Here is a 72089-nt window from a genome sequence, read left to right as displayed (position 1 = left end):
CAACAAAGAGGATGTCAGCACCTCGGTTGTGTGTTGGAGTTTTAATGAGGAGCTCAGTCTCCTCTGGCCACTTTCCTGTACTTCCCTTTGTCTTTGAAATGCCTTTCATGCCACTCTTTCCTATCTTACGGCTGCAGGAAGTGGACAGAAAACTGTGGAATAAACCACCTGTAGGCTTGTGGTGGAAGAGATATTTTGGATTTTTTTTTTCACTTTAATTATACTGGATGCATTTAGGAGGATTGAAGGGAAAAAAAAACAAAATGTCAAAATAAATAAAGCCCCATATCATAATTACTCTGCCATATAATCATTGTGCTCCACAAGCTAATTGCTGGACTTCTTTGTTGTGCTGCTAAGCCATTCTTTTGCTCCACTGCACAGATAAGAGCGTTGCATTTACAGACACAATGCCTGAGCACTGAAAGGAGAGCAGAGGAAATCACACGCCTCCAAGACTGTTTTTCAGGAGCAATTAAAAAAAATGGTCATTTTTAAGCTAATGGATGTTTTGGTATTTTTAGATGTGTGATACTGAATATGAATTCAAACAATTAAATATTTTTGTTTAAGGAATGATCACATTGGTATAGCTCCTGTATTTGTGTGCAAAAACATAAAGATACAGCATAAAGACTCCTTAACATGCTTAACGGGTTGCTGTGGCTTTATTTTCAAATAATGGTTATTTACTTTGCAATTATTTCATTTTATTCATTTAGTTTTTTCCATTGAGATAGTTATTTCTTTGGAAATTGAGGAGCTCTTGTGACATTAAAATAAATCTTGTTAATATTGATTGAATTTGAAGTAATGTAGTTGTGACTGCTGTAGCCTCGACTATGTGAGGAAATTAAATGACGGCCCACTGAAATTTATTTTTATCAATCTAACACATTAACTGACATTTTTGTCAAAATATAAAAATACACTGTACTGACTATATTTAGTGGTCAGACACGTTTTGGTGGTTATTTTGGTGGTAAAGGGCCCAAACAGGCTCTTTTAATGCTGAAGGTTGATGAACCCTGATCCAGCCAATCAGATGTGCTGTCCCTCCCCTTGACCTTGCACTGTATGGTCACGCTACCGGAAGTAAACAACAGAGAGCGTCAGTGTGGTTTGAGCCGGTCTGAGGACGTTAACGTCAGCGATGTGTTAAGAAAACTAGTGAAAAATGTGCCTACAAAGTTAATATAGTGTTTCCTTTTATTAGTTTATGCACTGTGTGACTTTATAAAATGGAAGTGTTGACTGACGCGGCTAAATTAGCATCTGAAGGTCCGTTAGCATGCATTTAATTAGTTTCATTGCCGTTGCTAGTTTAGCTTTTAAAGTCCGCTAGCTTATATGCTAAATATTGCTATGTAAATCCCCATTTGATTCTGCTAGTGTTGCAAAACGTTTTTAAGCAGACGTGGTTTGTGTTGTATTAAAAAGAGCTTTGTTTTGTTCGTAAGCACTTTTAGCCTTTTGTTTGTGTTGTGAGTTCTGCAGGTTACTTGTAAGGATTCAGTGTGTTTATTTTGTTGATAGATTTTCCTGTCATCGGTGATAATTATTGCAGACTGCAGACATTTAAAAGAGTATAAGTGATTAGGGCTCTTTACAGACTGGTTCTACATTGTTTTATTATTCAGTTCCTCCAGGATTTCACAGGCCTGTTCTGAGATTTTTGCAGCCTAAACTTACTGATCAGCAGTTTTTTTTGTAAAGTTGGGATAAACATTGATCAAATTGCGGATGATGAAGAGGATGTTGCAAAGTGTAGTTGTTCTTATTTATGATTCATAATACAACACATCTATGCCTCAGTGTTCTCAATTGTGCACCACCACACATGCACAGAGGCAGAGTGGCATGCAAGCAAGAAAACACAACTATCACTATCTATGGGGATTTTTAAAGGGATACTTTAAAAAAGTAATCTGTTACAAATACAGATTACATGTCCTAAATTGTAATCTAATACTTGGATTGCCTACACATTGATTTGCATTTTAAGAGATTGAATGCAGCAATCACCCTCTGCTTACTACAAAGGACAGTAGGAAACATTGAATAAAAAAAATGTCCAGATTGTTACAGCTAACAGCATTCATTATATTGGCTCCTTAAAGGGTGTGTTAACAGGTATAAGTGGGCTGGTTGGATTATAATCTGTCACATATAATAGACAAGAATGAATTGAAGTAATTTTGAGGCAGAAATGACCACTCAGGCACTCTGTAATCACCCTTTGGCAGGTGGAAAATGCAGTTTTTAAGGTGTATTGACCTTTTAAAGGAGTGCTAACACGTACAGCTGGGCTGGTTGGATTATAATCTTTTAAAAATATCACAGACAAGAATGAAATCAAGTCATTTCGAGGTAGAAATAACCACTCAGGCACTCTGTAGAGCCTGTAATCATTTTTTTTTGCAGGTGGAAAAGGCATATTGTGCAGAATTCACAGGGAATGGTCAGATTTGTGTTCATAGTTGTAATCGCAACATTGCGAAATCCTGGAGGGTCTGATTATAATGCAGATTAAATGCAATTCTGTCAAAGATTTGATACTAAGGAGGACTACATATGTTGTTCAACAGAGACTGTGAGAGGAATTATTACATTTATTAGCTTTATTCTGTGATCATTAATCTTCAGAGTTAACATTCTAGTTCTTTCCACGCTGCATCATCACACAGCTTGACTCCACAGCGGGTGTGTAAATCATACTTTAGTCCGACCTTATTGTTAAACAAAAAACATGATGTACAGAAGTTTTAATGTGGTGTTAGGCCTTTGGACCCCTCTATATAAATAAAAGGGTGTCTTTATAAACAGCATAGGCCTGGTTATGTGGGAGTCGGACGTGGGAGGTTGGTCAGGATGTGACATTTGCTGTAGCTTTAATTGACAGTGTGTCAGAACAGAAATGTGGCCCTGAGAATGTCAAGCTTCTTTTAATTGAAGCACCGCTGTCCATTGGCTTCTCAGAATAACATGGCATCCTGGTCAGAGGAAGCCTGATGTGTCACTGCTGCCATGCTCTCAAACATGGGCGTGACAGGCAATCACAGAATCTTGCCAAAGGGGGTCCCCCGAGGCTCTCTGACCGGTCCTCATTCCCTTTGCCATCAAAACCACCCTCACAAAAAGGAGGCTACACTCCAGTTTTCCTCTTGGCTACACTCTACCAAACCTCTTGAATATGTCCTCCAAACACATCCTCACATGTGAAGGACACATTTGACCTAGTCAAGAAATGACAGATCTGGATATATTGTTGATGTCAAATAGAGGCGTTCACTTTAGTTGTGTTAGTTTAGGTTGGTTAGATTGTGGTTTGTGGTTCAGGTGATGTAACCACAGATGAGCCACATGCTTTTGTTATTTCACTGGCTCATAAATATGTGAGGAAAGGCTCAGGATGTGGTCTCGAACACCATGGCGGGTTGGCAAAAGTCACCAAAAGCCTCTCCTTCTTTCAGCTGTTGAAAGATTTGCACGCTGCCTGCAGGAACCAAGCCATCTTAACATCAGCATGGCTTCATTATATTAACACCCTTGCATCTTCGCTGCTGTGCCAGAATGGGCTCTCACACAGCTGCTTGGGTGGGCAGTCACTGTCAATGATAAGCTGTAGGGATTTCAAAGGACAGGACAATCAGCTGTGGGGATTCTCTCCGGCAATGTCTCCCCATCTGTCTTCGCTGTATACTGTAAGGTCATCCATCTAGAGCCGGGGTTCCTGAAGTGGGGGGGGGGTCACAAAATGATTTCCAGAAAAAAAACCAGGCCTCAGCAGAACAGCAGATGAATGAACACACATGTTCTGAAGGTTTCATTTAAAAAACACTTCACAGGGCGTCTGGTCAGCTTACATTTCAGCCTGAAATGTGAGGACGGAGTCTGTTATAGTAACCACCTAATCCAAGAAAGACCTTGCTTTAGTCTTGCTATAGACCCTGAGGCTGTTCAAAATGTTTTCAACCTTTAAACCTTAATTGGTATTCCAGTGAGTTTATATCTCGCCCACACACTTTTCTGTCGATGCAATGGGACTCTCGCAGCACCTAGCGAAGTGCTATTATTCCTGTTTGGCTGCAAATTACCACATTGACTAGGAGGTCTCTGGCATACTGACAAAAAAACAAAACAAAAAGAAAATCGATGAATCGAAAAACCCTCAAACTGAAGAAGAATCACTTCCTTACTGCAGTCTGACTCAGCATGGTGGGATCCTCTTTAGCAGCTTTTTGTTTTTATTTTCCATTTCATTAAATCACGACAGACTCCCAAATCCTGTTGTAAACATGCGGTCTCAGAGGAGCGCTGAAAGCACATTAGCAGACACTCTCCCAGCGGCTTACGTTGCTTGAAACGATACGCAGGTTTAGTGTATATCCCTTTGCATTCCTTCTGCTCTTGTTGTGTAAGTAGCTTTTTCTCCATATCGATGTGTGCATGGTATTAGCCTTAAAAGTGTGTTTACTCAGTTTCCCCCTCATTGCTCTCAAGGGAGCTGGAATGGAGTGGGGAGTTAAAAATTAGTCCTGGACCTCTGAGTCAGAACCAGCTGTAGATACAGCACCACCCATACAGTATTACATAGAGGAGATTAGAAGAATACTGTATATGACGAAGAAACCTTTGGTGCATCACTTCCTCTTTGGAAATATTAATCATAACGACCTGTCTATACAGGTGACACGTCTCACAGTTGCAGCATTGTTCTTAATTTTTTTCCCAGTTGTATGAATATTGTTCATCTGTTTAGAACATTGTAACAGTAAACGTGCTGTTTACTGCATTTAAATTGTTAAGACATATAATGATTCTGATATTTCCACATTAAAGACCAACTTCTCTACAAAATTCTGAAAACAAATCCTTACTGCCAGCTTGTCCAGAGATCAAGACGATTGAATATTGAAATGTTTTATACATAATGAAGTTGTGAGACCACAACAACTGCTTTTAAAATCATGTGGTGCACTACTGGTAGCCTACAGCAAGATGAGCACGTGATGTAAGTGAAGTGGTCACATCATACGTAATGCACATTAAATTCCAGTCGCTGTATACATGTTGGTGAAGAAAAATACTGGATTTTGTTGATAAATATCTTCTAGTTATAATGCATGTTTCCCAAAATTAGACCATACAATATTGTGATTATCTAAAAGGTGGTTAGACAGAACAGAACCTGATGTTCTGATGTGTTTTATGGGGAGGAATATACATACTGAGGAATGTATTTGGAACACTAAATATCAAAATGCTCAATATACTGCATCACTAAAAGAGTCGATAGTTGGTAGCAGATGAATGATGGTGACTTTGTCCTCAACTTATTTTTCAGTTGTGCCCATCCCTCCATCCATTTTCAGCCGCTCATCTGAGGCCAGGTCGCGGGGGGACAGCAGTCTAAGCAGGGACAACCAGACTTCCCTCTCACCGGACACTTCCTCCAGCTCTTCCGGGGGGAATCCCGAGGCGTTTCCAGGCCAGCTGAGAGACATAGTCTCTTCACTGTGACCTGGGTCTCCCCCCGGGGTCTCCTCCCAGTGGGACATCCCGGAACACCTTCCCATGGAGGCGCGGCTCTACTCACAGCGCCTTTCGGGTGACCGAGCTCCTCCCCCTATCTCTAAGGGAGCGCCCAGCCACCCTTGGAAGAAAACTCATTTCGGATGCTTGTATTTGCGATCTCATTCAGTCACTACCCAAAGCTCATGACCATAGGTGAGGGTAGGAAGGTAGATTGACATGAGATTGAAATGTGCACTGAATGACCCAAATTGTGTTGTAGCTTCAGATGACCTTTCCAGCTTTGTGTGAGTCAGCAGTGTTTGTTTCATGGCTTTAATGCTTGAGAGAAGTTCAAGAGGTCAAACGTGTGTTTGTCAGACAGTCAGTTATCCGCCGGCTTTATCTGACCTCAGTCACCCCTGTCTCCTGTGTCATCCTACAGTTTGGAAAGGACACACTTTCAAAAGAAAACTCAGCAGGTGATTGGATGAAGTATCTGTCAGTCAAAATGATCACTGATGAAGAAACCGTTTAAAGTCAGGAAGTGACAGATAACCATCTCTGTCATCACCACTACACACTGTCTATAACTATGGATATAGCATCTGTGATGTGACCCATAGCTTCCTGATGAGTCCCCGGTTGCCATGTGGACACAGACATAGCTCCCGGTAAATCCAAATGCAGGCAAAGAGGTTGGAGGGCAGCAGTGGAAGCAGGAAGCTCATGACGTAAAAGTCTTAATACAGATAAAATGAGTGAGTTAATTATGAATTTGTACACTTTTCATAAAAAAGGAACTTATCAACAGAGACATGGCTGTAAATATGTTCATTTCTGTTGTAAACAGGGACTCACTCAACCACAGAGGGCGCTGTTGGGTCAACACCAGCCAACACTTCCTGGAAAGATCCTGATTCGACTAACCCACCTTGTGAAGTAATGTGAAAATTGCTATAAAAACCTGTATCCTGATTCTGTGTCTCACCTTGATGACTGGTGTCCTTGTGTAGCCAGACTACTTGTTGGTAGATCTTTTGGTTTGTAGGACATTGTAGCTGCGTTGATCAGATTCTTGGACTGAATTGTGGCTTGGATCTTTGCCTGGTTATCTGCTGGACAATATCTGCACTGCACTTAATACCATGTAACTACATGTTTAGCAGACGTCAACATTAAGCAGTCATCACATGAAGTAAATCAATGAGGAAGTTGCTGTGTGACACAAAGAGAGTCCATATGTGGATTTGCTTTGTTTGTAGGTAGCTTGGTGCAAAGCGACTGAAGGAAGGGCTGGGACCTGATCCTGTGACGCAAGCATGTTATTCACTGCTTGTCATTGTTTTAAAATGTTTCCTTTACACATAATCATGTAATGCAGAACCAGTCTTATGATGATGAAGTCATTTTCATGTTTCCGGTTGTTCACAATCTTTTGATTGTTTATGTAAGAGCATCACATGTGAATCATCTGGAAATTTACAAAGCTTCAACAAAACACTGCTTTTCTTTGTGTCGGAGCAGAGCTGGTTTAGATCATCTGCCATCTTGATTTGACTGTGCAAATATGTTTTATCTTCTTTTCTGCTGAAATTAGGTTAAACAACAACATTGAGGGAGGGCCTGTTTGGTTCTTATAGCTCCATAACTAATAATGTTTGACGTCTAACAGGGGCGTCCATTTTGCAGCACAGTGATTGTCAGTCAAAGTTGATTTGCCACATCGTTTTATCCTGACAGCAACATTTACCAGAGGCATTTATTTGAGCACTGTATCGATCTGTTCCGCTTAACGCAAGCTTAAGCCCCACACACAGCTAGCAAGTTTGTCCCTAATTTCATTAACTCTGCTGAGATCCTCCAGAAATATCACATCATGTGGAGAATTGGTCACTTTAAATGGATATTCTATTGATAATAAGATGGACTTCATAAATTCTTACTGTCTACAGACCAAATAAAGTGATGCTGAACAGGCACTAAAAAACTTTAACACCCAGAGTGCTTCAGTTTTGTTGCCTATTAGCTGATCAGAGACATTTAAATCAGCTTAAAGTCTACGAACATCGTTTACACTGTGCTTTGTCTGCTGTGCCCTGTTTGTTTTTGCCTCTTACTGTTTCATTTGAGGATCATGAAGCTTGCCAATGTCTGTAGTCTAAAGCTAATGTTACACGTATTTGTGCAACTTCATGCATTGACTCCATCACCCTCTTCAGCTGCTGATGGTGTCTGGGCTCTTTAACTGGACCGTAGACTGTATATAAAGATAGACAACGCAGTTCTGCCTCCACCTATTGTACAAGAATGAGGCCCAAATATCCCCCTTATAGGTGATACCTCATTGCTGTTCCGCTGTTCCACCCACCCACATCTGTGTCCAGCCTGTAGCTTAGCTGCAGTGTTACTTCCTCCTTTTTTAGCACTAACTGTTTAAAAATGAATATTTTTTTTTAAATTGATCCCAGGTCAGTGTAGTAAGAGCTAGATAACAAGCCACAAAGCATCTCTGGGAAACATTTATTTGAAGAGCACTCTTAGTTTGTAGTTGGGTCCATGTCTTACCCACTCACACGGAGGAGGATGGGTTTATGACTCCTCTGTCAGCCAACCAGGCAAACAATGTTTATGGGGCTGTCATGTCATCTATCATACAAACAACTGCCCTGTGACTGGGAGTTTTGCTGATAAATGAACAAGGATCTCTGGGCAACATAGGGAGAAGGGAGACATTTACACACACATTTCTGGCACTAATGATATAGAGCAGTCCCAAATTGACAGTGATAGGGCTTTACTGTGAACAACACTATCACAACCATCATACCACAGTGATACTGGGTCCAACCACACCATTAAATATGAATATTAAGTGAACAGGCTCATTATTGGTTCTTGTAGCTGATTTGAGAAATGGACACACACATCATAGAGATGTGTACAAATCTGACCGGGCAGGACGTTTAACAACAATCCACACTGATGCCAAATGAATGTTGACATTCTGAAACAACACAAGAGTGGACGAATCAGAGAAAACTAAATGGCTATCATGCATAATGTGTGGATGTAAGAGCTGAAACAAGGAGTCAGTGTGCCTCAAAACCACAGCTCCACGGTGAAACGTCTCATTTGTGATGAGCGGCTAACAAACATGAAGTCAAAACTCTGCTCCCATGATGCTTATCTGATTTTCATGCGTGGAAAAACAGCAAACAGCCCACACATCACGAGGCTTTTGACTTTGCGCATGCTTCCGTTAAACTTGATTGGTTATTCTAGGGAGGCTTTGTTATGAATGATCTAACCTGCCATGGGAAGTATAAATAGCTGGATTATTTCAGATACACTGTTTTTGGCCACTGAGGTATTACATCACAGAAATGTCAAATACCAGAGGAGGCTGGGAGAAGATAAGGTTTCTCAGATATCCTGCTCTTTATGTAAATGAATATAATATGTTATAGCACACATAGCATACAGCCATGCTAACAGTGGTACTCGAAAAGCTTCGATTCATCCCAGCACTAAACAGGAAACATCGACAGTCCTGCTTTCTTTCCTGTTCAGTGCTGGTGCTTTTTCTGTCCGTCTGTGCTGGGCCTCCTCAGGGGAGTGTTAGGAGTCTTATAGGAGTGCAGGAGGCTCCTCCAACTACATGATCACATGTGGACATCTTAAAGTACATCAGCTCACACCTGGCTTTGGAAAAGTCTCCCTGGTTTCTCATGAAAACACCATCATTTTTAATAATATAGGCATATTTGCAGGATTTTCAATCAGACTTCTAAGAGTGAAAAATCTCAACACATCCTCGCGAAAAAACACCACATTTGGTTGATAATATACCCGCCAGGTACGACACCGGAAGGTTGGTGGTTCGATCCCAACTCCTCCCTAAGTCATTGTTGTGTGTCCTTGGGCAAGACACTTCACCCCAGCCTGTGGGGTCTTGCTAGTCATTGTATAACAATTTCCCTCTGGGATTACTAATGTATCTAAAAAAAATAAAGCTGCAAACGTCTCAGGACCCTCACTCAGGAGTCTTTAACTTCCGTTTCTGGCTCATTTGAAGTTTCACAGCTTTAGTATAAAAAAAACAACTGGTTAAGGTTAGGCATTTAAAAAAGGGTAACAAGAGACAGACTGATCCATCCAAGCAAGAGTCACCATTTTTGGCTTCCATTGTAATGGGTCCCGCCCCCCCCCCCCCCCCCATGAGCAGGTAGAGATCCAAGAGGGGCCACACATGTAACACATGATTTTACCCTCTTTGTGTCCATGTCATGCTCCATTATGTCCTTGCTTTGGTGACTTATGTGTTGCAGCATCCACCCGTCTCACTTATGAGACGCTGATAGGGACCTTGCTACTGTGTGAACTGATTCCTGTAAAAAACAAAGCTTGTAAAAGGTAAAACTTCTTAATCTAACCTGCGACAGATAGTTGATTTTTTTTATGGACATGTCTGCTGTATTCTGTCAGCTGTTACCAACCAATCCATGTCTAAGTTAGGTGGCCACAAAGTGTGATTTCTACATTTTAAAGTAAAAAAAAATAAAACCTCTCTATTTGTATTGAATTATTATGAAAGCAGCTGCTGCCGAAACAACCGTAACAACAACTAATTAAAAATAAATAACTGAAATTAATGAATTCATGCAGATTTAAAAGCTCTTATATCTGTTAATTCCCTAATGGATCCACAAACAATGAGTCAGCCACTATAAGAGTTTTGCAATTAGCATAGCAGACACTGTGACGCAGACGTTACCTCTGACTGTGATTAGCCTGGAAGCAGAGGCCTGGAGCTGAGGGAGATCAAGCAAACTGAACAAAGGAAGAAAGTTTCACATTTTCTTCACGTCGTGCTGCTTGGTGCCTCTTGAATTTATAAAAGCTTTTATTTGCTACCAATCCCTTCTTCATGTCTAACAGCTGACCTGACAGTCGCATAGTGACGCTGTGTTTCAGAGAATGTTCCGCTGACTGAGCTACCATGAAATCAATATCGCACGACTTCAGTGACGATGTCTGAGCTTGATTATTTTTCGTTCCCTCACTTTTCTCAGACCGAACATGGCTCGGTGTGCTCTTCATGCCAGTAGGCTTCTCTTTTTTATAACTGTTAGAAGCTGCTGCTGCAGCTATGCAAGCTAAATTGGAACATGATCAAACTGAAAAAAAAGAATGAAAATGTGGACCAAAATAAAAAAAAATAAGATGGGAAGAGAGCTCTTTCTAGTGTTTATACACTAACAACATGGACCCTCTGTGTGTTCCCTCTGTTTTCTGGCAATTAATTTCCTGAAAGAATGTTGCGGCGGTAACGGCGTGCTGCTTACAAAGCGCAAAGCAAAGCAAAGCAGGATCACTGTGAGAAATGAGCCCCACAAAAAATGTGCAGAAATAATGTTTTCAGGGAGTCTTATTAAGGCTCACTCCGACTACTCCCCTTTCACACAGTGTATATTTACCAAAGAGACCAGGCGGGCGCACTGTGTGCTGCTGAGAAAGGCTACATTTAGGTGTAATTCTCATAACTGCACTGGTAATAAAAAGTAATCCTGACACACACACATATATGGCTTCATGTTCACCCCCATTTTCTTAACATGACACTCAAATTTGAGACAAAGATAATTAGTTTGATTGTTGCTAGGCAACGATCAAACTCTTGTTCTTCCCCCTCTTCTTTCTTCTTCTTCTTCTTTCTTATTCTTCCGCAGCGTATCTTCAGCATACATTGACCGATTTCAGCCATTCAACTATCAAAATGTTCATCTCATAGAGGACATTCCTGATCAACTTCTTCAAGTTCTTTTCAAATAAATTATAATTTTTCAAATATTAAGCAATTACTGTGTCATTTTTAACATGGGAGTCTATGGAGGAGCCTTCAAAACCACCTTCAACTTTGACATGTAACTACTGTAGTTCCACATGCTTTCAGCTACACAAGCCGTTCAGACATCATTCTGTTCAGCTCTTCGAGAGCTATTAAACTTGTATTCAGATTTGTTCAAATATGTTTCGTTTTCAAAATATTAATAAAAATTCAAATTCAATTCAGCTGCAGCAATCAAACTTTTCTAGTATCTAATGTCATTTGATTTTAAATCCAGTTACTTCTCAAATGTATTTATTTGGTCTAATTATGTATTTTTATTTTCTCTATAATCCTATTTCGATTTGAAGTATGCATATATTGATGATTTTGTCATTTCTATGTTTATTGGACCTTGGAAAGATTATGTAATATAGTAGATTTATGAATTCTCTCCCTTTTTGTTACATGTAGTTATTATTATTTCCGTGTCACATCCACTCACAGGCACAGAGCCTCTATTTGTTTTAGTATTGACTGATTGGAATATACCTCGAGCTGCCCCACAGCCCCCTGAAAATCAATTAACAAATTAACAATTAACAACCATATGTAATCTTTACACGTCTGGCTTACTGCTCCTTGATTTCCCGTTGCCGCTGCCTGACCTTCAGACACCACAGGAGGGACGATGGAACGCTATTCTTTGAAAAGATGTTTTACTGGTCGAATATCGTTTCACAGTTTCTCCCAGGAGAGGAGGAGGAGGCTGCTGTGAAGGCTGCGGTGTGTGATTCACATCAGTTTCAAACTAATCAAACCCTCCATCGCTGCAGATCAGGGATCATTTTATGATAAAAGAGCACGTGTTCTCCAACACAACAAAGCAGTACATGTACCAAGGTCTTCCTTTAATTATGAAGTGTATACATGAGTTCTTTGGGGGGGAAAATGAAGTCTATTCTGTACAGACATATAAATGACATCACTAATGTACAAGGTTTGGCACAGTTTGTGCATGTATTGATGCAACATGTCTGTTTACAGCCTGATACAGGCAAGGACAGTGCTAATACTACTGACCTGCTGTATCTGCCCCTTATATATGTAGCTCTCAGCATAAGTTCAGTCATGAAGACTCTATTCCACATCATCCACCTCTTATCGCTATCCCCTTCCCTCTTCACCATCCTCGCATCCTCTTTCACTGCACTGCACTCCCTCTAGTGACCTCCCACATAGTCAGGTGTTTAATAGATGGCACCTCCCTCACCAATCAGCTGTCGATGCGTCCCTCTCCTGCCCAATCATAGCGTAGTAAGAAATTTAAAAGTCTCTGTCTCTTCTCCAGCTGTCTCCTGATCGAATCCGGCAACCCTCCTCCACCCCAAGCACCTCCCCATCCATGCAGTTCAAGGCCTCCTCTCTCCTGCTCTCCTGCTTCTACACCACCACCAGGTCTAGACCCGGGGGGTCTTCTGATCAGCGGCCTCTCCGCTCGAGCTTTCCCCCCTTTCGGACGTGGTCCTCACGACGGGGTCTAGAACGCCAATGCACATTCACAATTATTGTATTAATAAACTCTTTCTCATTCAGTTCGCTGAGTCTCTCATGATTGAAGTATAAACATACAACTTGGAACATCTATGTGCAATTTAGACCTGTCACTCTCCGGACCCATCAGAGAGACACGGAGGTTCTCCAGCACTATATTTATAGCAGCCCTGGGCATCTGTAGACCATTACTGCAATCAGATCTCAATCATCCCCTAGTAAATGTCAGAAAGGTGGTCAGCAGTTGGAACGACACACATTAGGCTGCTTCACGGACAGGATACAATGAAATGACAGACTCCTTAATGACCCTTTGATTGACCTTTTTACAGTTTTCTAAAGAATAACAAAAAAACAACCAGGAGACGCTTCAGAAACATCTCCACCCCGTTCTATCCCTCACAGCATCTTGGGTCTGCATCCATTCTCAACGCACATATTTATTTCATAACACCATCATATGTGTGAAAATAAGAATTGCATGCATCTGGCCTGATGAACAAAACTTGATGAATAAAGGGCGAGGAGGGAGAAAGACAACATGCTGCATAATCACAGTGATGAAGAGCTCTGCCTGAACTGTCCCTCTTTCTGTTTATGCAGATTACCTTTAGTGCTCAGGTATTCAGTAACACAGACATTTATAGCCAGATTAAATGTTAAGAAGAGTCCGTTTTTACAGACATCCTAACCTAGCTGTGCCCTCTGCACAGGGCAGCAGGTTATTATCAATATTGTCACATTGCAAGACACCCAATTGAACCAGATTAAGAATCACTTCCAGACTGATAACAAACCTGCTGAATCACATGACGAGACGTGCTGAGGAAACCTGAGCCTGTTTATTTTTCAGGTGAGAGTTTCACAGGTTGTTGATATTAAATAGGAACGTTCCCATGTGTTATAGCACTGGTATCACCTGAGAGTTACTGACACTGAAGTTTTATTTTGAAGGGGAAGTAGATGATTGTCTTTTGCAACAGTTTCTGGAAAGCAGGTGTTAGACGAGGCTCTAATGATCAACACTTGCAGCCACTCACAGAGGTGCAGGATAGAGGGATTTACAGAGATAATCCACACACTGGACCCTAATTATACTCTCCCTTCTTCATGTGTGCGCATGTATGACTAATACAAACAGCTCTGCAGTGTGTCACGCCGTCAAAGGTTCATTCAAGGTATCAATCCATCTGAAATCTATAAATATGCTTGCCACTCTACGGATAAAGACTGTTTCATTAGGCCTAGAGAGGTCACCAAAGAGCCTCAGGTCATCGTTAACCTGTCCTGAAACAGATGCTTCACAAAACCAAATTAAACATGCAACATCCTCGGCCATAAAAACCTGGCGTGCTATGAAAAGTGAGACGTTTTAGGGCCAGCACCTCTGCATGAGAGGCTAAAACCAGGTGCAACAACAAACGTAAGGAGCATCTCTGCGTAAGGTGGTGATAAGTGGTGGTGGTGGTGATAAGTGAAGGACAGCGCCTGGAATAGCACCTTCATGTTGGAATGCTTATATAATCCAAGGATATGGTGGGAGCACCCCGGCCTTTTCTAAAAACAGATGTTTTCACAGAGTCTGAGACTCTGCAGGGGCGTCTTAGTGCGCTGGTTCCGGTTAACAGGGCGCTCTCTGAGGAGACAAGAGCGCTGCGATGAAAACCAACAAGAGCAAATCTACTGATCATAATTGCTCTCCATGGACTCACTGGATTCTGGTCACTGTGTGCCAGTCGGAGACATATCTGATCTGCACACAAAAAAAAAACAAACAAAACAAACATCTTTTTCTTTCGCAGTTCAGACTTTCCAGACACCACAAACAATGTACAAACCCTCCTTAGCTTTGGATGGTTTTACAGATTCTTATCCATGTTGGCACGATTGCATCACATTCATGTGAATCTCCCGCTCTTCCACATATCACTGAGAAGGCCACTGAAGTTCATTGTGAACTCATTAATGTATCATGCTGGATGAAGCAATGAAAAAAGCCAAAGAACTTCAGGCACAGTGTGCAACAAGAGCTGCTGCTGCTGGCTGACTGGCAGCAGCTCTCAGGTGGACAGGTGCATCTCATTTATCCAAGCTTTTGGGGGGTGACCCAGAAGTGAAAAAGAAAAAGGCCACAGGGACAGCAAGCCATCTCATGCTCACCTGGATGCTTGCGGATTATTTAGCAAGGATCCATGCAATGGATGCTAGTAACAGCTAGCTGGCTAAACTCAGTCTGCTGAATCTAAGTGTCAAAATAGTGTTCTAGCATATCCTCTAATCACTAAGCGCCATGCAGTTTTATTGTCATTGTACTAATAATAAACCATAAAAACAAATATTTGCAGCCATGGTACATATCTATAATATACAAGAATGCAACACAACCGTGCAGAACAGAAGTAAACATCTGTGGAACACACCAGTAACCCGGACTGTTGACACAGCAGCTTGGGTCCATAGATGCATGCTGTTGATGCCAAGCTGCCATCTGCAGCTTCAGCAGAAGGGCAGATTTATTAGACCAGGCTCCCTTTTTTTTTAGGGTCTTGATGTTTTGTGTGTGAACCTAAAGTGGTTTTCTGCTGCTGCAGCCAATAAACATTAGGCGGAATGAAAATAAAAGGGTTGCAGAATACAGATGTTGCTTTTCATTCTGTAGCGTTGCAAAATGATGCAGCCATTAATCCATCATTTGTAAGCACGAGTAGTGTGCTTTTATTGCATGCATTTCTGCAAACAACTTAAAATCTCCTTTTATTTAACAAAAAGAAAAATCTTCTGTTTGTTACTAACAGAGGGGAATAAAGTATTCTGTGTATAAAAAGCTTTTTTTTGGTTTGGAGCAGCTTTTTAATGAGTCAGGTAACAGTAAGCGCACTGTCCCTGCTGGCATCTATGGAATAAACATCTCAGTTGAAATTCACATCTGTGGCATAGGCTAGATCTGCCTTAATGAGACTGACAGTGCGTTTGCATTAGAGCCAGTGACTCACTGTAGAGTAGCACTAATGCTAACTCCCAGGTGTGCTTAGCGTTTGAACAAGATGTGTACTAATGTATGCACACAAACACAGTGTCAGAGAGGCTTCCACTGGAGAAGCTTCTGCCAGAGGAGTCGGTGTTAATCCCTTTGTCAACAAGCATCCTTTCTTCTTCTGGGCATCTTACATTCACAGGCAAACAGGCAAAATGTCAGTCAGGTTCCTCAAGGAAAATACTGGATATTAATCAGCAAAAATATAAGAAAATATTTAGACTGAATAATTTCTTTAATTGTAATAGAAGTTAATTTAATATATGTAAGATCTGCTGCTGTTTTATCAGTTAAAATTATTATTTTATTTTATTTTTACTATGAAAAACATATATGGTCCAATTATGTGAGCAGACCGACCTCTGCTGGCCAATCTCATGTATTACAGTTACAGTTATTACAGGGATGCTCGGGTGGTGATGTGCCTTACGTCACGTCTCTTGGGTATTGATCTGTAATAAATAGTGTTGTGTCACAGAAAGACATTTTGGGTTTTTTTAAAGTTAAAACTATTAATGTTCGTTATATGTCTACGACACGTGACTTTTAAAAGTGTATACGATAGATTGTGTGCAACGTATACTTTTATTTAGCATATAAAGACACACAAAAGTGTCTTTATGTGTCTGTTTGACGCATTAATATCGTCCAAACCGGTTATACGTAAAGTCTGAAGGTCGTAATGACACACATGGTGGAAAACAAGCAACCAAACCCCACATCTCTGTCCAAGAAGTTGACTTTGCGCTAGACATGCTGGGAAATGTATTTCCTTCACGCGTTGACGCGCCTAAACGTCAATACTTGAGTAAACTCCATCTCCCATAGTTCTCCGCGCGGCAGAGGGTTACACGCTGGTCTCCTCGCGCAGTCCGTGCTGCTGCAGCGATAAATGTGGTCATTGTAACGGCACTTAGCGCTGCTACACCCGCATGGCCCTCAGGACTGAGCAGTGCTGCTTTATCCTGACCTCAACACCTAACTTTCAGCGTAAGTGCCGTGTGCTTTCTATTCTCTGCTTTCTACTTAGAGACAACTTATTTACCAGCTTATGGAGGCAAGTCAGTGCAGCTAAGCTAGCAGCTAGCAAGCTAACGTCAGACTCAGTAGCAGAAGTTGGCTGCTGGTCAGAGTCTGGTCTTAGTAAAGCTGTCTCCGCCGTTAAGTGTCTAAAAGAGACGCTTTAATAAGTTAAAAGCCTCTTTGCTTCGTCACAGCGCCACAACAACAACACAGGAACCGAAAGCTGCCTCCTTCTGCCCTCCAGACAAAACTGCCCAATGTCAACTAGCCCAAAATAGACGCCTGTGTCAAATTCGCAGTTGGTAGCTCCACATTTCCGGTTGCAACTTCTGAAACAATCCACGACAGGTCTCAGCTATCTGTTTCGTATTTTTATTTTTGAAAAGGGCTGTTGAGACTTCCGGTTTCATTTGGTTGATTTTTATTATTTAGCTGTTTTTGTACTTTTGCTAACTGCTAAGCTAAGTCTAACGCAAGTTCCGGGGCCGCAGCTGCACGCCTCGTGTTTTTTTTTAAACAAACTCCTCGTACAACACTACAGGAGCAACATCAGTGAACAGCATCCTGCCTGAATCTCACCAACGCGTGTTTTGTTACAAGTGGTAATTTTATTATAGTGGATTTAAAGGGCGAGGTGTGTTCAGGACATTTAACCTGTCGTATAACGTATAATAAGAAGATAACATTGGAGTAAATGCGTGAAGGAATTTAGGTTTTTGGAACAGGAGACTGGTTTAAGTACTGTTTACCATAGATAAGGCTTTACTTACGTGTGTACACTTTACAGCTAGCAGGGAAGAAATTATGCCATTTATTTTTAAGACATATTGAGATTAAAATTCAGAAAAAACTACTGTTAATAATAGAAAAATAACTCTGGGACTCCAGGCCAATGTTTAAAATATGTAGTGAGTGTGAAGTTCCAGTTTCCCTGCATGTGGGGTCCAGAATTAGGGATGTCTACAGGACCACTGCTGAGAGGTCTAAGGTAACAACAGGCTCCGGAATGATGACTGTCTGGATTAAGAGTCTGGACTCTTCCTGAAGTTGAATTTAAGTGCTTTATTGCTTTTTACATTGAGGTCATGCAGAGTTCAGTGTGTCATCAGCGTACTGTGATTAAGACTAACGGGTCTGAGGCTGTGATTTCATAGCACCAGAGCTTTTCACATGTATTTTTCACTAATGAGAAAGATGTGCTGCATTTAATCCAAGTCTAAAAAAGTCAAATATGAGTCTGAGAATTAAAGAAAAGGCAGAAATTAGTCTGTACCTTTTCATCTTGATGTGTAATTGATGCTTAACTTCTTAACAATCTGTACAACATTATTTTATGTGATGTTTTAGGCAAATATTTCAAACCAATCAGTACTTCTAGATTCTCAAATGTCAATATTTCATGTTTTTGTTTGTATTTTCTGGGGTTTTGGATAAAATAAGCTCCTTAGAGGTTTGAACTTTTTATAAACAAGCTAATTAATCAACTAATCAGATTGGCAGATTAGTGATAGTAATGACATCGTCTCTTCTGTCTAGACAGTCTGTGTTTAAACGTCACAGCAGCAGAAAGGACAAGAGGGCGATGATAATGCAGCGCATCCTAACTGGCGGGGCGCTGCGGCGGGTAGCATCGGCTCGCCCGTTGCTAATGGGCGCCGGCATCCCCGAGCCTCCAGCAGCAGCACTTTGTTGCTGCGTTCTCCGTCTGGCGTCCCTCCCGTCGCCTGTAGGACAGCGCGGCCTCCTCACCTCAGCCTCCAGCAGAGCGGCCCATCAACCAAAACACCAGCCACCGCAGAAGGACCCACAGTCCAGCTCCACATTTCAAACACAGGATGAACAGAAGGGGGAAGCATGGCCCGAGGCTGCAGAGCTGGACCCCCTGCAGGACAAGTCCATCGGGCTGTTCCAGAGGTTTAAGAGGACGTTCAAACAGTATGGGAAGGTGATGATCCCCCTGCATCTGGTGACGTCCTCGGTCTGGTTCGGATCCTTCTATTATGCTGCTATGAAGTGAGTTGGGACTAATTCTAAACTTACATGCTTGTTGTTTTTTTGTATCTCATCAATGGTACAATCTTAACTGAACACCATGTAGTTTCACAACATGTGGGCCTTTATGGAAACAGCACACTTATTCTACAGGTAGAGGAAAGTCAGTATTGGAAAAATTAAACTCCACATGTATGATGCATTTATTTGATTATTTGCATTTTTACAACATGTAGAAGACATTTTTTCATTATTCTGCACAGAAAGGGCTACAAACACTTGTTGATTTTCATCATATGGCTGCTGCTCAGTGTGAGTCAGTCATGGCCTCCTGATGATCTGAAGAGTGCAGAATGTATTTCTTTTCATAATATCCACCTTGCAGGCAGTTTATTTTAACAGAGTCATTTACAATAAATGGTTTTTGATCAATAATCACAGCTTTAAGCTTTGGTTTGGTTAAATTTTCCGATAGAACTGTACTTCACATGTGATGCATTCAGGAACAGTAGGAAAGTTCATAGCCAGTTTTATAGTTTTGGCTATATCCATTAATTTCAAGCCTGATGTTGGTTTTATGATTTGGTTGGTTAAAAATGTTAATAACAGTTGACATGTTGCACATTTATTTGATTTTTTTTCTCCACAGAGGTGTGAATGTAGTGCCGTTCCTGGAGATGATAGGTCTGCCAGAGTCACTAGTCGGCCTTTTGAAAGACTCTTCAAGTGGGTACGCGCTGACTGCATACGCCATGTACAAGGTGATTAGATTTTGATTCCTCTAAAATAATCTGATTTCGATACTGCTATGTATTTCCATGTTCCTAGAATTTAACAATGTGTTTCTGTGCTTTGATCAAATACATCCTGAGCTATGATGTTTTTCTAATCTTGGTAAAAGTGCTCTTGACAATTCGTAAAATTTCAGAATCGTGTTTATTGCCATGTAAGTGAAGGGGATTCACATTACTAGGAATTTGCCTTAGTGATTGGTGCGTACATAAAAACATAGTTAACATGACATAAGATAAAATGAAGGTAAATAAGGTCAAGTAAACTAAAAGTAAGGCTATAAATTGGCATAACAGACATACAATGAACAGAACATAAAATGAGTGGTGGTTGTAATGGCAAACAGACCCTTATATGAACGAGTGTAACAGGTACCACATGGATCTGTGAGGTGGTACTGGTGTGCAAGTAGTGCAAGATGGAAGTAAACAGTGCAAATAGTCATCAATATGCAGTGATTATACTAAAGTGACCTTGTGAGGTGTGCAGAGCAGTGTATTAATTACAGTTCAACAGTCCAACAGCAGAGGGGGAGAAGCTGTTCTTGTGGCGTGAGGTTCTGGTCCGAATGGACCGTAACCTCCTGCACAAAGAGTCCATGTCCAGGGTGAGAAGGGTCGGCTGTGATCCGACCTGCACGCCTCAGAGTCCTGGAGACGTACAGGTCTTGGAGAGATGACTTAATGATGGCCGTGTAGAACTGAACCATCATCCTGGCTGGCACCTTGAGTTTCCTCAGCTGCCGCAGGAAGAACATCCTCTGCTGGGCCTTTTTGACGAGGGAGCTGATGGTGAGCTCCCACTTGAGGTCCTGGGTGATGGTGGTACCCAGGAAGCGGAAAGAGTCCACTGTGGAGATGGGGGTGTCTGTCAGGGTGAGGGGGGGGTGATGGAGCTGGCACTTTCCGAAAGTCTACTGTCATCTCCACTGTCTTCTGGGCATTCAGCTCCAGGTTGTTGTCAGCACACCAGGACACCAGACGGTCCACCTCCCTCCTGTAGGCAGACTCATCCCCGTCTGAGATCCAATGAGGGTGGTGTCGTCAGCAAACTTTGATCTTACCTGGAGAAAGAGCAAAAATAAGAAAACATTGGTGAATCCCACAGGTCTATGGGTACGAACAAAATAAGAGAAAATTAGTTTCTATATGGTTTCTTACATGAGACCCATTGTTGTTTATCAAGCACGACTATCAACTCTTCTTCAACTCACTCATGATGCATTCAGGCGTTCCTCTTGCTAACCAGCTGCTGTGTTTTGTGTTTTTTCTCTCTACAGATTGCAACCCCTGCAAGATACACGGTGACGTTGGGCGGCACATCGCTGTCTGTTCAATATCTCCGCAAGCACGGGTACTTATCAACCCCGCCGCCCGTTAAAGAATACATCCAGGACAAAATGGAGGAGACAAAAGAGAAACTGACAGAAAAGATGGAGGAGACAAAGGAGAGATTTTCTGAGAGAATGGAGGAAACTAAAGAACTCATTTCTGAGAAAATGGAGGAGACGAAGGACAAGCTGTCGGAGAAGCTGCAGGAAACCAAAGACAGAGTATCTGAGGGAAAAGCATTCTTTAGAAAGAAAGGCAATTAACGAATCACATTTACAGATGGCGCCTCAAGAATTAATGGGTCCTATTTTGGTCCCTGTTTTCTGAGACTGTTTGGAAAGAGGAGACATTGCACTATCCCATGTCCTCAGATTTTTGCCTCGCACATCTGTCATGACCTGTCCGTTTATTAAGTGTCAAATTCAGTCCCTAACTGTCTGAACCCTGCCACGATGCACTGTAAGTGTAGACTTAGATGGTAGCTTAGCTACACGCTAACCTTCTGGCTGTGTTGATTTAGTGATCTGGACTGAAAGTGAAGTGTTTATAGTTTCTCACGTGTGGTCGTCTGTATAAAATCAGCATCTGAGACAGCAGTGCAACTGTGGTTGTTAGGAGAATAAAACTTGAATCTTCCTTTGGTGTACCAGTCTTTCGGAGCCTTTTTGAAGGCTGGAGGTGTCACCACGTGTCCTTCTAACGTACGGAGAAAGAAATTTTTTTTTCTAAAAAATGTTAATGTATTTTTATCTGATAGCCAAAGCTAATATATTACATTATTTTGGTGTCTGTACCATTTAATGTATTGACTGAACATTATGTATGAAATGACAGAAAGTTGGGTGATTGTTAAAAAAAGCTGCATGTTTACATGTGGTGATCACAAGTAAACATGCAGCAGGTGCACCATGTATGGGCACGTGTGACGTGATGTTAAGTGTTGGCTGTGCGGCAGAATCAATGTCTTGGTTTCTTTGGTAAATTGTCAGGAATTCACACAGATGTCTGGTTAAAAACTGTCACTGAATAAAAGTGAAATGTTCAACATGAAAGTTTATGAGTGGCTTCTGGAGACCACAAAGACTGTCACTTTAACACAATGCAAGTTTTCCTGTTACTGCCTTACCTTCCGGAGTTCTGGAGTCTTGGGCTGGAGCAGATGAATGCTGTAAACCCCAGAGAGGACAGGCAAGCAGGTGGAGTGAAGAGGAGGAAGGTCTGATTGTGCAGGAGATAAGAGATGAAGGTGGTAGGTGATAGAGCGCTCTGAGGGACAGTAATTAGTGGAGGATGTGACCAGGGCATGAACAAGACAACAACAACAGCAAACAGAGCAGTCAGGGAGTGTTGAAGCCTCAGGCCGGTTTGGGTCTGTCACTCCTTTGGACCCGTCCCCTGCGTTGGCGCCTTGGCAGTGGTGCATCTGCGGCGCCTGCTGGTTGGCTCGTCTACATCCGCTTCAAGATTGTTGGACCAATCGGCGGGAGGCCCTGGAGGTGAAGCATAACAATAACATTACAGAAATATCTTTGTTTTGACTGTTCCAAGAAGATTTTGTATGTCATGTTTGGGCTGTGTGATGTAAGAGTAAAATTAACATAAATCAATACACCATAAATTATTCATTAAATGTGTCATTAATGAATTAAAATACCGATTTATTTTATAATATAATATAATTATTTTATAATAAATTTAATATTATATATAAAAATATATGATTTTAACCCTGACTCTAATGCAGAGCTAGGGTGTATGAAATATCTGCTGCAGCTCTGAAGGATTATTTATAGTGATTTAAAAGTGATTTAATTCCAAATTTCTCCACAGTCCTGCAGTAGATGTTCATAAAACCCACTGTGGAGATAGAGGAGACCTTCTTTAACAATAATCCAGTGAAATATCTGCTGCAGCTCTGAAGGATTATGTATAGTGACTTTTTACACAAAGCTATTTTTCAATGAGTGTATGGGAGTTTAGTGGAAATTTAACTTCAAATTTCTCCACAGCCCTGCAGTAGATGCTCATGAAACCCACTGTGGAGATAGAGAAGAACTTCTTTAACAATAATCCAGTGAAATATCTGCTGCAGGTATGAAGGATTATTTATAGTGATTTTTTTACACAAAGCTATTTTTCAATGAGAGTCTATGGGAGTTTAGTGGAAATTTAACTTCAAATTTCTCCACAGCCCTGCAGTAGATGTTCATAAAACCCACTGTGGGAACAGAGAAGACCTTTTTTAACAATAATCCAGTGAAATATCTGCTGCAGCTCTGAAGGATTATTTATAGTGATTTTTTACAAAAAGCTATTTTTCAATGAGAGTCTATGGGAGTTTAGTGCCAATTTGATCTCAAATTTCTCCACAGTCCTGCAGTAGATGTTCATGAAACTCACTGTGGGAACAGAGAAGACCTTCTTTAACAATAATCCAGTGAAATATCTGCTGCAGCTCTGAAGGATTATTTATAGTGATTTTTTTACAAAAACCTATTTTTCAATGAGAGTCTATGGGAGTTTAGTGGAAATTTAACTTCAGAATTTTCCACAGCCCTGCAGTAGATGTTCATGAAACCCACTGTGGAGATAGAGGAGACCTTCTTTAACAATAATCCAGTGAAATATCTGCTGCAGCTGTGAAGGAGTATGTATAGTGTTTTTTTACACAAAGCTATTTTTCAATGAGAGTCAATGGGAGTTTAGTGCAAATTTAATCTGAAATTTCTCCACAGTCCTGCAGTAGATGTTCATAAAACCCACTGTGGGAACAGAGAAGACCTTCTTTAACAATAATCCAGTGAAATATCTGCTGCAGCTGTGAAGGATTATGTATAGTGTTTTTTTACACAAAGCTATTTTTCAATGAGAGTCTATGGGAGTTTAGTGCCAATTTAATCTCAAATTTCTCCACAGTCCTGCAGTAGATGTTCATAAAACCCACTGTGGGAACAGAGAAGACCTTCTTTAACAATAATCCAGTGAAATATCTGCTGCAGCTGTGAAGGATTATTTATAGTGTTTTTTTCACAAAGCTATTATTCAATGAGAGTCAATGGGAGTTTAGTGCAAATTTAACTTCAGAATTTTCCACAGCCCTGCAGTAGATGTTCATAAAACTCACTGTGGCAACAGAGAAGACCTTCTTTAACAATAATCCAGTGAAATATCTGCTGCAGCTCTGAAGGATTTTTTACAGAAAGCTATTTTTCAATGAGAGTCTATGGGAGTTTAGTGCCAATTTAATCTAAAATTTCTCCACAGTCCTGCAGTAGATGTTTATAAAACTCACTGTGGCAACAGAGAAGACCTTCTTTAACAATAATCCAGTGAAATATCTGCTGCAGCTCTGAAGGATTATTTATAGTGATTTTTTTACAAAAACCTATTTTTCAATGAGAGTCTATGGGAGTTTAGTGGAAATTTAACTTCAGAATTTTCCACAGCCCTGCAGTAGATGTTCATGAAACCCACTGTGGAGATAGAGGAGACCTTCTTTAACAATAATCCAGTGAAATATCTGCTGCAGCTGTGAAGGATTATGTATAGTGTTTTTTTACACAAAGCTATTTTTCAATGAGAGTCTATGGGAGTTTAGTGCCAATTTAACTTCAAATTTCTCCACAGCACTGCAGTAGATGTTCATAAAACCCACTGTGGGAACAGAGAAGAACTTCTTTAACAATAATCCAGTGAAATATCTGCTGCAGCTCTGAAGGATTATTTATAGTGATTTTTTACACAAAGCTATTTTTCAATGAGAGTAGAGTTTAGTGCCAATTTAATCTCAAATTTCTCCACAGTCCTGCAGTAGATGTTCATAAAACCCACTGTGGGAACAGAGAAGACCTTCTTTAACAATAATCCAGTGAAATATCTGCTGCAGCTCTGAAGGATTATTTATAGAGATTTTTTACAAAAACCTATTTTTCAATGAGAGTCTATGGGAGTTTAGTGCCAATTTAATCTCAAATTTCTCCACAGTCCTGCGGTAGATGTTCATAAAACTCACTGTGGCAACAGAGAAGACCTTCTTTAACAATAATCCAGTGAAATATCTGCTGCAGCTGTGAAGGATTATTTATAGTGTTTTTTTCACAAAGCTATTATTCAATGAGAGTCAATGGGAGTTTAGTGCAAATTTAACTTCAGAATTTTCCACAGCCCTGCAGTAGATGTTCATAAAACTCACTGTGGCAACAGAGAAGACCTTCTTTAACAATAATCCAGTGAAATATCTGCTGCAGCTCTGAATGATTTTTTACAGAAAGCTATTTTTCAATGAGAGTCTATGGGAGTTTAGTGCCAATTTAATCTAAAATTTCTCCACAGTCCTGCAGTAGATGTTTATAAAACTCACTGTGGCAACAGAGAAGACCTTCTTTAACAATAATCCAGTGAAATATCTGCTGCAGCTCTGAAGGATTATTTATAGTGATTTTTTTACAAAAACCTATTTTTCAATGAGAGTCTATGGGAGTTTAGTGGAAATTTAACTTCAGAATTTTCCACAGCCCTGCAGTAGATGTTCATGAAACCCACTGTGGAGATAGAGGAGACCTTCTTTAACAATAATCCAGTGAAATATCTGCTGCAGCTGTGAAGGATTATGTATAGTGTTTTTTTACACAAAGCTATTTTTCAATGAGAGTCTATGGGAGTTTAGTGCCAATTTGATCTCAAATTTCTCCACAGTCCTGCAGTAGATGTTCATGAAACTCACTGTGGCAGCAGAGAAGACCTTCTTTAACAATAATCCAGTGAAATATCTGCTGCAGCTCTGAAGGATTATTTATAGTGATTTTTTACACAAAGCTATTTTTCAATGAGAGTCTATGGGAGTTTAGTGCCAATTTAATCTCAAATTTATCCACAGTCCTGCAGTAGATGTTCATAAAACTCACTGTGGCAACAGAGAAGACCTTCTTTAACAATAATCCAGTGAAATATCTGCTGCAGCTGTGAAGAATTATTTATAGTGTTTTTTTCACAAAGCTATTATTCAATGAGAGTCAATGGGAGTTTAGTGCAAATTTAACTTCAGAATTTTCCACAGCCCTGCAGTAGATGTTCATAAAACCCACTGTGGGAACAGAGAAGACAGCTGCAGCACTGTGGCAACAGAGAAGACCTTCTTTAACAATAATCCAGTGAAATATCTGCTGCAGTTCTGAAGGATTATTTATAGTGATTTTTTACAAAAAGCTATTTTTCAATGAGAGTCTATGGGAGTTTAGTGCCAATTTAACTTCAAATTTCTCCACAGCACTGCAGTAGATGTTCATAAAACCCACTGTGGGAACAGAGAAGAACTTCTTTAACAATAATCCAGTGAAATATCTGCTGCAGCTCTGAAGGATTATTTATAGTGATTTTTTACACAAAGCTATTTTTCAATGAGAGTCTATGGGAGTTTAGTGCCAATTTGATCTCAAATTTCTCCACAGTCCTGCAGTAGATGTTCATGAAACTCACTGTGGGAACAGAGAAGACCTTCTTTAACAATAATCCAGTGAAATATCTGCTGCAGCTCTGAAGGATTATTTATAGTGATTTTTTTACAAAAACCTATTTTTCAATGAGAGTCTATGGGAGTTTAGTGGAAATTTAACTTCAGAATTTTCCACAGCCCTGCAGTAGATGTTCATGAAACCCACTGTGGAGATAGAGGAGACCTTCTTTAACAATAATCCAGTGAAATATCTGCTGCAGCTGTGAAGGAGTATGTATAGTGTTTTTTTACACAAAGCTATTTTTCAATGAGAGTCAATGGGAGTTTAGTGCAAATTTAATCTGAAATTTCTCCACAGTCCTGCAGTAGATGTTCATAAAACCCACTGTGGGAACAGAGAAGACCTTCTTTAACAATAATCCAGTGAAATATCTGCTGCAGCTGTGAAGGATTATGTATAGTGTTTTTTTACACAAAGCTATTTTTCAATGAGAGTCTATGGGAGTTTAGTGCCAATTTAATCTCAAATTTCTCCACAGTCCTGCAGTAGATGTTCATAAAACCCACTGTGGGAACAGAGAAGACCTTCTTTAACAATAATCCAGTGAAATATCTGCTGCAGCTGTGAAGGATTATTTATAGTGTTTTTTTCACAAAGCTATTATTCAATGAGAGTCAATGGGAGTTTAGTGCAAATTTAACTTCAGAATTTTCCACAGCCCTGCAGTAGATGTTCATAAAACTCACTGTGGCAACAGAGAAGACCTTCTTTAACAATAATCCAGTGAAATATCTGCTGCAGCTCTGAAGGATTTTTTACAGAAAGCTATTTTTCAATGAGAGTCTATGGGAGTTTAGTGCCAATTTAATCTAAAATTTCTCCACAGTCCTGCAGTAGATGTTTATAAAACTCACTGTGGCAACAGAGAAGACCTTCTTTAACAATAATCCAGTGAAATATCTGCTGCAGCTCTGAAGGATTATTTATAGTGATTTTTTTACAAAAACCTATTTTTCAATGAGAGTCTATGGGAGTTTAGTGGAAATTTAACTTCAGAATTTTCCACAGCCCTGCAGTAGATGTTCATGAAACCCACTGTGGAGATAGAGGAGACCTTCTTTAACAATAATCCAGTGAAATATCTGCTGCAGCTGTGAAGGATTATGTATAGTGTTTTTTTACACAAAGCTATTTTTCAATGAGAGTCTATGGGAGTTTAGTGCCAATTTGATCTCAAATTTCTCCACAGTCCTGCAGTAGATGTTCATGAAACTCACTGTGGCAGCAGAGAAGACCTTCTTTAACAATAATCCAGTGAAATATCTGCTGCAGCTCTGAAGGATTATTTATAGTGATTTTTTACACAAAGCTATTTTTCAATGAGAGTCTATGGGAGTTTAGTGCCAATTTAATCTCAAATTTATCCACAGTCCTGCAGTAGATGTTCATAAAACTCACTGTGGCAACAGAGAAGACCTTCTTTAACAATAATCCAGTGAAATATCTGCTGCAGCTGTGAAGAATTATTTATAGTGTTTTTTTCACAAAGCTATTATTCAATGAGAGTCAATGGGAGTTTAGTGCAAATTTAACTTCAGAATTTTCCACAGCCCTGCAGTAGATGTTCATAAAACCCACTGTGGGAACAGAGAAGACAGCTGCAGCACTGTGGCAACAGAGAAGACCTTCTTTAACAATAATCCAGTGAAATATCTGCTGCAGTTCTGAAGGATTATTTATAGTGATTTTTTACAAAAAGCTATTTTTCAATGAGAGTCTATGGGAGTTTAGTGCCAATTTAACTTCAAATTTCTCCACAGCACTGCAGTAGATGTTCATAAAACCCACTGTGGGAACAGAGAAGAACTTCTTTAACAATAATCCAGTGAAATATCTGCTGCAGCTCTGAAGGATTATTTATAGTTATTTTTTACACAAAGCTATTTTTCAATGAGAGTCTATGGGAGTTTAGTGCCAATTTAATCTCAAATTTCTCCACAGTCCTGCAGTAGATGTTCATAAAACCCACTGTGGGAACAGAGAAGACCTTCTTTAACAATAATCCAGTGAAATATCTGCTGCAGCTCTGAAGGATTATTTATAGTGATTTTTTTACAAAAACCTATTTTTCCAATGAGAGTCTATGGGAGTTTAGTGGAAATTTAACTTCAGAATTTTCCACAGCCCTGCAGTAGATGTTCATGAAACCCACTGTGGAGATAGAGGAGACCTTCTTTAACAATAATCCAGTGAAATATCTGCTGCAGCTGTGAAGGATTATGTATAGTGTTTTTTTACACAAAGCTATTTTTCAATGAGAGTCTATGGGAGTTTAGTGCCAATTTGATCTCAAATTTCTCCACAGTCCTGCAGTAGATGTTCATGAAACTCACTGTGGCAGCAGAGAAGACCTTCTTTAACAATAATCCAGTGAAATATCTGCTGCAGCTCTGAAGGATTATTTATAGTGATTTTTTACACAAAGCTATTTTTCAATGAGAGTCTATGGGAGTTTAGTGCCAATTTAATCTCAAATTTATCCACAGCCCTGCAGTAGATGTTCATGAAACCCACTGTGGAGATAGAGGAGACCTTCTTTAACAATAATCCAGTGAAATATCTGCTGCAGCTGTGAAGGATTATGTATAGTGTTTTTTTACACAAAGCTATTTTTCAATGAGAGTCTATGGGAGTTTAGTGCCAATTTAACTTCAAATTTCTCCACAGCACTGCAGTAGATGTTCATAAAACCCACTGTGGGAACAGAGAAGAACTTCTTTAACAATAATCCAGTGAAATATCTGCTGCAGCTCTGAAGGATTATTTATAGTGATTTTTTACACAAAGCTATTTTTCAATGAGAGTCTATGGGAGTTTAGTGCCAATTTAATCTCAAATTTCTCCACAGTCCTGCAGTAGATGTTCATAAAACCCACTGTGGGAACAGAGAAGACCTTCTTTAACAATAATCCAGTGAAATATCTGCTGCAGCTCTGAAGGATTATTTATAGTGATTTTTTACAAAAACCTATTTTTCAATGAGAGTCTATGGGAGTTTAGTGCCAATTTAATCTCAAATTTCTCCACAGTCCTGCGGTAGATGTTCATAAAACTCACTGTGGCAACAGAGAAGACCTTCTTTAACAATAATCCAGTGAAATATCTGCTGCAGCTGTGAAGGATTATTTATAGTGTTTTTTTCACAAAGCTATTATTCAATGAGAGTCAATGGGAGTTTAGTGCAAATTTAACTTCAGAATTTTCCACAGCCCTGCAGTAGATGTTCATAAAACTCACTGTGGCAACAGAGAAGACCTTCTTTAACAATAATCCAGTGAAATATCTGCTGCAGCTCTGAATGATTTTTTACAGAAAGCTATTTTTCAATGAGAGTCTATGGGAGTTTAGTGCCAATTTAATCTAAAATTTCTCCACAGTCCTGCAGTAGATGTTTATAAAACTCACTGTGGCAACAGAGAAGACCTTCTTCAACAATAATCCAGTGAAATATCTGCTGCAGTTCTGAAGGATTATTTATAGTGTTTTTTTACAAAAAGCTATTTTTCAATCAGAGTCTATGGGAGTTTAGTGCCCATTTAACTTCAGAATTTTCCACAGCCCTGCAGTAGATGTTCATGAAACCCACTGTGGAGATAGAGAGGACCTTCTTCAACAATAATCCAGTGAAATATCTGCTGCAGCTCTGAAGGATTATTTATAGTGATTTTTTACACAAAGCTATTTTTCAGTGAAAGTCTATGGGAGTTTAGTGCCAATTTAACTTCAAATTTCTCCACAGCCCTGCAGTAGATGTTCATGAAACCCCCTGTGGGAACAGAGAAGACCTTCTTTAACAATAATCCAGTGAAATATCTGCTGCAGCTCTGAAGGATTTTTTACAGAAAGCTATTTTTCAATGAGAGTCTATGGGAGTTTAGTGCCAATTTAATCTAAAATTTATCCACAGTCCTGCAGTAGATGTTCAAAAAACTCACTGTGGGAACAGAGAAGACCTTCTTTAACAATAATCCAGTGACATATCTGCTGCAGCTCTGAAGGATTATTTATAGTGATTTTTTTACACAAAGCTATTTTTCAATGAGAGTCTATGGGAGTTTAGTGGAAATTTAACTTCAAATTTCTCCACAGCCCTGCAGTAGATGTTCACGAAACCCCCTGTGGGAACAGAGAAGACCTTCTTTAACAATAATCCAGTGAAATATCTGCTGCATGTCTGAAGGATTATTTATAGTGATTTTTTACAGAAAGCTATTTTTTAATGAGAGTCTATGGGAGTTTAGTGCCAATTTAATCTCAAATTTATCCACAGTCCTGCAGTAGATGTTCATAAAACTCACTGTGGCAACAGAGAAGACCTTCCTTAACAATAATCCAGTGAAATATCTGCTGCAGCTCTGAAGGATTATTTATAGTGATTTTTTTACACAAAGCTATTTTTCAATGAGAGTCTATGGGAGTTTAGTGGAAATTTGACTTCTAATTTCTCCACAGCCCTGCAGTAGATGTTCATGAAACCCCCTGTGGGAACAGAGAAGACCTTCTTTAACAATAATCCAGTGAAATATCTGCTGCAGCTCTGAAGGATTTTTTACAGAAAGCTATTGTTCAATGAGAGTCTATGGGAGTTTAGTGCAAATTTAATCTAAAATTTCTCCAAAGTCCTGCAGTAGATGTTTATAAAACTCACTGTGGCAACAGAGAAGACCTTCTTTAACAATCATCCAGTGAAATATCTGCTGCAGCTCTGAAGGATTATTTATAGTGTCTTTTTACAAAAAGCTATCTTTCAATGAGAGTCTATGGGAGTTTAGTGCCAATTTAAATTCAGAATTTTCCACAGCCCTGCAGTAGATGTTCATGAAACCCACTGTGGAGATAGAGAGGACCTTCTCCAACAATAATCCAGTGAAATATCTGCTGCAACTCTGAAGGATTATTTATAGTGATTTTTTACACAAAGCTATTTTTCAATGAGAGTCTATGGGAGTTTAGTGCCAATTTAACTTCAAATTTCTCCACAGCCCTGCAGTACATGTTCATGAAACCCCCTGTGGGAACAGAGAAGACCTTCTTTAACAATAATCCAGTGAAATATCTGCTGCAGCTCTGAAGGATTATGTATAGTGAGTTTTTACAAAAAGCTATTTTTCAATGAGAGTCTATGGGAGTTTAGTGCCAATTTAATCTCAAATTTCTCCACAGTCCTGCAGTAGATGTACATAAAACTCACTGTGGCAACAGAGAAGACCTTCTTTAACAATAATCCAGTGAAATATCTGCTGCAGCTCTGAAGGATTTTTTACAGAAAGCTATTTTTCAATGAGAGTCTATGGGAGTTTAGTGCCAATTTAATCTAAAATTTCTCCACAGTCCTGCAGTAGATGTTTATAAAACTCACTGTGGCAACAGAGAAGACCTTCTTTAACAATAATCCAGTGAAATATCTGCTGCAGCTCTGAAGGATTATTTATAGTGTTTTTTTACAAAAAGCTATTATTCAATGAGAGTCAATGGGAGTTTAGTGCCAATTTAACTTCAGAATTTTCCACAGCCCTGCAGTAGATGTTCATGAAACCCACTGTGGAGATAGAGAAGACCTTCTTTAACAATAATCCAGTGAAATATCTGCTGCAGCTCTGAAGGATTATGTATAGTGATTTTTTAAATAAAGCTATTTTTCAACGAGAGTCTATGGGAGTTTAGTGGACGTTTAACTTCAAATTTCTCCACAGCCCTGCAGTAGATGTTCATGAAACTCACTGTGGCAACAGAGAAGACCTTCTTTAACAATAATCCAGTGAAATATCTGCTGCAGCTCTGAAGGATTATTTATAGTGTTTTTTTACAAAAAGCTATTTTTCAATGAGAGTCTATGGGAGTTTAGTGCCAATTTAACTTCAGAATTTTCCACAGCCCTGCAGTAGATGTTCATGAAACCCACTGTGGAGATAGAGGAGACCTTCTTTAACAATAATCCAGTGAAATATCTGCTGCAGCTGTGAAGGATTATGTATATGTATATTTATAGTGATTATTTACAAAGAGCTATTTTTTAATGAGAGTCTATGGGAGTTTAGTGAAAATGTAACTTCAAATTTCTCCACAGCCCTGCAGTAGATGTTCATGAAACCCACTGTGGGAACAGAGAAGACCTTCTTTAACCTTCTTTAACAATAATCCAGTGAAATATCTGCTGCAGCTCTGAAGGATTATTTATAGTGATTTTTTACAAAAAGCTATTTTTCAATGAGAGTCTATGGGCGTTTAGTGCAAATTTAATCTCACATTTCTACACAGTCCTGCAGTAGATGTTCATAAAACTCACTGTGGCAACAGAGAAGACCTTCTTTAACAATAATCCAGTGAAATATCTGCTGCAGTTCTGAGGGATTATTTATAGTGATTTTTTATCACAGAGCCTCAAGTAAGACATTTCTGAAATGGTCCTTAGTGAGCTGAATGCATCAAACCACAATCCTGTGACCTTCCTAATTCCAACCCTAACCCTAAACCTAATCCTAAACTAGGGTAGCAACTCGGCTATAATTTGGGATAAATCAGAGCATTGCATTATTTAACTACATGAGTTAACGTGTCGCATCTCTTGGCTTTATTTTGACTGAAATTTAACTTATTAATTCATAAGAGGTTTGTACAGTATCACTGAATACCCTATTAAATGATCCAGAATACAGTTTAATAATGTATTTATTCGCATGTGGGCACAATTTGATGAGATGCATTTTTTTTAACTCAACATCTGAGAGGTGTACATAAGGTGCTTGTCCTGTGTTTCCCTGCTACACATTTCAAAATAAAAGTAGTCAATAACACCACAGGCAGGACTGTGCTGGTGACTCAGTGGGTTAAGGTCACAGCACACACCACTTACTGGTATCAGTGTGTCACACTGTCAGTGCCCAGAAATGCTAAACAGATGCAAACATCCTGCTGTTCAACGTTTAACGCGCTCCAGCCGGCCTCCTTCATTATGAATCTTATCTATATGTAAATACCACAGTTCTGCTGGATGCTTGTGTGAGCTACAATGACCTCTGCTGTCCAAACTAATGAACAACTGTTTATGCAGTCACACAGACACCTGTCTGTTCTCCCACAGGGAGCGCCACACAGAGGACGGATTCCTGAAATCATCTTGGTGTAGAGACAGTCTGTGTTCCTCAGGTGTAAGTCTGTGCTTCAACAGGACTCGAGTGTCAAAGATGCTTCTGAAGCCCTGAGGTAAAGGACGGGTCAGGAAGCTGTCTCCAAGTCCATGATCGCCCTGCTTTACATGTATTTTAAATGTATTTTTCAGTGTCACCGAGAGAAACTCAGACATGAAGTGTTCTTTAGTGTTTTTTAATTGATAATAAACCAGACTGGTTTTGTTGCACTTGAAGAATGGAGTTTTCTTTGTTTTTGTTACACCCATTAAGTTATAGGAAATTACACAAGTTAGAAATAAAGAATGGTCAACACTCAGTGTTACTGTTACTGAAATTCTACACTACAGTTTGCCGTTACGTATTTCAATTAAATAACTCTAGGTCCGACCTCTGTGTTGGGAACAAGTGGATTGTTAAAGGGCTCCTACTCACACACACTTGGCCGACTACACATCCGCCAGCTACGACACAAGATTACAAGGAAGTATTATCTGCCATCATCGGAGGTGGGTTGAGTTGTTAGTCCATGGTTCAAGTCCCCCTGACACCAGGAGCTGTGTTTGCTTTCACTCGCTGTTATTTGTTCGGGTGGATTTTGCATTAAAAAAAAACTAGTGGTTAAGGTTAGCCTTTAAAAACAGGGTAAGGGTTAGATTAGGGTCGTCTTAGAATAAACAAATTCACAACATTAAACACATTTTACAGGGGAAAAAAAATGATGTACGGCCACCATTTTCATCAGCCATCGTGGCAAGTTCCCACCCTGATACACACACTTATAGTCCATATATTCATGGACTGAAATATTAGCCTCATGTTACATTCTTCTGGGGAGAACTAGCTGGGACTCCTCAAGTAGCAGTACTGAAAATAATCATACAAATATACTTACTTTTAAGACTTTGAGGCTTTTGGCTTAATTAGGACTTTCTGCTGTTTCAAAGATGGCGACAGCTGGAGCCTCCCACACAGCTTTAAACCCGCTCAGAGAACCTGTGTAAATGTATAAAAACACGTGTTTTTACAGACAGCAGTCTTTCTGACAACTTAACTGATTATCACGTCAATAATTCATGACTATCTCCGCCTCTCCTCCAGGCACCACTGTGTGATCTGTTGGCTACAATCTCAGCCTCACAGACCGCCTCGGCTCAGGGTTAGTCGCCTGTTTCCTTTAAAATAGTTTCCAAACAGGAGTGAACATTTTAGACACTGCTTCGGCATGAAATATGAAGGAGGAAAACTTGGAAAGCAGTTTCCTCCTCCTCCTCCTCTGTTTTCTGTCTGATGCTAAAAGCCTGGGAGACGCTCAGTCTCTGCATCACGTCTCATCTCCGAACAAACAGCCGCTGATGTATGCATGATTTCCTCTGCATGCCCTGCGCCAGGCTGCCAGCTTACCGAGACAGAAAGTGAAGAGTGCTGGGGTGTCTCGTGCTCCTAGCAGGAGGTTCACAGAGAGGACAGGAGGCGGGGGCCCGGGGCCCGGCCTCCCTCTGCACATGTAAGCGAGGCTAAGTGCTTTTGAACATTAGCTTTGTTTCATTCCTGTGAATGTTATGACAAGTTGCCAGATGGAGCCCGTCTATAAATAAACCAGCTGAAATATACAGAAAACTTATGTTTTATGCATTTCATTACTTTCCAGGGCTGAGTGAGTCATTTGCTCCTGACTCAGGAGGAACTCTGCCAGAGAATCCTTAACAGAAGAACACAGAAGAGACCAGAGTTTAGTTTTTTATCATGACCTGGATCTGACCTGAGAGGGGGGGGGATCAGAGGAGGATTAAAAACTCAGCTGATGCTCAACAGTAGCTTCCTCCAACACATGAAGGAAGGAAACAACTGACAGAGGCTCTTAGCTGTGAGACCATGTAATCCAAAATGAATTAATTTGTTAATTTTTAATGGTATGTGTGCAGAATCTGTCTTAATTCAGTCCTGTTATGTACAGATAAGAACAGAAACACTGCCTGAACCTGGATGATGTGTATCAGACGCTGAGATTCTGCCATCAAGATGCATTCAGGAAATGTAGGATTCTGTCGTTTCAGGGCTGCGTTCAAACACTCACAGGAATCAACAGTGATCAACGACCAACTAGCAGCAGCTGGGAGACGACAGGCTGATTCAGCAACTGCACTGCAAGTAGTCCACATACAGGTCTATGGCTCGAACATTCAGATTCTGATCCAGTCCTTTAGAAGAAGATTAAAAAACTGAAAACGATGAATCCAGCTCCACACCTCACTCCGACGTTAAAACAGAGCCGGATCAAATCCTTCCCGTCACATATCTGTGCACCGACATGCAGCCTAACGATGACTGATCAACCTGATTTCTCCATCTACCTTCATACCGATCAATCCTTCATCACATGCAGCAAATCAATGCTCTGCAGGACTCACCGTTCGACGCGATCTCAGATGAAACGTTCCGTTTAGGAACTAATCGTCTTTGTCTCCATCACAGAACTGGGACTTTTTACATCCCAATAACACGTGCTTCACTCTTCACCTGTGTGCAGGTAATCTGCTGCGGCTGCACATGCGCAAACGCAGGTGAACGCTCGTCTTCTCCAAGTTCAGAATCAGAACCAGAATCAGAACCCGAATCGTGTTTATTGCCATGTAAGTGAAGAGGATTCACATTACTAGGAATTTGCCTTAGTGATTGGTGCATACATAAAACGTATAATAATTAACATTAAATAATGTATATAAGTAAATAAGGTAAATAAGATAAAATAAGGTCAAGTAAACAAGGTAAACAATTTGGCCAAAAGTTAATGGACACCAGCCTCCTTATGTGTTTGCTGTCTTCCATTTTTCTGGTTGCTAAGCAGCCCATTAAGCGTTAGTAAAGTCTGATGAAGGACGATGAGGTCAGGTCAGGTCCCATCCTTCCACACCGAGCTGCTGTGGTGCTTTTATTTTGAAATAGGTAGCTGACACATCATCCTCATCATATGCTCTAAATCTGCAACAATGAGTCAGTGAATGGAAGAACATTAATTTTCCCCCAAATCTTTGTGGGAAGATCAGAATATATTGATTGATTAGTCATGGATGATCAATCAGTAATGCAAACAAGCATTGGCTGCAGGATTAAGATTTCACCTCTTACAATTAAAAGAAGAGCTGCTCACCCCAGTGACCTTCACGTGGAGGTCGAAGACTTACATGTGCATCTTTAAGGGTTAATTTATCACCTTTATTGTTGTCATATCTGTGGCTCACGCTGCCACCTGTAGGTCAGCGCGCTTCCCTGCTGAGCACAGATAACCTCTGCTTGTAAAGTCCTGAGCTGTGCTGTGCTGCCTTCCTTCCCTGTATCACAGCAGCTAATTAACCCACTAAAGTGCATCTCCGGGGAACACAAAGAGTCCTTGCCTGCATCGAGTGAGGACGGGCCGAGGAGTAATCAGATTACAACACAGACAGACAGAGGGGGAGGGAGGCGGCGGTAATCACTTTTAAAGTTTTATTCATTACGCTGCAGTTTGACTACAGCATAAGTACAAGCATAAAATCTTTGACTACAACAGCACTTAGAGCAACATTTTTTCATTTTTTTTCTTCTTTTCTGTAAAAGTATTGCAATAACAGACCTTAGGCCTAAAACCTATTACATCACAATTGCTTAAATAAAAAGAGGCAAAAATACACAACAATTTTACCTCTGTGTTTGGATATATATCTAAATATATATATATAGATATATATATACTGTATGGTTACAGCCATATATATGTGTATATATATATATATATGTAGATTTCAGCACAGAGGGGGGGAGGGGGGGAACAAAGAGGATTCATTTTGTAAATAAAGCAAACCAATGTTACAAAACCCATGATGGAGGCAGTCCTATGGTAACTGTCAAGACAGAGAGAATACCGAACTGTTGAGATGTTATCATCGTTATCATCATCATCATCATCATTATTAAAATCTGGAACGATAAAAACAGCTACTTGTTGCCAGCAGTTGAGTACAGACTTCTTGATAAGTGGAAAAGAGGGAGAGCGCGCTGCGGGGGTTAAAAAAAAAAAAGATCAGTCTGAGCCCAAGTTAGTTCTTCAAGCTAGTGCAGGAAACCAAAGAGAAAAAACGAAATATTCCAAAAAAAAAAAAAATAATTAAGAAGGAGAGCCGAGCGGCTCTCCAGCCAAACATACAATAGAGACTTTGTTTTTTTTTTTCTTCTTCCCAAAATCAAAACTACACAACTGCCACGTACTTATTTGGTGCTTTTTGAAGAGAAAATGGCGCGTTGCTATGTACATCGTCTATAGATAAGAATGAACATGCTCTGCGGTTATTGTACAGTGGAGTTATTCTTCAGTACATACTGTAAATAAATGACTGCAGATTAAACGTCTGTGTCAATATACTGTGCCACATATAACATCGTAATGTAGAAAATAATCATACAAAATAATATTAATAATAATAATAATAATGAAGAGAGATAAAAGGTTAAAGACAGTTTTAACGGCATTGTTTTCTCCACTCTCTGGTGCAACTTTTAATCCCGCCCACAACTTTCTATTTATTTTTTTTGATGCTTTTGTTTGTTTGTTTGTTTGTTTGTTTTGTGACAACCAGGCGATTTAAAAAGTCGACCATCCTCCTGAGCTGAAATGCTTTAATAACCAGACGTGTGTGTGTGTGTGTGTGTAGCGGTGCCGAGTGTGCTCAGCAGGGTTTATATTATATACTTTGGCAGATATACAAAACAACGGCTGAAAGAAAGTAAAATCAGAAGAAGAAGAAGAAGAAGAAGAAGAAGAAGAAGAAGAAGAAGCAGCACTGGCGGCCATCTTCCAAAACTGGCCTTGCTTTTCTTTTTTTTGTGTTTTTTTTTTCTTCTTGTTCGACCGTTTACTGAAGTCGTGGCATAAACACCGACTGATGATATATGTTTTCTTAAAAGTATCTGTGTTATAGAACTATACATTTGTTAAGTGAAAAGAAAAAAAAAAGCACCAGCCGGAGTCCGAATGACGGCTGGCATCACGTGACAGAGGAAAAAAAAAAAACAGGTGAGTATCTTTTCTCAACAGCGTCCTTAATCCAGAGGTTATCTCATCATACCAGACTATGTATTTATAGCAAAATATTATAAGTAGTAATTTGTATTTGTGTTGCAACCATATTCTAAGCATCATTTGCAAACCATGTAAAAAAAAAAAAAAAAAAGACAAAGCGCATTTCTAACTGTAGGCATTTACAAATTTGATGCTGCCTTCTTAAAATTCTTATATTGTCTATACATTATATTACATTATTCACAACATCTTTTTGTGGTTTCTACCCATTGGGTAGGATATGTGCATAATATATTCAAGTTATATACAGCACCTTACAAACAAACATAAAGAGAGACAGACTACTGAAAAAAGCACCGTTGGAAGTGAGGCACAACGAAGGTGGGAGCTTTTTGAGTGCAAGTGGGTTCCTATGTCTGCTCCACACGCGGGTCACATTACTGCTTGGAATGGCTTGGGTTCGCTCCTCTCGGAGCCACACACGCACCTGTCTGGCACAACGGCCGGCGAGCATGGCTCGTTTTTGCTCCTTAAAAATGTGTAAGTGTAACTTAAGGGGTTTTCAGGGTCAGTCAGACAAGAAGCTTAAGAACGCTGCCCAAAAAAAAAAAAAAAAAAAAAAATTGGACCCGACTCCAATTCTGCCAGACAGGTGGTGGCCGAGAGGAAGCGCCTGCACTGATCCCGAGCAGCAGTCTGACTGAGGTGTGGTCTGCTCAAACATGAACATTAGGCACCTTATTTACTCACATAATAGTAACATGCAGACCTCCTTGTAGAAAACATAAAATTCATCTTTATATCCTCCATTTACAAGCTATGACTGCGCAAGACGAGGAAAAAAAAATGCAAAGAAGGAAGAAAAGAAGAGGGAAGTAATGCAGGTCTGAAGCAGGTCCACACAGTCAGAAGGAAAAAAAAGCCAAAAAGCCAAAAGTATTGGGACGGGTTTGCTGCCAACTGCAGCTTTTTATGTCCCAATACTTGTGGGTCTGACTGCAGAGGGTCAGATTTCTCTCCTTGTTTTGGATGAGTTAAAGGAGATGGGGGGAGGCTGGATGAGTAGAGGGACTTTAGGGTTGGTGGTGGGGGTGGGGGGGGGTGGCAGGCATGAGAAGCAGCAGTAGCAACAAGAGTAGCAGTAGCAGCAGCAACAGCAATAGCAGCAGCAATGTAGTAACACACACATTAACTGTAGAGCCAGATGAACAGACAGACACCGGGACACATGCATACATTCAGACACACGGATGGGATCAGAGGAAAACAAAAGCACTTCCTGTTTCTATTGGAATATTCACCTTTAAACACTAACCAGTGCATGTTTGATACGCCACATTCAACATGACAGTGACTGCGTTCCACTTTCATAATACAGCAGCCTACATATCATTGGTCTGTGCTGATAACTGACACAGATAATATTTAGTCTTTCTTCTTGTCAACAAATCTGAAAAACGAACAACGGAAGAATCCGGCAAATTATGTACTGCTTTACCACAAACACATTGTTGTTGTTGTTGTTGTTTATCTGGATGCTGCAACTAGAACACAACACTGCTTTGAGTCATGTTGTCTCTAAACTACAACGCCCCGCCGTGTTAACTGCTCCCACTGAGCACAGCTGGAATCATGTGACCCCAGTCATGTGATTACAGTGAGACAGGTACCGTAGTCTTCCTGGTATTTTGTTGACAGACGGAAAAACATAAAACACCAGCAGCTAATCCATCAATAAGTTCATCAATACTGCCAAATCTGACACCAACTTCCCAACAAACGTCTCCTCTGCACCTTCCACACAGGCTGTGTAGAGTGTTGCGTGTGCATGCTAACATGCTAACGGGCTTAGCCTTCCTGTAATCCATATATGCAACATGAAAGTGAAACGCAATGTGTCCTCGTGGACTGTGGCGTGACCTTCTGCAGTGATGTCATCATGCATTTCAGGCTCTTTAGAGCTGATTTTTAATGAACTCTTAATCTGATGTTGTGTTAATGTGGACGAAGTCAAGTAAGTAATATGTCCTTGAATCTCTAAAACTCAAAAGCATTAATAGATCACTCAGCTACACACACACACACACACACACACACACATACACACAACACTCCTGCAGGAGCATTAAGTGCTTTTCTGTGTTGTTAAAAGGTCGCACTGACAAACACACGTGCACACTTAAACAGCATGAGGAGAGGACTGCACTAGCACGCTTCCAAACGAGGGCTCCACTCCGTTCTCCACTTTAAAGGGCTCGGCGGACTCTGCATCATTTGATCGCACTTTTTCTGCACACGAATGGAAGGAGGAGGAGGAGGAGGAGGAGGAGGGATGATGATGAAGAGTGTTTAGAAAGCAGGGGTGGTGGTGGTGGTGGTGGAGGAGGGGGGGGGGGGTGACGGGCAGGTGGCTCAAACAAGAAAGAGAGACAAGAGATAAGCGCAAAGAGCAGAGGAGAAGGCAACAATGAGCAGAGAAAAAGGCGAGATTTTCAAAAAGTTTTTTGTTTCTTTTACAAAAACAGGACCCTCCCATAGCCCTTTGACCACAGAGTTTTCATTTTTAAAAACCTGATCGCTGTGCTGGCGGACGCAGACAGGAGTCTTCACTTCTTTTCTTTTTTGTTTTTTTTTTTGTGGCTTTAGTGACGTGAAGACGGAGAGCTGAGCCTTTCTTCTTTTTGTTGTTGTTGTTGTGTTTCATTTTCGTCGTTATGGCGGCAGGGGTTTGAGTTCAGTGTGGCCGTTGGCAGAATGCACTGTGCATGTCGAGATGAGCGGTGAGAGGGTGGTGGTGGTGGTGGTGGTGGTGGGGGAGGGGGGGGGGACAGAAAAAAAGGTGGTGCTCAGAGGTCAGGACAGATTGGGAACGGAGAAGAATCTGCTTTGACCGCGCTAGCTAGGATGGACAGATATGTTTTCTTTGTTTTGGCTGTGGAGTTTTTTGTTTGTTTTTTTTTACTTGATATCCAACCACCTAGGCCAGATTTCCCACAAACACCGTGGAAAGAAAATCCTTGTAACAAATTAGCAGAGGAAGTGAGAGATGTGTTTGTCCACCCAGCCGCTGGCCACGTGGCAGATTGTTTCCCTCCTTACAGGGCTGAAGTGAACACAGACGTGAAGCAGTACAAGGTTATTCTCTTACTAAGTCTCACTGTGCCTGTGGCGTAAGCAGACAGAGATGTTGTAGGCTGGGTACGAGTATTTCTTGCGTTTTTTTTTTTTGTTTTGTTTTGTGTTTTTTTTTTCTCAAAAAAAGGAAGGACATAAGCTTATAATACTTGTTTTGTTGTTGTTTTTTTCTTTTTGCTCCCAAATGTTTATGCAACTTTGGAGCCACAGTTCAGTCAGTCAATCAGTCCATTCATGAGAAGGACAAAAAAAAAAAGACAAAAGACAAACATCATTATTATCATCACAGAACGTCATTTCCCTCTTCTCTTTTACAACAAAAGATAGTGCAACTTTGAGATAACTTTTTCTTTTTTGTGTTTTGAATGTTTAGGTCGAGTTTTCTCTCCCCCCCCCCCTCCTTTGTTTTGCTTCCTCGTGAACCTTGGCACTAAGATTTGGGCTTGTGAGTCTCTTGTTTTGTTGTGTTCTCTGTAAAGTCCTTGATTCTCAGTTCTCGCTTTGTGCACAGATCCCGGTACGAAAAAAAAATAAAATGAAAAAATAAAATAACCTCCTCCTCAGTTCCCGGGGACAGCGCCGTCACCCAATGGGGCAAAAAAACAAAAAAACAAAAAGAAAAGTTTTAATCTGTGCTAGCAGTGTGTTTCTTTCTCAAAATGAAGGAAAAAAGTCTCCATGCAGTGCGTACATCCTGCCCCTGCAGTCTGAATTACTGAACTGAAATGAAATCTCCAGGTTTCTCTCGTTCCTTGTTTCGTTGTAGCTAAGGTTGATATTTGTTTGTGCGTGGGAGTGTGGAGAGAGGACATGAGAGACAGAGAGAGAGAGAGCGATAGAGAGAGACCACTGCTTACAGGTTAACAGGGGTGAACAAGAGAGACAGCTTTCAGTCTGGGGTGGGTCGCCCCCACCTGCACCTCCAACTTTTCTTCACACCAGGTCCTCTGGTTGGCCATCCTTGGCCTTGGCAGGTACAATTGTGCTTTCTGATTGGCTCTGCTGCTGGATCGTCCTGCTCCCCGGCCCCCCCGGCCTCCCCACCCTCTGGTTATTGCTGTGCTGGTGTAGAAAGAACGTTGAGCCGGGGTAGTGGCCCATCACCTCGCTGTACGCAGGAGGGGGGCCCTCCATGCGCCCGTGGCTGCTGGAGTTGGCCACGCTGATGCCAGAGTTACTGCTGGGTGGCCTTGGGCCTCCTCCCCCTATGCCTCCTCCTCCTCCTCCTCCTCCCCCTCCTCCTCCTCCTCCTCCTCCTCCTCCTCCCACCCCTCCCAAGCTCCCGCCTCCTCCCATGTCGATCAAGTCACTGTCGTAGATGGTCCTGTTGGGCGGCGCCCTCACCGACTCACGGTTGAGCTCCATCTGCTGCTCGGGGTCTCGCAGTTGCAGGGTGCAGGGCCCCTGGTACGGCGGGGGCTCCTCGCCGTCCGACAGCGAGATAGTGGGCGGCAGGTCGATCTGGTGCTGCAGGTAGGGGTAGGTGGGCTGGAAGCGGCTGAAGCGGTCACGCTGCATGAAGGAGGGAGCGGTGAAGCGATCCCTGGCCTGAGGAGCGTATAATACCTGAGACAGAGAGAGAGAGAGGGAGGAACACAGAGAGGAGGCCGGAGAAAGGGCGGAGGAAAAGAAAAAGAGAAGAGACAAAAAAGTGTCACTATCTATTGAATGTTACAGTGACAAATAGGACAGATGTTCAGTGTAATTGTTAACACTATAGTCAGCCCTGTACTGTAGCTACTGACCCTTCTGTATCATCTAATCACATCTCATGACACCTCTGGCCACTGTTGAGATGATGACAAAGGCTACGTTCAGACTGCAGGCTAAACACGAATGTGACCTGTATCTGATATTGTCATGTCAGTCTGAACAGCTCAATTCCGATTTTTTTATATCCGACCCAGGCCACTTTCACATGTGGTCCTAAATCAGATACGTATCCGATTTTTTGCAATGCAACCTCAGTCTGAGCGGCTATGCGGCATATATCCGACTTTTGCGTCAGCGACGTCACAATTCTCCGACACAGGAGCGGGCAGACAAGCGGTGTTGTTAGCAACAAGCACCTGTTGCCAGGAAGTAGAGCCCAACTCCAACGCGCTCGCTCACAGATGAGGGAGATGTCGACTGTCTTGCCGTGAAAGTGACACAGAAAGGCGCTCGCAGACGTATTCAAAGGTTCTCGTCATTCTGAAGTTATGAATGTTGAATGTTATGAATGAAGTCACATCACTATCCCACCACTCCGCACCCACACACATCTCTGTACAGACGCTGCAGCTGCTGCTCTCTTCCTTCTCTGCGTTCTTCTTAATATTATTTGGTTGTAATTATGTCGGCTACGATCGGACATTAACGTAAACAAAGCCACATTGTGTGACGTTGTGTCCTCTTCTGCGAATATGGGTCACTTCAGGGCCGCAGTCGGTTCACACAGCAGAGTGGTAGCAGTCGCATATTATTTGTAAACACCAGAAAAATCGGATTTCGCCAAAAAATCAGAATTGAGCAAAGTTTACAGAATTTATAAAGTTCATCTGTTCACTGTAGGAAAGTCTAAATGCTCTTTACACACACACACACACACACACATATATATATTGGTATAAAAGAAGCGGAACAATATCCACAATATCTGTTGTCAGCAAAAAAAACTTCTTGTGGAGCAGTGTGTCTGAATTCAATGCAAAACCTCCCATGAACGATGGTTGTGTTGCTGCAGAGGCACATGGGAATGTGTCACCAACTCGTTCCTTTCAGAATCTGCAGTGTAATTACAGTAAAAGCAAGAAAGGATCCCCTTGCTAGAAAAGCACAACATCCACCACACAGGTTCATCCACCAGTCCTTTGTCAGAGATCTTCACCTCAATTAACTCTCCAGACTGTGACGGCCTGATCCATTTCTTCACTTCTCACATTTCTATCTAATTCTACACATTTCTACTGTGGCGAGTCATTATCAGAGGAAACCCATTTCAATTAGTGACTGTGGCTCTAATAGCCAACCCCCACTGACAAAGCAGTCTGGGTGGAGAGAACAACAGACTGGGGAGGGAGGAGGAGGAGGAGGAAGTGTAGAGGATCAGGGCAATTGAAATGGAGAGACAGAGGGAGAGAAAGAGTGGAACTGAAAGGATTAAAAAGAAAGGCTACCGAGATAAGGAGAGAAGGAGAGAATGGAGAGGAGAAGAAAGAGCCGAGGAGATAAAGAAAGCAAGAGACAGACAGAGAGCGAAAGTACGGAGATAGACAGACAGACGGGGAGAAAGGTGTGCGGCTGATAGAGGGAGCAGAGCGCAGCAGAGCAGGGCAGCTCTCAGACAGCTGTCTAGACAGTGTCAGGGGAGGTGTTGCTGATTAATGACGCACCAAAAACCATCCGCCAACCCCCCCCCCACCCTGCCACACACACACACACACACACACACACACACACACACACACACACACACACACACACACACACACACACACACTCTCAGGCCTCATCCCTGCGTCTATCAGCCACCCACACAGGCTGCATCTCCCTCTGTGTTTGTCTCTCTATGGCCTTTTCCACTTTTTTTTCTCCCTCCTCCACCCCTCCAGGTCTCTCTGGGTGCCAACACGATTTTTTTTACCTCCCCTCACCTCTTCTTCACCTGCACCTCCACTCCTCTCCATCTCTGTGTTACACATGAGGCTTTTAACTGGCAGCGCACTTCAAAAGAAAACAAATTTGGTTTGTTTGTTTTGGTGCGATCGAGCCCTTTTTGCCCACACAGATTTACCGATGTGTTCGCAGACTGGTCAGCAGAACCTCTCTCTCTCACACACACCTGACTTATTATCTGTGTGGCTCATCATCAATACGACCTCGTGATTGGGTTGCGTTTATCGAGCGTTCTTTGAACTCCGTGCGCTCCTCTTCCCACCGTGAATCGTAAGCTCCTCCATCTGGCGTGGATGCCATTAAGCAAACAGATCAGCAGTCACAGTGAGCATACTGGCATTTGTTTGTGGTTTTGTATTCATGAGTCTTTGAGAACATGCCAATTTTGATTTCGTTTGGAGCACGGTGCCAGCTGTACCCGGTGTTACGTACAAGCTCCGATTCCTGGATGATCAAATATTTACAAGCAGCTAAAATGCAAATGTCAGGAGCTTTGTGCCCTGACTGCATTCCTGTAACCACAGAACAATTATACAAGGGCCAGCGCTGATAAATAGGCCAACAAAGACACAAAGAGAGGAGCTGAGAGGTGACAGAGGTGTCAGCAAGGAAAGCATGTAGATCCTGAGCAGGTTCAGGTATTCCTTCTCTCATTTTTATTCCTTTTCATAAACCAGTCCTCATTATTAAAGCAGCGAACAGATTGATCCCAAGTGCTGGCGATCAGTATTTAATATTATTATTAAAAGTGTGTCCATGAGCTCCACAGAGAAAACTGTGGCCTCCGCTATGAGCGCAAAAAAAAATAAAAATTAAGGGTTTAATTTGAAGCCAGGCGTCCTTAAACTCTGAGACTTCTTTTAAAATTCTTACTGAAGTTCTTACCGAGCACTGTATTGATAAAGTCAAACCAACGGTAACACTTAAAATACTTTCTAACAATGGAAGACATTTAGATTCCACTGAAACCAGAGCAAGGTGCTCGTCTCTCCTTGGGCGGTCCCTCAGCTTAAGTGTGTCTTCACCAAGGACACGTTCTGTCACGAGGATCAAGCTATCCACCCTCTAACACCTTTGCAACAGCTTTAGGTCTTTATTCTAGAATATCTGCTATATGTATGCCTTACAGAGTGTTTGCTTAACACGCTTAAACCTGCAGGCTTCAGTAATGACAGGAGGAAATAAATTCATGATGATAGATGATAGCATCTCTTGTTGCGTAAATGAACCAAAAAGAGACCAAAAAAAAAAAAAAAAAAAAAAAAATCAGTCAAACCGCCAAGAATTACAGCTGTCACAGCTGATGGATTTGGAAAATGCTAACTGTCACAGAGGATGAGACTACAGTAACTCAATCAGCTGGCTAGAGGCTACACCCACTGAGAAAGCGATCCGAGTACAGATGTCTGGCCAAGCAGTTTATCAAGCAGCCAAATGGGTGGATGAGAAACAGTCCGAGAACATCAAACTTTGTCACTCTGTAAACATCTGGATCAAAACACCGCAGTGATGTAACCCGACGCGGTCGAAAGTTTTCACTGTGGATCTATTCAAAGAAGAAGACTGGACATGCACAAACAGGGCTTGACTGTGTGTGTGTGTGTGTGTAACACGTGTTAACTGTGTGGTGGTGGTGGTCTTACCTCCGAGGCACCTTGTCGAGAGCCACTGTCTGAAGGCCACAGACACCCGTCCTGCACATCGAGACACAAAGAAACAGGAGATTTATATAAAAAGGCTCCCAGGAGGTTTGAAAAGTATTACACACACACAGTCTCAGTGGGATTTTAAAAGCATCATCTCACTAACAAATATATTAAGTTACTGTCTTGTTAAATTTTCTGTGATCTTTTTTCATCGCTGATAAGGCTTTAGAGATCTACAGTCATTACGTCCTGGATGGTTTTTGATGTGAGACCATTAAGCCGACAAAAACAAACCTTTTTCTTAAACAACAACAACAACAAAAAGGACAGAAAAGTAATAAAAGTAACAACTTAATGAGGACACGGAAGATGAAACGGCTGCAGCGAGACACGCCTGATGGCTTCGAACCTAAAAATCTTGCCCTGTTTGGGAGCGCGGACAACAAAAGGCTCAGACGGCTCCTGTTGTAAAAATAGGCAGGATGAAAGCTACAACAAAGCAACGCAACTGTCAAATAATTACAGCTTCCCTTCGTCTGCATTTGACTCGAGGATCTTTTTCCTCAGACACAGTCAACACAATTTATTGGGGGGGGGGGGGGGAACACAAAAATGAGGACAAACATGCTTAATTCTTGTTTATTTATGTGTCTTTTTGGGGCTAAAGGCCGTCGGCTGTTCTTCCAAATTGCACTTCCTCTGCTGCAGGGCTTTGTTGGCTGGCTGCTCTGATGTTGTGTTTCTGGCTTTTCTGGCTTTTTGTGTCTGCTTCCTTTTTTTTTTTAACTTTTTTTTTTTTGCTTTAATTGGCCGATATGCAGCATAGAGTGTCAGAAGAAATGAAAAAGATAAGATGAGCTCAATAATAAGGCTGCCAGGCAGATTTTTTCAGATGCTGGTCTGGAAGCTGATGTTACCAATAGATTCAAAGATCTAATTCTGTACCTATTTTTAAAGAGATGCAATTCAATTCGATGTGTGTGTGTGTGTGTGTGTGTTTGTGTTTGTGCCAGAGCGTCGACATGTCAGTATGGGGGCAGAGCGGCTGCTGTCTAGACGGCGCTGTAGTGAATTAAACATCAATGCCTGACAGAGTCTGGCTCTGAAGAAACCAATTCAGCAAGTTCACCTAACAGACTGGAGCAAAGCTGTTACCTCAGTGAAACTGGGACAGAAACTCTGACTGGGATAAAAGGATTCATTTAGCTCTGTGCAGCTTTGCTGAGAACATACTGGTAAGCTATGTTTGTCCTGCTTCTGCAGTACAGAAATGTACTGTCACAGTGACGACGAGGCAGGGACATTCAGCGAGAACAGATGAACAGACAGACACGCACACTGTGTTTCACTCATTATCAGTTTAGATCAAAATGTTACTGCCATGGATGCTGGCAGAACAGCAGAGAGACTAAAATACACACACACACACACAATACAAACTCGTTTTGTGTTACTGACCTGCTGTAGGGCATGGTCGTGCCTGCGGGCCTGGCTCTGCCTTGTTATAAAGGACCAGGTGGAGAGCTTGTAGTGATTGAGCAGGCAGATGATCACCACCACCATCACTGTCATCACCACGATGATGATGACGATCTGAACAAACTCCAGTTCAGCTGCACACACAAAAAAAGAAGAGAGGAGGAGGAGGAGGATTAGCATCAAACATTTATGGAGGCTGAAGGTTCAGATCACAGAACGGTGGGTGTGATACAAGACAACATCTGAGCTATGAATATTCAAAAGACAAAAGGACAATGAAAGAACATCTTTGTATTTAAAAAATTTTGGATATCTGCATAAAAAAATGAATGCAAATGAAATTCAAAATCGGTGCAGGTTTCTAAATTGAATGATGATGTAACCAAAACACACAACTCAACGTTCCTTGCTTCATTTACTTCAATGTGTTGCACAGAAATGATGAAGATTACCCCTAACCGTGTTTTTAAAGAGGGTTTTCTGTCATTTAAGGAGACACAGACGCCACATTGTCTGACTGTTCTAACACACATTGACCAGCAGGGGGTAGCACAGGTCAAACACACATCATGAGTATATGTATGGTTCATACAGTAACAGTGTATGGATGCAGGCTGAGGGGATCTAACACAGGGAACTCAGAGAAAAGGCTGAGTGTGGTGTCTGTCCCTGTGTTACAGTGCCGTCTTTGTGGAGATGCTGAATATCTGTAGTGTTTCTGTGCCCACACACACACACACACACACACACACACACACAAGTATCGGAGGTGATCTGTGATGACCTCCCCGCACTGGGAGACACAATGATCGCTGCTTTATTGTCACGTCTGTTGTTCATTGTTTCCTGCGTTCTCCTCTCTGAACTCTGCCTTTATCTCCACTCGTATCCATCTTTTGCTCTGATTCCGTCCCTCCATCCTCCTCTTTCTCTCCCACAAGTCTCTTCTTGTACTCTACTTACTCTTCCTGCCTTTTCTCAGTCTCTCGTCTCACATTCCTCCATCACCCACCATCATGCCTCATTCTTCATTGTCTCATACTTTCAGTTTCTCTCCTTCCTCCCTCGCTCCACTCCCTGTCTGCAGTCTGAGACTCTTCTGTTGCGAATTTTCCGTTTTTTTTCCTGAGCAGAAGTCTTGACCTTGTCTGGTTTTGGCACCCAGTCTGACCTGTGACTCACACTCTTACTCACTCAGTGCACTCAGTGTGTCTGTGTGTGTGTGTGCAGTTTCATAGGAACAATGACACAATGTACACTCAGCTCTTTGAGCAACAATGCTTTGATTCTGATGGACACTTTCTGTGCAATTTCTGGAGTGTTTCACCCACAATCCACATGGTGGTATGCATATTTTGTACAAAAACGTGGAAATAAAGTGAAAAACGTCCAGTAAAATCCAGCATTACTGCCGGGCTTATTCATCTGCATTAGGGTGGGTTAGAATCGAGCCTGAGCTGAAACGTAAATCCACCCAAACCTGCCTGTGCTCCACACCACAGCAGCCACAAGGGAGGGGCGGGGTATATCTGAGAGGAACAAGGCCAACTAACTCAAACCACAGTGAAGAAGAGAGGAAGAAAAAAAAACACACACACTGTGAAAGAATGAAACCTAAGCCAGTACAACCAACCGACGTTAACCACCAGAGCCTGCAGGAATGAGGCACCAAATGCACCGACGAAAAGATGAGCTCCACAACTTTTCTTTTCTTTGTTTATTTGCAGAATTAAGAAACTTAATAATAGGCTGCCACTGAAAACTATTGTATCTGCACATTCAGTCTGACACATTAGATGCTTGAGCTATTAAGCTCTTTGTCACAATGTGAGTCACCTAATGCACAACAGGTAGGAGTGCTGAGAGTGACAAAACGGAACTGCCAAACGACCCCCATGTAGCACCATGAAACACACTGAAGAGGAAAGTGATGCACTCTGCCGAAGCAGGCGGGAGGAAGGAGGGGATGATTCAGAAGTTTTGCACACACACACCACCATAATCCTCTCTACAAATGGTTTATACAGGACCTGGTGTCTCAGGTTCACAGTGCTTTTTGGTTTGTGAGCCTTTAAAGCAAAACTGCTCACGGACAGTGAAGGAAAAACTCTCCAGGTTACAGAACAAGCTCTGTATGCTAACATGGTTAGCTGAGATGTGCACATCTCTACACGAAGGACAGACCAACACAGCTAGCATGGCTACACACACATGTGAAACTCTTGGAACTGTGTTGGAAAGTTGTTCTGTTGTCAGGAGCTTTAGCTACTACCAGCCCAGGCCTGTGTGCTCACCGCAGCAGCCACAGGGAGGGGACTGAGGGAGGCTTTCAGTCGGAGAACAGCATTCTGGGAGATCAAGTCAACCAGGCCCTTCTCTAAGCTGACTGGATAAATATCACATATTCTGCCTTCTGCTGTTGTGAAAGCCACACAAACCAGACGCCTGACTCCAAGCGGGCGTACTTCTTCTGAAGCTCAGGCGGGGATGTTTTTACAGCTCCTGATCATGTTTTTACAGTTAAAACAAAATAAAAAGTACAGAGCTGCAGTTAATGGCCTCTCCTCTCAGAAGTCAGGGAGGAAGGAAGCTAGAGGAGGAGCTGAGAACGGAGGAAGGAAGCTTGGGGGGGAGGCGGAGGAGGAGAGATTAAATAAGCAAAAGAAGAGGCAAGCAGGGGGAGAGGAGAGGCCTATATCCTGCCCGAACCCCAGTATCCACCCAAGAGCAGAGGCTCCAGAACACAGTGTTCAGCACGGACTCACTCACAGGCCAGAGAACAGTGTGTGCTGGCAGTCTGCATTACCAGCACCAGTCTGATGTTATTACAACAGTAATCCACTTGTCAAAACAATATCAGCCCAGCGTCTGCAGCACCCTTATTCCTTCAGCAGGCTGAATCATTTGCATTGCAAGCCAGCCATCCTGGCGTTTTTTCCTGCTGTGGTGAGGAGAGAGAGGCCATCGGGTTTATTTAAATCATGTGAAAGTGACCATGTCACTCTACCAGTCCTTCAGACATCTGGCCAGGGTGTGCTATATTAACACACACAAACAGACTTAGTCTAAAAAAACTAAAAAAACAATTTAAACTATATAGCGTTGCTTTAAATCCCTAGTTTCTATATTGTGTCTACTGAACAGAGCCCTCATTACTTTCTAATTGTATATGTAGCTTGATACAGTTTCTGTAGATTTGCATTGTTTTCCTTTAAATGCATCTATTTCACGGCTGTTGTTCTATAATTTCTGTAAAATGTGATTTTTGTTTGAAACAAAATTTAGACTATGTAAAAGCTAATCTGTTGATTGGCTTTTAATTTTGATAGTCAACACAGGCTGGACTTGAACCCTGGCTTTCAGTATTTTTCAGTTTTTTTCTGCAACACACACACACACATGCACGCATACACACACACACACTTTTCCTGAATAATGCCAAGGTTTGATTCTCAGTCCTGTCAACAATAAGCAGCTGCAGCAGTAGCCAATTCAAAAAGACTAAAAAGAGAAAGTAAACAGCACAGAGAGAGTGAACACACACACACACACTGACCCAATAATGCCCTTTGACCTTCTCTCTCTCACTCACTCTCTCTATCTGTGTGTCTGTGTCTGTGTGTGCGAGGGAGAGAGGCCAGCAGGAGGTCAGACAGTTCAACTGACCTGCTGCTGAAAAGAAGCTGTCAGACGCACAGCAGCCAACAGCAGCCATCATCAAAGCACAACACAGTCTGACACACACTCTGACATGGACGTTTTACAGTGATGAATGTGCTCCTTAAAGGGTCATTTCACTTCAAAACAGCTCCTCTAAAAAGGTGCTGACAGGGGTTATGTGAATTCCACAAAGTAAGCAGGACACAGTGCATGAAAGGGGCGTTTATATGTTGTGTAGTAACACACACACACACACACACACACACACACATATATATAATGGCAGCAGAGAGCCCAAACATACATGTGAATTTTGTCATCAGTTGCATCTCTCTGTGTAATGCACTGGCTTAGCTATGGCCTGTTTCCGTGCAGTTCTCTGTATAGCTTGGCCTAACTAACACAGTACATCCACTGCAGTTTCATTCCTGCTGGCAACAAGAAACAGTTAATGCTGGGGGAAGCTCACTTCCATGACTAATGAGGGCGTACAGGCTTACCCGGTTCAGCCCTGAAATGAAAATCAGGCTAATGGCTATCTATAGAGACTGCACACACTCAGCTGGGGCCTCTAACATTGTTATTGCTCAATAAACTTAACATTTGAGCTCGAATGACCTTAGACGCTTCCGTGAGAAAAACCGGGCCCGACTGGTTTAGTTTGCACAAAGGAGCAGTCTATTGTCCAAAACCATGAGAGTGAATTCTGTGATTCAGGTCTGAAAGTGGATGAAGGCTGACAGTAGACCCTGGGCGTGCAGTAACAGCTCGCTAGCTGCTTGCTAATTCAGAGTAGGAGAGCTACTCCCACCAGTGAAGGAAATGCCTTTTCTCTCAGATAGAAGACAGACTGAGTTTCAGCTGTCATGAGTCCTGCCCCCACACAGCCAAGCGCACAGTCCCCGAGCTGAAGGAAAGCAGCAGTGTATGGAATCTGCAGAAAAACACAGGCCTGGCCTGACCGGACCGGGCCGGGGCGCGGCTCTGAGAGATGACAGGACAGCAGGGATCAGATGGAAATAACATTCTAGTCTTTCTTTCTTTCTTTCTTTTACCTAGTGCAAGCGAAGCTCATCAAAACCCTGCAGCTGGCTTATTTCCTCTGCACACGTTTCCTGTTTCCTGCTGCACTCCAGATCTCTGTCATGAAAAATATTCACACTTGCAGTCACACCTGGCAGTCATAACTGCACTTGACGGCGCTGTGCTGCACAATTTCCAGCATGACTAGAAGCAGAAGTGCTTGAGAAGTGCTGTGTCATGGTACTGGTCCCCAGATTCTGGCAGTGCTCAGGCTGCGTGTTTGTTTGTGTGTGTGTGTGTCCATAAATCTGTATTATAATATACAGTATGTGTTAGGCAGAGAGACAGAAAGACAAAAATAAAAGACGTTTTCTTTGCTCCAACTTGCTCATCCCTCTCCTGCTGCCCAGCTAGAGGCCTGCTGAGTTCACAGCCTGCTGCCCACCACACTGGGCCCACACACACACACACACGCACAAACACACACACACACACAGTACTCCTTCGACACACACAGACGAACACAGCCCTGTCTGCTGCCACTGCCGTTGCTATGGAAACCCTTGGGCACGGTGCCGTGATCAACAAGGCCCGGAGCTGCTGGGGCGCCATGGCAGCGACCTGGCTGGCACACACACACACACACACACACACACACACAGACACACACTCTGTGGCACAGAGAGGGATAGATGGAGACAAGGAGGGAGAGGAAGTGAGTACTGTGCGCTGACACACACACACACACACACCTAAAAAGACTCAGATAGAGGGTTCAGTATAATGAAGGGACAGAAAGAGCTGAGAGAAATGGAGGAAATGAGGTACACACACACACACACACACACACACACCTCTGTGCCTCCCTTGGGAGTTGTGCACTGTAACGTCTAGACGGCTGGTATCGGCCTGGCAGCAACCACAGTTTAAGTGTGTGTGTGTGTGTGAGACACAGCATGTAGTAGATATCAGCCTAGTTACAGCCCCCCCACCCCCCAGCTCCCCACACATACACACACATTGCAGTCAGTCAGTCTCTCCATGGAAATAAATGAACTAGTTTAGTGCTGCTTAACCCCGAGGAGAGAGGGGGCCTGTTTATGTGTGCAAGTCCATGTGTGTGTGTGTGTGTGTGTGTGTGTGTGTGAGTGTGTACTAAGCCCATTAGACAGGTGTCTTGGAGTCAGAAAAGAGATGGAGACAGTGAGGAAGAGGAAGAGGAGGAAGAGGAAGAGACTGATAAACGAGAAAAGATATAATGACTGTGTCAGAGAAGGAGAGAGCTGCAAAGAGAGACAGTGACACATACAGAAAGAGAGAGACAGAGAGAGGTGCCAGACATGCTATGGGGACCGAGGGCAACAAGAGAACAAACAATTGCAGCTCTGTCTCTTTTCTCCACTCAGCCTCCTCTCTCTCTCTCTCTCTCTCTCTCACTTTCTCTCCATCTATCCATCCCTTCTTTGCTCACTCACAGAGCACAGGGGAATCAGACAGCCTGTCTGTGCTGCACCACAGAGACTAAATGGGATTACAAAGCAGGAAGCCTCTAACTTGTGCACAGTAAGCGGTAACACTCATGGAATTGTCGCTTTTTAGACCTTGAGAAATGAAACTGGAATCACAGCATCTGCCTTAATGATCACGATTTGAGCTTATAATGATGTTAGATGATGGGAGCTCACCCTCAGTCTGGACAATAATGATTCCTTTGTGAAGGCAAACATTTAGCCTCAGATGTCTGCAATCATTGATCTTGTGTGAGACTTGCAGAAAAAAAATGAGCAGATACAGTTTTAATGTTATTTGCAGAATCCTCAAAGACCCTATTAAAAAGTCTATTTCCAAATCAAACAAAGATGGCCCACAGGTGGACACTATTTGCTAAGCCTGTATGTTCAATTGAATATCAGGTATATTCATCCAGATTATCCTTTTTATGTGGCATGCAACATGTTAAATGTCATTTTTATTCAACGCTTTGTAAATACTCCCTAACCTGATGTTATTTAAAAGCTCTATATAAGGATGAAAGTTATCCTAGTGTCACAATTTTCGTGAAAGCAGCCGAAGTTTGATTATTGCTGATGTCAGCATTAATGATGGGACCTGACGCTGAGCCGGCAATAAATTTCCACTTTGGCTCCTGAAAAGGACTACGTAGCCATATCATCTCCATCTGCATGAATAGAACATGAACAAAGATAGGAAAACCCAGGGCTCTGTGATAACAGATCATGAATATTACAATATAGTCTAATATTATCAATATTCCGATGCTGTAATATTCATGAACAGCAGTAAAGCAAAGAGGAGGGCAGTGTTAAAGAATTCATCTGCACGGCTGGCTCCACATGTCACTTCACACTCCTCTGCAGTCAGCGCTGGCCTGCAGTCTCTCAGGTGTGTGTCTGAATGTGTGTGTACAGAACCAGACAGACAGGATAGCGTCTAGACACCCCCACCTCCAGTCCTCTCCCCCAACCACCCCCTCCCTCCCTCTGCCATAAAGCCAGACTGACTACACACTCTCACAGTGATTGAACCAGACTGAAGGGTCAGACGAATGTCAGGGTTAAAAGTCTGTGTGTGTCTCTGTGTGTGTGTGTGTTGGAGGAGGGGTATTGACCAGGGTCAGCTGAGGTCAGTGTGTGATGGGCGGGTTGAGGAGTGTTTGGTATGACCAGTGCTGCTGTAGCATGTTGGAATCTTCCAGCAGGGTTGAGCATCATGAGGGCTAACTGCAGATTTGTGCACAAAAATAAGCTCAGATTAGGCACATCTTTAAACTTCAGTAACCTGGCTCTGGGGTTTGATTACTGGTAATGCAGTGTGGAAACTGTGTGAAACTGAGTGAGTACACTTTCCCAACATGGTGGTGATTCATTGTTAAATCCTTTCTCACCGACGCTGCATGCAACAGAAAGGAAGTAGCCGGCCACGTACCACTGTGTAGGTGCTAGACGATGCTACAACTATTACATAAAAATACACCTGGACTATTTCTGGCCATGCTGGCGTGTCATTAACAAATGACCAAAAGACAGGCATTGAATAAAAATAACTCTCAAAGCACTTTATATTGATATGCACGTGGCTAGGTACCTTGCCCAGGGACACACAACAACGACTAGGGAAGAGCGGGGTTCGAGCTGCCAACCTTCTTGGTTATTGGACAACCCACTGAGCCACTGCCACCACAGCAGAGAACGCAACAATAGGCCTATAGCTCCGTCAGTGAAAGGAGCAAGGCAACAAATGACGGAAGCACAGTGATGACAGTGAAGGGTACTGAAGAGAGGAGGGTGGTGGTGGTGGTGGTGGTGGGGTACCAGACAGTGGTAACATTCAGACCATAATAACCTGGAGCAGATTAGGAGGGTGCAGTGTGGTAATGTGTTCTAATCTGGAAGCAGAGATTTGACAGGGACTGGCAACGACGGGCTCTGTTAGCCTCATTGCTAACATACGTGCCATCCTTACAAGGACACATAGCAGCAGGCTGCTTTAAGAGCACTGAGGTGTGTGTGTGTGTGTGTGTGTGTGTGGGATACATGAGATAAATGTATGCGATATTGATATGATGTACTCATAAACTAACAGTCAGTTAAATATTCTCCTTAGAAAAACCACTGAAAAGCCAACTCAACAATGAAAAGATCTTAACAAGAACTGGGTGTGCATCCAACTCCTGACAGATCTCATGTCTCTGTGCCACAGAAATAACTGTCGTTTGTTGTCCAAAAAACTATAACAAACACATCCATGAGCCGAGCCGCACTGGCAGCACCACCAACACACACACCAACACACACACACACACTGTATTTAACTTGTTTAACATGGCAGAAATACTCATTACAACACCAAACATGTGTTCCTCCGCCACTGAAATTAGTCCCCAATAAATGCAGTATCCTCCCCAGATTGTCTAACTTTTGTTCAAAAACTATTGTGTGCAGATGTTTAGCACTACAGAGCCGTGTTTATAAGAAGCTGTAAGTTTGAGAGGAACTAATGAGCTTGATCTGAGAGCCAAAAACAACAACAGCAACACAAATATGTTCACAGGTACTGAAGCATTAATACTTCAACAGAACTGAAAGCAGAAGAAAATGGCCAGCTCCAACATTAATGGAGATTGTGAACACACACACACACACACACACAGCATCTCACCCTGCTGACTCCTATTAGCCAAAGGCAACTCAGGCAGCCATCCAGACACATAGATCTTTGTCAACTACGCAGGGGGTTATGAATATTATTCTGCAGTGTTCATTTCTGTACAAGTCAACATCACAGGTTGGCATGGCGAAACAAAAAGGGTAAGAAAAAAAGAAATAAGTAACCCGGGAGCTGCACAGAGGCAGAGGAGGATAAAGAGAATATAACTCAGGTCGAACAGAGAGAGATTGGACACAGAGAGGAGGACGCAGGAACAAAGATAAGAGCAGGAGAGGACAGGCAGAGCAGAGGAAAAGACTGAGGCGCAGGGAGAACATGGTAGCGGCAGACAGATGTTAAAAGGCAGACAAACAACAAAGCGTGGCGTCTTGTGTCTCATCTCTGAGACTGAACAACAAAACAGCAGAGCGGCGGAAAAAAAAGAACAAAAAACAGAGGAGATGAGAGAGGGGTGGAGGAGGAACAAATCAGCGGGCTTTTGTCGGTCTGTCTGTCTCTGTGCTTCCTGGCACGTGTTCATTTGATAGACCAGGCTTCCCCCTCCGATCCAGCCACCACACACACACACACAGAGGGGAGGCAGATGTACCGTGCAACTCCAAAGTGGGTTTTCAGCATCAGTAAGGGATGGCAGACGCCTCACAGACGTAGGCCGCATGCTGCATATGTGCCACAAACTCTCTGTGGCTGCTGTGATCAGCCGAACAGAGACAGCTGAGGGGGACTGTGGGTGGAACTATGAGCACTCCAGAAGACAGGGGACACACATCCAGAAGGGCCTGCTAGGGGTTACAGGCGCATAGCGGGGATCAAATAGTTTGACTCCAAGGATCCCAGTGCTTGAACGCATGCACGCTGATCACTATCACACCCATGATGACTGTTGAACATTCCATTCTAGCAGGTTGAAGAAACATGGCGGCACAGATTTGATTCCATTCTGAAGCACAGGCGATGTGTGTGGTGACAGTGACGACCACATCATCCCAAAGCTCTGTGTAGACCCGTCTGCTTCCTCATCACAAAAGATGGAAACCCCACCTCAACTAGCATATGTTTTCATGATCAGTTCAGTTCATCTTGTGCTGACTGTTCATTAGCATGACTGCAATTCAACTCTTTTTGTCTTTGTAATAAAAGCTGCCTAGCAAAACCAAAACATCAAATAATGTCCAAGGGAAGATTCTCTTACTCTGAAGATGTCACCTTTGACTTTTTTTGAAAATTATAATCCCTTAAATTAGTAATGATGGACATCGTCTTCACCAAAAGACTGAAACACACATTACCTGGTGTGTTTCTAAGACCTCTGCTGGTTTGTGTTCTACATGTCTGCCTGGAAATCATAACTGGTTTCCATTTTGGAAAGTGATGGCTCCTCAACTGCAGCATATGCTTGCGTGGCGTTTTTATTCTGCAGTGAGTCATTGTCACGCTGGCTGTCTTTCCGCAGAGATGGACCGTCTCTCTGACTCTCTATTTTAGTCAACATTTCTCCTCGTTCCCTCTCATGTTACGTCTTTTCGTCTCCTTTTGTCACACTCCTCCACCTCGCATGTACACATGTGTTTCTCTTCTTTTTAATCCAGCTTTTTAATCACTCACTGCTCTCCTCCTCTTCGGTTTCTTTCAGCCTCTTCTCTGTATCCCACCTGTTTTCTTATACATATGCTTTTGTCATCATTTCTGCCTCCCTCACTCTTATCCCTCCTACCGTCCCTCCCACTTTTTCTCCTCTCCCACTCCCTCCGACTCTCAGATGAAGGGGTGTAAACATGTCTTCCACATGCGGTCTCATTGTGCCGAGCCAACAGAGCAAAACAACCACGCTTAAGTTGCTCAATAGGCTTCACTAGATGACTAGCACCTCCTCCCTCCTCCCCTCCTTCGCTCTTTTTTTTTTTTTTTTTTTTTGCCCCTTCGGGTTGAGATGCTTAACAACCATGAAGCAATGCCTGGCAGGCAGGATTAGGCAGAAGCGAGAGACAGAGGAGACAGAAGAGAGAGGAAGGAAGAGAGAGAGAGAGAGACCAAAAGGAAAGATAAAGACAGTGAAAGTGAGACCGGGATAAAGAGAGGCAAGAGACGGAGAGGGAAGCGAGGGTGGAGGGGAGCTGTGCATGTGTATGAGGAGAAAAATGCAAGATAAAGGAAAGTACGAGTGAGTGGGGGGAAAAAAAAGGAAAAAAGTCCTATCAAAAACTTTTTTGCCCGCGCTGGAACACTTGGCCGTGACCGCAGGCTGAACTTCGGTGCGGTGCTGAGCAACAGCTGCCGACAACAGAGGAAACTACAAAAAAAGAAAAGAGGCTGCCGAAGAAGAAGAAGAAGAAGAAGAAGAAGAAGAAGAAGCAGCAGCACGCAGGCTGGCAAGGCGCAGGTTGGAGGTGGAGGTGGGGTTTGAGGGCAGGCTCTCTTAGTATTGGTGGTGGTGTTAGTGGTGTTTGGAGATGGCCGGGATGTTTCAGCCTTGTCGAAGGAGGAACGGAGGTATAAATAGACCCAAGGCAGCAGCAGTGGAGGAGAGGGGAGGGAACATGAAGAGGTTCAAACAGAGGGGAAAACAGTTAGGTCTGAGGAGCAGCTTGTGTCGTACTAAAAAAGAAGGAAAAGTGCAGTCCTCTGGGCAAAGGACCAACCCTGACGCTGCTGCAGTACTGCACGGTACGGTACAGCTGCACCTCAGCAGCTGACAGCTTCACTCAGCTGGCATCTGTGCAGGAACGCCAAGTATTTAAAGGCTCAGTTCAGCCAATTTACTAAAATATCTTCTGCATGTTTTTCAAGTAGAGTGCATGGTCGTGACATAATATCCACTCGCCTTCAGTAACTCAACGCAGACCGTCATTCACGATAAAAATACGTCACCACAGTTCTTATCAAGGCACACGAAGTGTCCCGATGATTTTTAACATGAAGTTTTCTTTGTTCGGGATTCGGGACCAGAACCCAGATGTTCCAGTTGGAGCCTTCTTGAGAGATGGCTCTGGCTTCATGTGCCCCGGCCTTTACAGTATCTATCCCAAGCATCAAGCATCTCAAGCAACTCCCTACTGACAGAACAGTCGTTGTTGAACTGGTCACAGTGTGTTCTGTAGATTAGCCACAGTGATGGGGTCACTAATCCTGGAAAAAGAGTTTGCACTTCAATCTCCTGCATTAGGATAACTGCAGAAGCCTCAAGAGATATAAAAATGTTTGTTTCCAGTGCTGTGTTGCACTTTTAACTAATAAAATGCCTCCTGCGTGTCTGCTGATGGTGGATTGATCCAGATTAGGTCAGATATAAGCTGTAAAATCTTGTTTTATGAAATTACCTTTAAAATTCACTTTCTAGAGTTTTTATAGAGAGAGAGCAGTGGAACAACAGACTTTTTGAATTCCCACCCCCCTGTGTCTGCTTTCTTCTTCCTTTTTGCCATCTTTTTTTGCCTTCTCTTTCTTCACACCCACACCACTCTCTTCCTCCTTTCTCTCCTCTTTCTATGTCTCTCTGCTGAAGCACCACTTGGGGAGTTCAGCTCAAGGCGAGTATTGCAGAATGAAAAGAAGCTCCTGACTCGAAGAGGTAGAACTCTTTTTGGGCGACACAAATAAAAGAGTGCAAGCAGAGATATCAACAACTTAAGAAACTCCCACACACAGGCACACTTTTACATCTTTTTTAGTAACCTTTCAGCGCTGCTTACAGCTTTGGTGGCTTTCCCTCTTTGTTTTCAGGGCGCAGGGTAGATCAAGTTTCTGCTTCGCCCAATTCTTTGAAGAGATTTCTTTACAACTTGGGGTTAAAAATTGGGCTTTTTTTTTTAAAGAAAGAAAAAAAAGCAGAATGAGACAACAGTGGAATTAAGGCCGTTTCACCAGGCATCCAAGACTGAATGAAGCTGCAGTGTGACTGTTTCTGTGTGCTCCTGCAGAGAAAAAACAGCTGAGAGGGCATGTCTGTCTCTGTTTAGGCTAACCACACACACACACCAGTAGACATTTGCTGCAGCATCAGTCACATATTAACTAAGGGAAAGCAATCTAGCTCTTGAAAATGTGATTCCCGCGCAGTTCCACCCATCCACTCACACACATGTACAGAAGCAATTTAACATGGGGAGCAAGTGTCTTATGAGGAACCTTGAAGGCCTCCCAGTACAATGCTTGTCTTGTGAAAATATAATTACTGTAAAAGTGCAACCCAGAGTGCTCAAACTGGTTGGAGACATACAGATAGAAAGAAAGAGCTGTCACTGCAGCTGCCAAAGGGTGTAACTTTTAAGGAAGACAAAAAAAACATGCGATGGCACAGACGAGTCTTGGTGCCGGCTGTTAGGAAACCTCATCCCGTGCAGACCTCGGTGTAGGTGAATCTCTGGATTAATCTGGCCGACAGATGGGGCCGGCTGTGGGTAAGAAGGGGTATAAAGCAGGGGCCATGTACTGCGATAGTGCTAGGACGCCACTGGGCTGGGCCAAGCCGGATGCTGCGACTATGACCTATATTAATAATTCACACACACAGGATCTCCATGCTGCACAGCACAGAGCAGGAGCCCTAATCATCATTAGCAATAGAGCTAGCAAGTAGACACGTTAGCCTTCAGCAAAAATGCCAAGTGTGAGATCAGAGATGGGAAATAGATAAGACACTCCGCTGTCTCTGGCTCCATCTCTGCTTTTCAAAATAAAAGCTGTGAAAATGTCACTCAAAAAGAAAATGTTGAATATTTGTACCTCTAATCAGTGACATATTCTAACACTGATCTATTATTTCCATGACAACCACTTCCTGTGTGAACAACAAATAGCTATTTTTCAGTTAAGTCCATAATAAAGGGTCATATGTACGGCATCACACGAGGGACGATAGGAGGTTCATGCCCAAAAATGTCCATTCTGCCACTCACAGTGCTTTGATAACCACAGGTGAGATACTCCTGGCGCCTGATCAGACCTCATTAGCGTCTTATTTTATGCTTTACTTAATGCTCCCCTCAGTGCAATTTTACAATCAAACCAATATCACCAGCATCCTCCTGGATGAAAACAAAACACACCCGACATGTCTGCAACAATGCAGACCAGAATCTGAATGGATATAGATGATGATGCTCCGATAACTCAGTTTATCTGAGTCATTCAAACATCTGGGACCTCTAGGGAGTGGATGAAGAGCAAAGGAGAGGAGAAATGCTGTGTTATGGTTGGGGGTTGGGAGTCAGATAGGCAGGCCAGACCAAACCAGACAGTCTCTATCTCCCTCTGACCCCCTGTCTGAGTGTGTGTGTGTGTGTGAGAGAGAGAGAGAGAGAGAGTGTCCCCTCTCCCCAGCCAGACAATAGAGCAGGCCCTGTGCCTGATTGGGGTCAGCTGGTGGCTGCTGAGGGGAGAAGAGGAGGAGGAGGAGGACGTGGTGGAAGAAGGGGGAGAGAGGGTAGTAGGTATCAGACACTGATGTCTGACTTGTGTGTCTGGACTGGGAGGGAGAGGGACCAAAAATCAGACAGCCCTCTGAATTGCTAATGAAGACTGAGAAGGAGCTGTGAGGGGAAGAGAGGAGAGGAGAGGAGGACACAGAGAAGGATCTGGGCATCCAGAGGCTTCTTTCTCTGACTCCCACACATATCCTGTACCACTTGACTCCCGACTGGGAGGTTAAAGTGGGTTAGAAATTTATAAAATACCCCACAGACCTCACTTACTCACTACAGAAGACTATGAGTGTAGCGTGTGAGCTCTTCCCAGCATCATGGCGCCCAGTATTTAATGTTCTTGTGCACAGTTCAATCCTTGTACAATATAGAACTGTTGTTTATTTCTTTTACACAAAAGCTACTCCCTCTGCTTTCTGTCTTTCTATCCCTCTCTGTTTCTTTGCCTCTAATGTAATCCTTGTAATTTCCTGTGATAAGGTCAGATCAAGAGCTAGGTCTTGTTAGGGTGCAGCCAGCGGTCCAGCTGTGGATTAACCCCCACACCACCCCTTCTTATTTGACAGGGTGGATGAAGGGGAACAGCACTGACAGCAAAGGTGGGGATGAGTTATCAAAGCTGTTTGCTTGATATTGAAAAGCCCGAGGCACGCCACTTTTGCCTCCTCTTCTTTTTTTTTTTTTTTTTTTTGCAGGTCGAATTTTTTTCCCTGAACTGAGGTGTATTATTTTGCAGTGAGAAGAGTCTCGGTGGTGCTAGGCAACATGCTATCGATTGCCAATCACTACACATAACAGCATTTGTAGTCAGGCAATTAAAAGCAACAATAAGGAGTACTTATCGTCGCAGGAGGATGTTGTTCACTCCTCCTCACATAGTCCACGTCTTCTTGCAGCAGGAAACTTTTTTTTTTTAGCTGCGTATATCTAGGAGGTGGCTGTTTCCAAGGAATGTAAAAACCATCTGAACCACACACTTGTTAGGTCTAACAGGTGTGCTACAGAGGGACACATACCACTAATCTGCATGTGACAGTAAGATGCATCTGTAAGTGCACAGTTTACAGCAAGCATTCTGACATACTGTGCTTTTCCTGGTGTCTGTCATCATCTGCAGGTGGAATGTGCATATAATCCATTTTGACTTTTGTCCCAGAGTGTCTCCAGGGACAGGCAGGTGATGAAATTCTTGGAGCTAGCTATTCTCCATCACCCACTAAGAGTTAAACATCAGCTGAGGCAGTGGAAATATCAATGATTTTTTTCCATAAATTCCTGCATACAATACTAATAATATTCCGCTACTACTAAGCAGCTAATGTAGCCTGGAGTCTGTAGCCTCTAGCAGAGATGAGTAGCAGGCTACAGAGGTCTAGTAAGCTCACTTCTAAACCAAAAAACAACACACTTTTTTTTGGTTTTTGCAAACCGTCTTTAGACACTGACTGATCGCTTGAGGACATTTATCAGATGTCACACAGCTTCCTCTAGAGACACTCAAGGCGATTACAACTTCTGCACTTGCAGAATTCTGAGGTTTAGTTCTGTCACTTCAAGTTTACTATGATCTAACAAAGCAAACTAATCCCAACTTACAAATACAGCCACTTAAAATGGAAATACCTCTCACTTATATCTGACAAATGCAAACTGAAACTCAGGCAGTCTGAAAGTCTCCTCCTCTGTTCGAAGCCATTTGAATATGATAAAAATGGTTGACTGTGTTTATCTGTCTGTCTGCTATCCAAAGCATTCAACTGCCAGAAGACTAAAGAGATTGCAAAGGTATACTCCTAAACTGCCCTCACACCAGTGCCACCCCAGTGGAAACTTTACCATGTAAGCTCTCTTCAAAATCCAAGGAAAACCCCACAAACCACTTGAAGAGACATGTCATTATTCCCCTGTCTGGGTGTTCCCGCTCACATAAACAAATGGATTACCCGAAATCTGACAAACAGCAGGCGGCACAGCATTTCAGCTTGATTTTTTTTTTTTTTTTTGTTATTGTTTCATAAGATACAAAACAGCAATTGTGATTTCAAAGCAGTAATCGCCACTTTGTTTCATATGTGAGGGAGACAAGACATGCAGTGAGATGGAGGGGGTTCACAAAGGGTAATAAACATGGCACCATTTCATTTGACTGAATGCTGTGAAAAACAAATCTGCAACAAGAGAGAGAGGGGGGGGGGCTTGTGTACTGTCTGCCAGCATGTGTCTGTGTCCGTTTTGTCTGATTGTGATATGTCCAGTCCGTATCCACAGATCTGGAGTCATGTGACACACAGCAGACAGCGGGCCTGATTCATTCACAGGAGCTCTTTAGCATCTCAGACGGTCGAACTGTGTGTGTAAATAGATGCTGACCGAGACAGCAGACTACTAACCAACCCCCTCCACCACAACCATCACACACAAACACACACACACTTGACTGATGGCCTGTCTTCAAACACACTAGGACTACAAATCTGCCCTAGTCCCAAGGGCATTTTGGGAACTAGGGGAGGAGGTCTGGTGTGTGTGTGTGTGTTGGGGGTGTAGATTCTAGACACAAAGGGAGCCCCAGCAGCCAGTGACGAAGTTGTGAACGCTGCTAGGGACTGGAGCATGGAAGGTGCTGTGGGGACAAGTGGAAGGACGCGAGATCTGACCTTTTGGCTCACTTTGGACTTTGGAAGTCACTGCCTCAACTTGACCTGCTCAGCTGAAGCTGAGCCGAGCTGCAGCTCCGGGCTGCTTTTCTCACAGTGTGTGTAGCTGCAAGGGTTGTCAGTTTGATTCCAAAAACACTGGGTTACACAGCCGCGAGATAAGAACATTGAGAGGAAAAAAAAATAGCGGTCAAGCTGCACAACAACAGAAGAAAACATATTAAACATTCTGGACTCTAGTGAGGAGACAAAGGTATATATATATATATATATATATATATACAAGCCAAACAAACAAAAAGAAGTCACACATGAGCCACTATGCTGCTATCCATACTGCAAAAAATATTCATTTTAAAGGCGCCCTCTGGTAAACACAGAAGACCGCTGTTTACATGCAGCATGTTTCTGAACAAAGCGCACACAGCGTGCTTCCTGCAAACCTTACAATTCTGAGAGCATAACAACTGAAATGGGGATATGAAAAGTGGTCACAACACACCACAGTGAAGCTACAATGGTGTCCAAGTACATTTTCCTTCTCAATGAAAAGGGACGGCTGCACCAGAACAGACAATTACAACAACAACAAGGTTGTTGCACACCAGAAAGTCCACAAAGACATGTTTGCTCATGCTTCTATTTGCATAAAATTGTAGCATTAAGTTTACGCTATTGTAGGTTGAACTTTAAAGTCTAGCAGTGACATTTTGCTCAATTTCAGGTAAGTACAGATTCTATTTTTTGACAAGGCAACAAGAATATTTCCATTTTATGAAACCCTGACGCTGATATAGTGTGTCTTTTTTCTCTGTGTAAACATTCCACCCACAAATGTACTCAAGCATCAATGAAGAGATGGAAGAAGCTGATCACATCATTTCTATCTGTGAATACAGCGACTATTTTTCTGATTAATAAGCTGATTGAGACAGCTAAGCTATTGATCATCATATTAAAACAGTTTCTGACAGCGATTTACTATAAAGGCTTGAGTTACCTGAGTGAGCACAGTGTGCCAACTTTGTGGTGTAAAGCCTGGTCCTGGGGACACCACCTCCTCCTGACATAAAAACAAGGAGCTCTTTCTTCAACGCCCGCAAGTTGAGCACCGCCGTTCACCACCATAACCCTCAAGCTCAGGGGAGGTGGCAGACTAAATAAAGCTCCATTGAGAGGCACGAACCAAGCGCAGAAATTCCCTGTGAAATTAATTACAGGAGCAGTGATCGCAAAAGAAATCAGTCTGGGAGGATTTTTTTTTTTTTTTGTTAATACTGTTTGGTTGTCGTTGCCACTCCCTTCACCAAGCTCCCACAATCTCTGTTCATACTAAAGAGTGTGTGAAGCTGGGTTTTTTTTCTCCTCTCAGAGGTTCGTTATTAGAATTCATTAATATCAAAACTAAATAAAACAAACTAATTCCACATCAACAACACCTTCACAAACAAAACCAAACAAAAAAGAGGCAAAAAACCCAAACACCAAACAAACAACAAAGAGCTTAGTGAGAGATTGGATTGGCTGTCTGGCTGGAGACTGCAGGGTAAATATTGGCTGAGCCTGAGAGTGCCTGTCTGTGTGTGTGTGCATACATCTGGGTGTAAATGTGTGCGCGTGTTGCCTATGTGTACATCTTTGTGTACGGAGGACAGTCAACAAGTAGCCGTGTGCGTGTTTGGCCTGAGGTAGTTGACAGATGACCCCCGCTGCCACCTACACACTAACACCACTCATACACAGGATTACAGATCAGGCCGTTTACATCCGTTTGGCTGGCTGGCTGGGCCCTGCTGCAGGGCTGACTGTTACATACACAGAGACGCAGACAGCCACTCAAGTCTCTGACACATGGACCCAAGACTTTCCCCAAGAGGCAAGCATACTGTTATGTGTGCATCTCAAGGACCAGCAGGATGTTAAAAGATATTCTAGGAATACTCCACAGAAGAGTTCCCAGTGATTTCTCATGGGGGAAGCAACAGCAACAGTTTTTCTTTTACATAAAGTAAACACAGTGCATCCTGCTCCTGATGTGATAATACTCTATTTTCTCTTGGTTGAGCTGGTCTTGGGTTCAGACTAGTTTTTGGTGTCTGTGTGTGTATCATACTTGACGTTACCCATCATGACAACTTAGTTTTGTGGCGTTGACCATCAAAGTTTTTGATGATGTTGTTATTAACAGACCCTGTGACAGACAGCTAGCTATGATTGGTCAGGGATCAACATGTCGTCTACCCCGGCTCGGTAATGGTCCTCTCTGACCGCACACAAACACTGTGCTGTCTGCACATTGGTGTGTATCCCCCCCCCCTCTCCATTTTGCAGGCCACAAAATAATCTTGTGTTAAATCCTAAAATCCTCCTTTTCTACTCGATTTTCCTGACTGTCAGTTCACTTTCACTTTTTCCAATAATCTTCCACAGACCTCATCGCAAATCAAACCAATGCACTTGATTGAAAATAAAGAGCATGATAGAATTTCCTTAAGAAAGAAGAGTCGATACTCGACTAATGTTTGTACAGCGCATGCAGGCAGTGTCCCCCTGCAGGGATGATACTTCACAAAAGAATGACCAATAATCCAGTAATATTATTATATTATCTCTGTGGTCAACCAGAGAGAAATGATTCTCTGTAACTGTAGCTGTACCTACAGTAAACAGACTGTTTGACCTCGGGACTTTATAATACCACACCTACAACACGAGATAACTGCAATGAATCCAAGCACAGCCACACACACACACACACACACTAACACTTTGTTTAAAGGTCTCTGACTTTCAAATCCTACATGTGAGTCCCAGTGTGTGTGTGTGTGTGTGTGTGTGTGTAGGCTGAGGTTCAGTTCCCGGCCATGACACACTGTCTGCGCTGTGATCCCTTCTATGTTCGTGGTCCCTTTCAATTTTCCTCCTCGTCTGAATAAAAAGAGGAAACACACCAGTGAGACAGCCCGCTACGCATAAAAAAAAAAAAAGCAAAGAGGAAAAAAAAAAAAACGAGGCAGACTGTAGCTCTTTTCTTCAGCCAGAGAAATCATCAAAGCATGAGCTGCATTATTCAGCCTTGCCGAGTCTGCATGACAACACAGCCGACAAACAAGAGCTCTTTTCAAACCAGACGGCCACTACAGTAGGACACAGCTATTTCAAACCACTTGTGAATGGAGCTCCCTCCAACTAGTGAGACATTCAGATGACTGAAAATACCAAGCCAGCGTTTATTCAAAGAACCACACACACACACACACACACACACACAGACGCCTAAATACACTGCACAGTTTGTTTTGTAGTTTAATACTCTGAAAGTGTCAATCACTCTGGTGCAGCAGTGCCCAGGTTAGAAGTCTGAGACAGTCCTCCTGGATTATCTAATTAGGCTCTGTGCTGTATCAGTGTATCTGTGCATGCCTGACTATGTGTGTGTGTGTGTTTTTCCTGGCTAGCAATAGTATGATGCCACAAAAAAAAACACGATTGGTGGAACACCAGTCCGTCTGCCAGACAAGCACACATACATACATACATATACACACACACACATACACACACACTTCTTGGTTACAATGTGGCGTCAGCACCACCACATTCTGCTGCCAAATCTAAATCTAATATCCTGCGTTCACCTCATGTTGCCCAGGCCTGGCCTGGGCCCCAATGGAAATTACACATCATTGTAACTCTGTCTGTCCGTACGTCTGTAGCTTGTCTGTGCGTCTGTCAATATATCTGCCTGTCTGTCTGGCTTTTGGATGTGTCTGTCCGCATCTCTGTTTATATCTCTGTCGGTACTTGTCTGGCTGCCTGGTTATGAATCTACCCGCCTGTCTGCATGTCTGCTATGTGCCCTGTTTATTTGTCTTCATCTGTCTGTCTGTCTGTCTGCAGATCTGTCACCCCGCATGTGCGTGCACTCACTGTCTGGGTTGTCCTCTCCATTTTTTTTGGTACCTGTCTGCTTTTATTCTGTGTCTCGGTCATAAAGAGGAACATCTGCAGTGGATCTAGCAGGCGGGCGGGCGGGCAGGCAGGCAGCGTTAGGGGCAGAGCTGATAATGATAGTTTCTCTCTGGGCTGCTCTGAAGGCAGACAGACATAACATACCATTCCAGCGTTTCCTGTCTGTGCTGACAGGCAAACTATTTAACCCTCTGTGGTGATCTCTCAGAGCACATGCACAGACAGACAGGCCTACAGAGCTATATATATATATATATATATATATATGATGAGCATTATATAATGAGCATTACCAGGAGGGAAACAGGCAGGAGTTAAAAACTACCACCTCCACCACCTTTAAAGCACCCCAGACCAGAAATATTTCACTATAGCATGTCCATGAATGATTCATGGAGTTCAAACATAAGCTATAAACTCCATATTGTGTCCTGCAGATACACTTTAAGTTAAATAAACGACAGTATAAGAGCTGTGAGGTCACCATAAAGTTCCTGCCAGGCAGCGCAGACATACTGTAAGTCCCCCACAGGATTATTATTATTATTATAGGTTTACTGTAAGGAATCTCTGTGCATGAGGAAGCGGTTCCATAACAAGTTAGCAGCACAATTGGTTTACCGTGTTGGATGAATACTAAGTCTGATTTGTTGTCCTTCTGTTGCTACACAGGGGAGTGCACATAAAACGGATTAGGCTCTAAAGTCTCTCAGTAGGTTTTTAAGGTCAGGAGACCTTAAGAGGTGCAGCTAATGTTACTCACATATCTCCATTCCCTGTGGCTGGGAAGCGGTGCAGTTGCAGGAGCAGGTGACATTGGAGTTACCGGGGCCGCCAGGGGCCGTTAGGTTTTGCATGGGGCTGGGCAGACCGGGACACCGCTCAGGGGAGAGAGCCGCCACCGCCGCCGCCACCGTCGGGGCCCCCCGACGGGAAAACAACAAAAAACTTCCAGGCAGCGGTAGCAGAGTCCGCCGCTGCGAGTAACTCCCGACAGTTTCGCACTTATTTTTCCCACCGTGTTGTTTTTTGTTGGTTTTGTTTCCCCCCTCACGCCATGTTTTCTCGTCCGAGCGGCTCGGACAGTGAATTAGCAGGCGATTCGGGGAAGAGCCATTGCCCGTGGCTATCGCATTGTACAGTTTTTTCCGTTCCTTCCTCCGCCGCTGAGAGCAGCTGTCCTTCCCCGAGTACAGCAGAGCGCACACAGCGGCCTCAAGGCCACGCCCACAACGCGACAGACGCCCGCTTCCACCAATCACAGGCCTCCAGAGGAGGGAAGGAGAGCTGCTGCCTTCAGGAGCCGACAGAAAAATCACAACTCTGCCTTCAACCAGCCAAAAACCATAACAAAACGCAACACACTCCCACACCTGCCTGTAGGAGAGTCTGTCGTTTAGTATGAGGAAAGTTTATCAACAATTTAATCATTGATCAATACACTAAAACAGGCTATTTTAACAGATTATTCTGTCTTTAATGATTATGGGTGTATGGTCTTTAAATGCGCACAAGGCTGTTGTGTTTATGCAGACGCCCTGTTTCAGGGCAGCTTGGTGTGGCGCTGTCTGGTGTCAGTAATGAATATTCATGAGACTCTTTGCATATAGACAGCATTAATTTGCTATCATGCTGACAGACTTTTACAATTTATACATTTGAGAGGGTGGCTTCTGCTTTGTGTCTGAGTCTGGAGTCTCAAAAATACAAGAAAACAACAAAGCAAAACAAAACCTATTATTATTATTATTATTATTTATAATGTTTTCCTGCAAAATACAAAATAATAACTTCACAAGATCCAGATTTGTTTTACTGCAAAGCACCCAAATGTGCATTGATATCCATACACACAACTGAAAGCCTGGATTGTACGAGGAGCACTCAAAGGCAGCAACGGAGAGAGGATGGGACAGGGTATTATGTTAGTGTATGTGTGTGAGTGTGTCTGGGTTGCAGGGGGATGGTTGCACATTGGTGGTTTGGAAGGGAAGGGGAGGGTGCAGAGCGAGGCTGACCTGACTCAGAAAGCTAGCAGACGGCCGGGTCGTGGTTGACAATGGCTGTGGGAGAGCAGAACAGAGCAGTGCAGGGGAGAGGAGGAAGAGGAGGAGGGGGAGAGAGAGAGAGAGAGAGACAGACAGAGGGAGAGAGGAGCTGGGACTAGTTGGTCTGGTGTGTTATTTGGGGAGGGTGGGGAGCGCGCTTCGAGTTTCACTCCCTTGTTACGGCAGGCCACGGCCAATGGAGACAGCTCTTTGAAGGGGCTAACCTTGAGGTGACCCCCTGCACCAGTCTTGTGGTTCAGGGGCACATGTGCAACAGAGAGGCAAGACCACCTCCACCACCACCACCACCCATTACCTCAACACATCTCCTGTGAACTACTCTCCCACCCAAAACACACACACACCAGTGCAGGATTGTCTGCAGTCTATAAATAAACTAGGGTGTTCAAATCTGAGACAGAACGCCACTCTAGGCCA

The 72089-nt window shown here is 42.6% G+C and overlaps 2 protein-coding genes across 3 annotated transcripts; one reads left to right on the top strand and one right to left on the bottom strand.

Annotated features, from left to right (window-relative positions):
• The first annotated feature begins 16755 nt into the window (after positions 1-16755).
• fam210ab (family with sequence similarity 210 member Ab) lies at positions 16756-22122 on the top strand. 2 transcript variants are annotated; one of them, XM_028426486.1, is made up of 4 exons: positions 16756-16922; positions 18492-18968; positions 19597-19708; positions 21019-22122. In XM_028426486.1, the coding sequence occupies exons 2-4, from the start codon at positions 18538-18540 to the stop codon at positions 21331-21333; spliced, it is 858 nt and encodes a 285-aa protein (XP_028282287.1). In that variant the 5' UTR covers positions 16756-16922; positions 18492-18537; the 3' UTR covers positions 21334-22122. The 2 variants fall into 2 exon arrangements, with proteins under 2 accessions (XP_028282287.1, XP_028282288.1); XM_028426487.1 differs by having other exon boundaries at positions 16757-16922; positions 18496-18968.
• A 19040-nt stretch (positions 22123-41162) lies between these two features.
• On the bottom strand, positions 41163-70766 carry ldlrad4b (low density lipoprotein receptor class A domain containing 4b). Its single transcript, XM_028425404.1, has 4 exons — positions 70367-70766; positions 48663-48817; positions 47202-47252; positions 41163-43467 (listed from the first exon to the last, which is right to left on the bottom strand). Exons 1-4 carry the CDS (start codon positions 70458-70460, stop codon positions 42835-42837), a joined length of 933 nt encoding a protein of 310 aa, XP_028281205.1. The 5' UTR covers positions 70461-70766; the 3' UTR covers positions 41163-42834.
• Positions 70767-72089: the final 1323 nt, after the last annotated feature.

The sequence above is a fragment of the Parambassis ranga genome, chromosome 16, assembly GCF_900634625.1.
Source record: "Parambassis ranga chromosome 16, fParRan2.1, whole genome shotgun sequence".
In the NCBI taxonomy this organism is placed as follows: domain Eukaryota; kingdom Metazoa; phylum Chordata; class Actinopteri; family Ambassidae; genus Parambassis; species Parambassis ranga.
This window is presented reverse-complemented; position numbering and strand designations above follow the sequence as displayed.

Excerpts from the sequence above, each read along its gene's own strand:
- fam210ab (XM_028426486.1), top strand. The coding sequence starts at position 18,538 with ATGATAATGCAGCGCATCCTAACTGGCGGGGCGCTGCGGCGGGTAGCA. Across the intron at positions 18,969-19,596 it reads TTCTATTATGCTGCTATGAA|AGGTGTGAATGTAGTGCCGT; the intron begins GTGAGTTGGGAC and ends TTTTCTCCACAG. Across the intron at positions 19,709-21,018 it reads CTGCATACGCCATGTACAAG|ATTGCAACCCCTGCAAGATA; the intron begins GTGATTAGATTT and ends TTCTCTCTACAG.
- ldlrad4b (XM_028425404.1), bottom strand. The coding sequence starts at position 70,460 with ATGCAAAACCTAACGGCCCCTGGCGGCCCCGGTAACTCCAATGTCACC. Across the intron at positions 48,818-70,366 it reads GCCACAGGGAATGGAGATAT|CTGAACTGGAGTTTGTTCAG; the intron begins GTGAGTAACATT and ends TTGTGTGTGCAG. Across the intron at positions 47,253-48,662 it reads ACGACCATGCCCTACAGCAG|GACGGGTGTCTGTGGCCTTC; the intron begins GTCAGTAACACA and ends CTCGATGTGCAG.